At 33.5% G+C, this 72,089-nt stretch overlaps 1 protein-coding gene across 7 annotated transcripts; it reads left to right on the top strand.

Annotated features, from left to right (window-relative positions):
- The first annotated feature begins 16,872 nt into the window (after positions 1–16,872).
- POSTN (periostin) lies at positions 16,873–63,824 on the top strand. 7 transcript variants are annotated; one of them, XM_016421913.2, is made up of 24 exons: positions 16,873–17,204; positions 18,626–18,724; positions 25,560–25,624; positions 26,364–26,521; positions 28,387–28,551; positions 29,594–29,740; positions 30,569–30,710; positions 32,237–32,449; positions 35,009–35,143; positions 36,467–36,615; positions 39,768–39,904; positions 40,455–40,585; positions 43,521–43,651; positions 43,758–43,860; positions 44,346–44,413; positions 45,002–45,047; positions 48,720–48,800; positions 51,760–51,831; positions 52,576–52,665; positions 53,929–54,009; positions 54,342–54,425; positions 56,957–57,043; positions 61,215–61,256; positions 62,442–63,824. In XM_016421913.2, exons 1-24 carry the CDS (start codon positions 17,086–17,088, stop codon positions 62,477–62,479), a joined length of 2,583 nt encoding a protein of 860 aa, XP_016277399.2. In that variant the 5' UTR covers positions 16,873–17,085; the 3' UTR covers positions 62,480–63,824. The 7 variants fall into 7 exon arrangements, with proteins under 7 accessions (XP_016277399.2, XP_056650776.1, XP_056650777.1 ...); XM_056794798.1 differs by lacking the exon at positions 54,342–54,425; XM_056794799.1 differs by lacking the exon at positions 56,957–57,043 and having other exon boundaries at positions 16,874–17,204.
- Positions 63,825–72,089: the final 8,265 nt, after the last annotated feature.

Here is a 72,089-nt window from a genome sequence, read left to right as displayed (position 1 = left end):
ACACTCAAAGACCTCTAATTTCACCTCCTGAGGTGGGCCAATCTGTTTCTATAGAGCTCTAATTTTTAGTAAATCTTTCCTTATATAATCCTCTGGGACAATTAGAATCAATCTTTTTTTTTTTTACTTTTCCACATCATGATCCTTCAATAATTTAAAGAGAGCTATCATATTACCTTAAGTTTTCTTTTATCCACATTAAATATTACCAATTCCTTCAGCTAATGCTCATGTGCAGTTCTAAAGTTTTCTCATTTGAACCTTCTTCTAACTTCAATTTGGTTCATCTTATTTTAATGATGCAACTAATCTATGATTTTATCAATGTGAAGACTCCCCTAAATGATCTAGATTTCAAGTTATACACATTTTTCCTTTCTCTATTGTAAACCTCAAATTTCCTTAGACTTGTAAATGTTGGAAATTTCACCATTGGGATATTTCATACTTGGAAAATTTCTTACTGATAGTCTATTGGAATGGGAACCCCATTGGCATGGGAGGTTCCTTCTCTTCCCTTCTTAAGATTACTTTAGGACAGAAACCCTTTGCTGAACAATGGAAAGGACTTTGACCTATGCTTAAGCATAGAACAGGAATTTCTTTGAGTCTTGATTGATTTTAGAATTGATACAATGGAGATACTTGGAATAAATCTCCACCCTATTCAGTCCTAATAGGATTGAGTAAGGGCTGCAGCCTAGATCAAAATTTAATTATTCCAATCTCTACCATACTCAAGTTAACAGGATTTAGAAAGGGCTGTAACAAAGGAGTAAAGATTTAATCATTTGAAAAATATGACCTTCAACAGACATGTGCAAAAGCCAGAAACCTCTGGGCGGTCCTGGGTTAAGCTAGAGCCTCCATTGACAGGGAAATTGATGAAGAGTGATTGGTAGATGTGAGGACTGAGGGGAGGCAACTTGGATGGTGTCCTTAAAGATAGGAGGGTCTGGAGACTGGAGGTGGATGGAGTTTTTGGTCGGTGTGGTTCCTGGGCTCTGAGGAAGCTTGCTCTGGAGGAAGCTGGAGGTGGAGGCCCCTGAGACTGTTTCTCCATTTTGGACACGTGAGTAATAGGGACTGATCTCTTTTCTTTGCCCCAGCTATCTAAGGGCTTGGGCCTTTTGGCCCAGCCTAAACAGAAGGGGTATTTAAGCCCTATTTCCTTCTCTCCCCTTTCTCTCTCTATATATATCTCTAATTCCTTTCTTGCTCCTATTGTAATTAAACTCCAAAAAAGGCTGACGGCTGACTTGAGTTTTTCATTTAGGAATTACATAGCTGATTCCTTGGCGACCTTAAATTAATATATATCAGTCTTTTAAAGTGATTCCCTTGTAACATTGAGAGAATCTTCTCTAGGTGTTCCCTCTGAGAATACACACAATATACTGGTCTTATACTTCTAGATTTATTGTCATTGTGTAGATGTCAAAGGCACACTCAAATTCTCTATGAATTATCACTTACCATTTTTATGTAAGCAAACCTTCTTATTTTATGGTATTGCATTTCTTTGATGGTATCCTTTCAAATTCTTCTCCTGTATACTTCTCAATTGGAAATATTTTTCACCATCTTCCCCTATTCCTCTTGTCAGTAAGCATGAAAATACACATGGCTTTGATGGGTCTTGAAAGTTCTTCATTGAATTTCTATAATTCTTTCTGTGATTGACATTGACACATATAGGCACATAAATTTCCATTTTCTGCGTGGTTTAAGCTCATCTGAAGCATCACAAGGTGGGATGACCAAGTGTCCTTATTAGGGGAGAAATTATAAGTAACAAAATACTATACAAATGTGTTATAATTTTTCATTATCGTTCCCATTGCAACTTAACCTGATTTACAGTCTGTAACAAGTAGACAAAAACCACTAGAGGTCAGAATTTGCATTTGTTCTCAATATTTAACTCTTTTGGCTCTTCTGTTTCTCAGGCTTGGCTCATAAATATGCCATAAGGACCACTGCTTGATGGATTTTTAAGATACTACTCCTTTTGGTTTAACAAGCTGAAGTCAGTATTGGATGGGTTTGACAGCAAACAGCATTCTGTATGAAGACAGAACAAAGACCCACATAGTATTGAAGCTGAGACTTTCATCCATCCTTTGGAAACGTTATTCAATGGCAATATGGAACCATCTAGGCTAGGCAGAAAGCAAGTTCTTCTCTTCCTGTCCTCTGCCTCAATTACCTTATACCATTTCATAAAAGGACCAACAAATACATATTGCCAGTGGCTCTAGCATTCTCTCCTCTTATTCACCTGGTCGAAAATAATCTCTTGTAGTACTTTTTCTTTGCATTCTTTGCATATATATTCCTTTGTATCAATTTTTTTTTGTATTCTTGTTACTTGTATTTATAGACTACAAGCTTTTGAAGCCAGTGGAGGCATCTGTTCATATTTATATATCACTAACACTGCTACTATCACTACCAAAACTACCACTACCAACACTAATGATGATGATGATGATAGAGATAATGATGACAAACTGATATTTTTATAGGTGATTAAAGTTTGCAAAGACTTTTAAATATGGTATTTCAGATGAGTTTCACAATAGCTCTAGACTAAGGTCTGACACATACATGGTAGATGTTTAACAAGTATTCAGCGAATGAATAAATTAGAGATTTTTTTTGTAGTGTAGAGTCAGTAGTGTAAGTCATTATATGGATGTGAGAAATATCTAAGACACAATCTCTACCTTAACATGTTTTGAGTTCACCGTTATGTCATCATTAATTCAGCAGACACCAGATAACCAATTGGAAATTCCATAGGTAGGATTTAGACATAAATGAAGTTGGATTATATGGCTTTTAGGATGTCTCACAATCAAAGAATCATTACTATTTTTAAGAGAGAAAAAGAAGCCTTGTTTCCTGTACTTCCTAGCTTCATACTATCATCCTTTCCCAAGAAAATGAATGACCATATAGATGGCACTGAGCTTTCTGCTTCGTACTGGTAGAAAGGATAGTACACACATAACTTTTTCTGCACTGTACCACCAAAGAATGTATTAGGAGGCAAGTAGGTAAAGTGTAAGTTTTAGAGACAGAAAGGCCTAATTTCAAATCCAACTTCAGATGTTCATTCACTAGCCAAAGGATCCTAGAAAGTCATTTAACCTCCCTTTGTATCAGTTTCCACATCTGTAAAATGGGTATAAAATAATAACCCCTGCTTCATGGGAATATTGTAGGCATCAAATGTGTTATGTATATAAACCTTAAAATATATAATATTAAATATAATAAATAAATAAAATATAACATAATATACATATTATAATAAATAGAAATAAAATATATATAAAAGCTTTAATTTTTGCCATCATTATCAATATTTACTTGACAATTTGGGAAAGGAAACAGCCCACAGATTGCCTCAAATAATTCTTTATCTATATAATAGATGAAAAATTCTTAATCTTTTTTGTGTGTTTGTGTGTATATGTTTCATAGTCTAGTGAATCCTATGGAGCAATTCTCAGAGTATGATTTTGAAAGTAAAGTAATTTAAATTAAAATTAAAATAAATACTGTTTCCATTAGAGATGAATGAAAGTAAAAGTTCATTCTTCTCAGCAAAGGCCACAGACTTCCTGAAATTTATTTATGGACCTCCTGAGGTTCATAGACCATAGCTGAAAAATCCTCATATTTGATTATTGTTTTCTGGGGGCTCACCCACCTCCTTTTACCATGGAAATAATTTACCACTTCAGACAACTTCTACTATAAAAGATAGGAGAAAGCATTTTCCAAGCAAGTTGAACCATTGATCAGATTCTGATGGAAATAATCTAGAACCCTGAACTCAAGAGCCTTGAGAAGAGTAATCCTAGCTCTCTGCATACAGCCATCTTCTTGTGGAAGCAACCCCTGTGGATATGCAGCCTGGAAATTTTTACAGCAGAAAAAAGAAAAAAAAGTCTTGTTGCCAAAGTCTTTAGCACTCTTAAGTAGGTCAGCATCAGAAAATGATATGGTTTAATTATTGGGAATGACATTAAAGAAGAGGCATTACCATCTGATTTCTTGCTGGACCCTAAAAACCATGAAGTCTTTCCCAATGGCTCATAGTTGAAAATGTCTACATGTTGTTTTACCCATTAGAATGTGAGCTACTTAAGACAGAGAAATAGACTATTTTCTATTTGAATCCCTAATGCAATGTTTTTAACATAGTAAACACCTAATAAATAGTGTATTCCTTTATTCATTCATTCATTCCTTTTTAAATGTCTATCTGCTTAAAAAAAAAAAAACACTCTTAACTTCTCCACTCTGCATCTTTTTTTCTTTTCTTTCTTTTTTTTTAGTATTGAAAGTCATTTATTTCCTATACAAAACACATGACCTTTCCCAAGAAGGCAGATGGGTAAAGAGATAAGATGGCTGTTGGGGTGGACACATCAACATTCAGTTAACAATGAAATATTTTTTAAAAGTTCATTTCAAAATTGTAACTTGCATAGACATACAAACATGTACTAATGAGTTGCTAGTGCTGGAAGAACTAAGAAGTATGCTATTTTACCAGTCCACTGAGCATTGTACCTCTCTGTATCTCTTCCAGGATATGTTCTTCTGTAGGATCTCTGTCGTCTATAATCAGCTCTCCAGAGTGATGAATGAACTCTATGTCCTCCATGGCCTAGACCTCTGCTGTAAGATGGAAGGTTCAGTTTCCTGTACCAAGGGGAGTCTTCAATTCTCTATCTCAGGACCTGTTTATTGCTCACACCTTTCAAGTGCCCATTGTAATGTGCTCTCCTGTCAAGTGCCCACACAACTGTGGAATGGAAAAGAAAATATTCTGTAGCAGGCAATGTGTTGATAGATTTTAAAATGCCACTGCAAAGCTCGTATAGAATAAATAGAACCCCCGAGGGCTCTAAAGTAGTCCTCCAAAGCGAAAGAATTGCTCATTTCACAAACTTCACATTCCCATTTTCCCTTAGCTACCAAATATTAAAACACAATTTTGTTATATTTTGTTTTCATGTTTTGAAGTTCTCTTTGTACCTATCTGCTCCCTGAAAACACAATGATTTCCTTCCCACACATTACCTTTGCTCAGTACAAGGTTGATCACTGAAGTTAGAACTAGAAGAGAGCTGTTAGAAAATCAAATTCCAAACTTTATCTTGTAAAAGAATCTCCAAAAGGTCACTGAACCATAGATTTATCCCTGGGAGAGGCATCATGGTCCAACTCTCTTTTTCAGATCAGGATACTGATACCGAATCAGATTGAACTACTTGTCCAATATTACAGTTAATGGTGACAGAACAAGATCATGTCCTCTGCTTCCAAATCTGTCACTGTATTATGATTTGTTCAAGATTAAATAAGTATTAAGTAGCAAATTCATGGTTGTTTGATTCTATATCCAGTGCTCTTTCTTCTTTAAAGTAAACTAAAACTAAAAAATATGAAATAATTTTAAATTATATTAAATTATTAAAGATGAACTTATGTGCAAACCATTCCACTAAGTGTTATGGTAGATATGAAGAAAAATAGAGTATATTCTTTGACCTCTAGAAGCTTATATTCTAGCAAAGGTGAAAAAACCACATAATTCAGCAGAGTTTAATTCCAACTTCAACCACTTACCAGTTAGGTAAGACCAGGGAAGTTGATTAACTTCTCTGGGCCTCAGTTTGCTCATCTATAAAAGTATGTAATAGCACTTGTATTCTTTCCCCTCACATGTCATACTTGTCATAAGGGTCAAATTCAATAATATAAGTGAAAACTCCTTGTAAACTCTGAAGCCCATGATCACTGAGCCATATAATACATGCAAACTCCTGAGGAACCCAATAAAGTCACCTTTTAGGAACTGAGCCTCATAGATTTAAAGTCAAAAGTTGACCAAAGAGGTCATCAAGTCTAATTTAGTCATTTTTTTTGAAAGATGAAATTTATCTTCAGGGGTGAAATGACTTGTCCAAGACAGAAAAGGTACTCAATGACAAGCCTATGATTTGATTCCAGATGTTCCACCTCCAAAGTCAGGGTACTTTCCATTGTTTACAATGTGCACAAACAGTATGTTTTATAAAAAATGAAGCAAAATTAAGGAGATAAGGGAGCCACAAAGTACAATTAAAGTCAAGGAAAGAAAGAGTTTTAAGTGGGAAAAATTAGAAAAGGTGTCCTGGAGGAAATAGTATTTGAGCAAATTCCATGAAGTACTTTTAGGAAGAAAGAGTTTTTTGTTTTGTTTTAAATAAAGCAACTTTAGTATACTTAGGTGTTCATTATTTTCTTGGGTTGTTAGGGAAAAAAGTACCTGGATTTGGGGAAACTGAAGAAAGAAATACACCATTTGTGTTAAATTTCTACAAGATTGTGTAAAAATGGAGATTTGAACCCCAGACTTTAATACCCAGAAGTCCTTGGTACTTCAACAGAATTCCCTATGATCTTACCTGAGTCTCCACCTGGACAAGATCACAATTTATTATTTAAAGGGCTCTCTGCCTCTCAAGAGCTCTCTTGAGAGGTCCTGGGTTCTAATCTGGCCTTAGACACTTCCTGGCAACATGGCCCTGGGCTGGTCATTTAACCCCTATTGCCTACCCCTTACCAATTTTCTGCCTTCTGACAATAGGCATCTAAATGGATAATTTAAAAAACAAACAATGAACTTTAAAGAGACTGGAGGTTATATTTTTAAGGCATTTCAGACTCCGATGTTTTATAAAAATCTCTGTATTTTATTGCATTTTACTGATTGCTTTGTTTAAGATTTAATTTTGTTGGTTTTAAATTCATATATTAATGTATTCAATACTATTCTGTTACACTGAATCATTTTAATGTACTGGGTTTTATCTACTATTCTATTCTGTTGCTTTTCCCCTATAACTATACTGAACAAATATTGTTGAATAAGCCTATATAAAAACAGTCCTTTTTCTATTTTTGACTTTGTAAATTGTCACATAGAGGATAGATGGACTTCATCAGAACTGGTTACAATTGTAACTGTAATTGAAACTGGTTTCCCAATAACAATCAAAGGGGAAAATGTAAAAATGGGGATTTGAACCCCAGACTTCAATCCCCAGAAGTCCTTGGTATTTCCCAGAATTCCCTATAATCTCACCTGTGTCTCCACCTGGATGAGATCACAATTTATTATTTAAAGGGCTCTCTGCCTCTCAAGAGCTCTCTCTACTCAGAGATTGCAAAATGTTGTAAATAGGCTGTTGTAAAGATTAAAATTTAGGGAATATTGGGAGACTGAGGCAGGTAGAAATTAGTTTCTCTCTGCAAGGAGTATTATATTTTTTAGAGGTTTATTGAAGATTAAGGATTAAAGAAAATACAGGATAAGAAACACGTGTCTAGGCCGTAGAGAGGCCTAGACACAACCTCACCTACATTCTGAAAAAAAACCACGCCTGCCCCAAAATGGAAGTCCAAGAGCCAAGAGAGAGCCAAAACCCTTTGCCACCAGCTTAAATCCTTCCTCGATCTCGGCCCACCTCAGAATTCCCGTGAGATTACAAAACATTTTGGGGAAGTGGAGCCTTTGCTTGTGGGGATTGTAGTCCTGTATTCGAGTCTATTATTTACATTGTGAATGGGCCAATCATGCCCTAGGCATGTGACTTATTATTTTGTATCCTTGATATCTAATAATCATTAATAAACCTCATAAAAATATAATATTTTTATCAGTAGAGACTAAATTTAACTTTTACAGTAGGGAAGCATTTTCTCCAGCCAATAATTAATTAATTATATATAAATATAAAATTATATATATGTAAATATAAAATAATTAATAAAACATATTGTTATTTTCTCTCCAGTAAAGCCAAAGATGTCTCAATGTTCCCTCACTCCTAGTTCTACCTGTTGATATTTTGCCTGAAACAAGACTGTGTCCCTTAACTCTATACTTCCATAGTAATATTTTTACCTTCCCATAACTCTTCCAAGCACTGATCTCATGCTGATATCATCCTCTATTGATCTTCTCTTTTATTTCTTATTGGGCAGTCATTTGAGTCAAGGGCAGAAATTACAGTGAGTTTAGGGTGCCTGGGACTGATCACATAAGATTACAGATTTAGAATTTCAACCCTCTCATTTTACAGACGAGGAAACTAAGGAAAGGAAAGATTGAATTACTTGCCCCAAATTGCAAAGCTAAAAAGGGTTTTAGGCAACATTTGAGCTTATAGGTCTTATTGATTCTTAGTTTAAATATGTTTTATATATCACATTGCATCTGACAGTACCCTGGGAATCAATTCTTCTGAAGGGTTAAAGGGGAGGAAGTGCCTCTTGCTTCCTCACTCTATGAACTAGTCTCCTAACTCATCCACATTGTGGGTCTAGGTGATCAGCCTTTGAAGATCCTGTAACCATTAGGCCCTTATACCTAGCTGACTTCTCACCAGGACAGTACAGACTGACATAACTCCTGAAGTACTTGGACTGGAGATGTGGCCCAGTGGAATCCAAGAATGAATATGGGATAAGATGGGGGGAATGGGGGGAGGGGGACAATGACAAGGATATTTGATACTGGATACACCATCCAAAACCTTGGGCATAATAATCTTCTGCCCTTGCATTTTACTCAGAACCAACTTCTGATTTGGGTCTGTGAAAAATCTCTACTTACCTTAGAGGATTTGAATCAAACCATGGCCCTCTAAGTTCTTGAGGAAATCACTTCCCTTCCTTTGGGCCTTAATTTTCCCATCTCTAAAATAAATTGTTTGAATTATGTGCCCTCCACAGTCCTTTTCAGCCCTGAACCTATGGTCCTATGATATTAGATATTTTCCTTCCTTAATTTGGAACTCATTGAAACCTAGCTTGATTCTGAAGGCACTGTATGTCCTGGAACATCCTCCAGTGCTGCCTCTTCCTTCTCTCACACCACCTGATAGGAGGGCATAAGAAAGAGTTGACTTGCTTTATGACCTTTGGACCCTTTTGGTGCCAATGCTCAGCAACAACCTCTCTTTTAAAGTTCACTCTATCTTGTCTAAATCCTTTTTCTTGACATTTATGTGCCTCTATGTCATCCTCTTCTCCCAAATAAGTTCTATACCTGAAACATAATCTTTCTTCCCATTCCAACCTTTATTTCTTTTGAACAGTCTAGCCTCCTCATTCTATGATCTGCAGAAATTCCAAGATCTTTGTTAACAGGTTTTCTGAATCTGAATAAATACTCCTGACCCAGGTCATCTGATTTTCCCTAGTGTTGAAATTCCCAATTATGCTCCTGGTGAGGATCTCTGGAGAGTATATCAATCACTATAAGCATAACCTTGCCTCCTCTTTCTATCTTCCCATTTCCCTAAGGAAAATAACAAAAGTGAGTGCTTTTGTGAATTCTTCTGGAAGCAAATATGAGAAGTATTTTGCTTTCATTCTCTATGTTTAGGCACTGCATCAGGTATGGGAATAAGTCAACCTAGAATTTTTTCCCTTTAATATCATGAAACTTTCTTTTGGCAGGACAATTGAAACTGGCTTTTAACTGGTATTGTATCCCCCAGAGCAGTGATGTTAAAGTCAAAATTAAATAGATTTTCATGGTTTGCATATTGATTTAAAAAACTACAAATTAGAATTATGTTGTAATATATATGTCTTTTATATTTTAATTATTTTGTTAATTCTCATTTACAATTTAATTTTGAGAGTTTGTGGCACTTCTGTTACAGAATAACTAGCACAGTCTTGCTGCATAGCAATAAAAATCATTTCTTCTTAAGCACTTATTATGTGCCAAAAACTGAGCTAAGCACTGAGAATGCAAAAATTAGGGGGAAAGACATATATTTTCCCCTCAAGATGCTTAAATTATTATAAGGGAAGGCAACACATAAAAGAGGCCTGGAAAACTGGAGATAGGATGAAGGAGAAGTTCTGGTGAAGAAAGTGGTTTGGCATGAAGTATGAAGAGTCAGGAGTAGGCATAGGACAGGAGTAAGTAAGATTTACCTGAGCATTTCCCCAAAATGGAGACTTTGAGAAGAGGACATTAATTGAAGGAAAGAGCATGAGGTGTGGAGAAATCTTCCTGTGTAAGGAGACAACAGGAGCCAATGCCTCTTCTAGGTTGAAAAAGCTATCTGAATATGGAGGAGAGATCTGGAACAGTGTGGCAAACCTTTTAGAGACCAAGTGCCCAAACTGCAACCCTCACACCACATGTAAGCCCCCCTCCCACCCCCACCTTACCCCAGACAAGGGAGGAAGGAAGCACTCCAATTGGACTTCTGGGCAGAGGAGCAGGTAATGTCAGAAATGTCTTCAGACATGTATGGAGAAGAAGAAAGAAGCAGCCTCCTCTGACACATGTGCCATAAGTTCACCAACACAGATCTACAGGATCAAGAGTGAATCTAAAAGAAACCAAAGAAATGGACATGGTTTGTCTGGGCACTTCTACCTAATGGAATTTCCATGCGGAAATAAGCAGTTGGAAAAGAAGACTTCTGGAGCAAATGCTCAGTGGAGATTTGTTAAATGAAAGGATGAAGGACATAATTAGCAAATCAATTAAATTCAACCAATATTTATTAGTTACTTTTTCTGAGCAGGGTGCCAAACTAGGGTCTGTGAGAGATAATCCTTGTTGTCATAGAACTAGAAGGGGGATAAGACAAAAACACATATAAAAGACAATATATAATGAGAGAAGTAGAGAGGTACAAAATAAAAAGCAATGGGAACAGGAGAGAAATCAATAGGATTACCAATTTTGGATAATAATATGAGGATGACTCCTTCAGATAACAGAATGGTGTTTATCACCCTTGAATTTATCTATTCTCCCTCAAATTTATCTAAATCTTTCTTGAATCTATTTTCATTTTTTTTCCTTTTCTCATATCCGGGATATAAAGAGGGAGAGAGAAATCTCACATGTTATTGTCTTTTTTTTTTTCCTCATGTGAAGATCACATCCACAGTAGCTTTGACTTTCTCAGTGCAATGAGAAGAATTTTCAGATAGGGCAACCATAACAATATGTCAGCTTTGTAAATTGATATTCTGTTTTCTCTCTGAAATTGGGCTTTAGGAAAGAATAGAAGATTTAAAAGGAATGAGTATACCCCTTTGCCTTCATGACTTAATGAATATAATATGATATTCTGCACAAAGCTGGCATCTAAAATATGCTTTCCAATTGATGTAGGCTTAAGATCATAAAGGGATGAATGCTTCTTTGAGAGGCAAGGGAGAGAAAATTTAAGGAGAGCATTTTCTTTGCTTTCTTAAATGTCCTTGCTAACCAAGTTAGTTTTCTTGGTGAAGCACAAGTGGGATTTGTAAATAAATTTGAGGGGGAAGAGAGAACCTCATGTTAAGTGGTAAATGAAATGAAAAGAAAACAAAAGGAAGAGAAGAGAAGAGAAGAGAAGAGAAGAGAAGAGAAGAGAAGAGAAGAGAAGAGAAGAGAAGAGAAGAGAAGAAAAGAGAAGAGAAGAGAAGGATGGGAAGGGAAGGGAAGGGAAGGGAAGGGAAGGGAAGGGAAGGGAAGGGAAGGGAAGGGAAGGGAAGGGAAGGGAAGGGAAGGGAAGGGAAGGGAAGGGAAGGGAAGGGAAGGGAAGGGAAGGGAAGGGAAGGGAAGGGAGGGAAGGGAAAGGAAAACAAAGGAAAGGAAAGAAATTAGTATTTATTATGTGTAGTATTTATATGACTATGTGCCAGTCATTGAAAGTGCTTTTTAAAAAAAATATTGTATTTGATTCTCACAACAACCCTATGAGGTAGATGGTATTGGATTTCCTATTTTACAATTGAAGAAACTGAGGCAAAAGAGGTTCAGTGATTTGCCTAGGGTCACACAAATAATAAGTATTCAAGGCTGGATTTTTTTGACTCTAGGCACAATACTGTATTCACCAACTACTCATTACAAAGAGATGTAAGGATACCTTTCTAAAAGATATTTTGAAAAACCATTCAAATATAAAAAACTTTAGAAGATGATAAATTATTTTGAGATAAAATGCAGCAGAAGACAGAAGTGATGTACAGTGGATAGAAAGATGAAGAAAGTAATCTTTGACTCTCTTTGGAAAAGGTGATTAAAAACATGTTCTGGACATTTTTGAATAAGTAGAAGGCACTCCTCAAATGAAAGGACCCACAAAGCAAGTAGGGAATGGAAATAGATAGATAGCACATGTTTCAAAAACTTAAAAATTAAGATGAAACTAGGAGAGCATTTGGAATGAATAAGTAGGCCAAAGCATAATGCCTTAAGCTTAAGATATGAGTGAGAAACTGATAAGGAAGAGTGAGTTCAGTGGATCAAGCACACTTTTTCTTTTTTGCTTCCAGCAGATCAAGTAGAGCAAACAGAGCTGGGGGATTTTGAAGAGGTAGCATTACAGAATTCCAAGATATGCATAAAACTCCCTTATGTACCACTGACTGATATGAAGGTAGATGTGTTTTTATATAAGGAGAAGATGAGCATTGCACAGCTTCAGTATTCCCTTGAAAGAAAATTTTAGGGTCTTATTAAAAAAAAAGAAAAAATAGGTGAATGACAAGAATCTTACACTGTGACAAAAATAAGATGTGTGTGAGGTGTCACAGGAGCCAGAGAGAAGAATATAACTGAAGACCAGACAAGTTCAAACTATGTTGTGGAATTATTTTGTTTCCAGGAGTTGTTATGATCACTCCCTTCCATGCTTTACTGACACTGTTTCCCAATGATTGGAAATATTTGAAATGAAAAGTGATGCATCCAAATACATTAGAAACATAACAAGAGATATTTAGCAGATTTCTTTGTTTCTCTAGATGTTTATCATTAGATATCCTAGAAGAAAAAGAAATCTATGAGAATTAGCCATCAATGAAAGAAAGATGAGCATATTCAGTTCTAGTCATTACAGCCAACTATAAAATGATACTAGAAATCTCTTACTCCAAATCTTACTTATGAAAATGAAGTCCCTGAAAACCAGGTATTTTCTTATTATTTAAAATTCAAATATTTGTTCCCCACATTAAACAAATGCTTTTACACTCTCATCACCATTGTTATTCTTTAATCAAAAATTAAAATGCTTTTCAAAGAAGTCTTGTGTTCTTCTGGGGAAAAAATATTTTTTTCAGAGTTTTCTCCACTAGATGTCTCCAGAGAAATACAAGTTAATTTTGCTGGTAATATTATTGTACCAGGGAGCATTAAAGTTTTATCAGTATGTATTCAAGTACAAATAACTATTTCATTGTGGTAATGAATCTGGTGTGTCACTGGATTGGCTTTTACCAGAATAGCCACCCTGAATTTTTGTTGTAAGAGATGGTATGAAATCCCAGAGTTATCACATTTTCCTTTCTTGATATATTCATTCATTGTCACGAAAGAGACTGTTTCATCTGCCATTTTTGGAGGGGATGACATTTCCTTTTTTCTCTGAATAGGTTTATTTTTATTTATACTAGATTAGAAAATTAGAGTAAGATAGCAGGAATAATGACAATTTATAAATTAGTCTGACTTTCTTGGGATGATGCTTCAGATACCAAGGTGGCAAACAGTAAGAAAAAGGTGAGGAGATAAACAAGTTGACCCATAAATAACTAAGGGATTCATATAATCATGCTCAGTCTGTGGTATCACTAACACATATCACCAAGGGGCTAACTGACTTTCAACAACAGTTCCCTCCTCTCCTTTTACCTATTCTTCAAGTTATCCATTATCCTTTTGTGATGTATTTTATTATGGCTAACCATGTTCATTTTATTTCATTTCACCTGGATTAAAATGCTTATATGTATGGAAGGAGTTAATTAACATAATATGATCTACTTCATCCCTTATTTCCAACTTCATCTCTGAAATATTGAGGTCCCAGATGCAACTGCAGCAGACTAATTTTTTTTTGTTTTTTGTATTTGTTTCTACATCTGATTGAGAAATCAACACACACACAAAATCTTCCCTTTGGTTTTTAAGTCACCTAATTTGGATAAACCCATAACCCAAGGTCACCAGACAATCATCAACTCTCCATTTTGAGATTATGCAGAGGTCTGTAAGCTGGTAAAGTGAAACCCAGCATGGCAAAAGTCTAAAGTCCACAAGGCTTGCTTAAAATCCAAGAGAATTGATGGAAATGGCATCTGGCTATTTGGGGGTAAAATGTTCCTGTATTTCAGACACATTATTCTTCCCAATTGCATAATAAAGCATTTATTTTTCCTAAATGGTGAACATCATTGAGTGAGGCTTTTCTAACCCTGGGAGGTCAAAATCTGGGCCCCAAGGACAAAGGGAAATAAAAATTGATTTATTATCCTTATTATTGAATTAATGAATAACAGGTGGTTTCATTCTTCCAAAAAGGAATTCTTTTAAAGCCTCTTGCTCCTCCTAAAAGAAAAAAAGAGGGAATGTCTTATGAAATGGGGATTCTTATCCAGTTATACTGATTAGTTAGTAGTAGTTCAGTGTGTTAGGGAAATCAATTATAAGTAATTGTGAACTTTATGATTTATTACAACTTTTAAATACTCTTTTCAGTGAATATTTTAGAAAAATAGGACAATAATTTATCAGCTCTCTCAGAGTATGACATGCTCTTTAGTTATTTATTTTTCTGCTAAGTAATATAAAGTAGAAGGTCTCCTTCAAGACTTCTGATGTTGCTTGATCACATAGATGGGCATTCCAGAACTGAACAGCCCTGTGGCAGTATTTTCCATGGATGCCTTAAAATTTCATGTTTACCTTTGTCAAGACAGGTGTAAGAATCCAGAATAAAGAGACTACAGTGATTGAAAAATTCCTTGCACCGGTTATTTATTGGGAAGTAGAGAAAAGAATGGAAGAGAACAGCACTGTTTCTGAAAGACCAAAGCCCTAGGGACAACTGTCAAATTTTGATGTGAAATTTGGTTTTACAAAACTCCAGCATATTTCCAACTTTACTACTGTTGTTGTGTTGAAAATCCCCCAAAGAGCTGGAATCTTATGGCCTCTCCATCACAGCAGTTTGTGTGTGGGGCTTCATTTAGGAAGACTTTTGCTCTTTCTTTGTCCCAAATGGTGGTATTATGTGATCCTTGACTTCCATTGTGTCCCTGTTTTTAGCACCCAACAATTAGGTTTTATTTCTAGTCTCACTGTTCTTTGAACTGACTTCAGATCAATATGTGGAAGAACTTTAAAACAACTAAAAAAAACTAAAAAACTAATTATTAAATCAATTATCTCACAAGGTGATGAGTGCTCCATCACTGAGAGTATGTATTCCATTGCAAGTTGTACAACCACCTACTATAGATGTTGTAGCCTGGATTATTCCATTAGAAAGGAAGTTAAACTATATGGTGGCTAACAAAGCTTGTAGTTCTTGTTTGTGGTTCTATATTTGAGGGGGAATTTTTAGAAATTCTAAGATTTTATAAGTATTCTACATTCTGACATTTTAACCAGCTGGAATTACTAGGTTTGTAACTATCTCCTTATTTCTGCTTCTCACTAGTTTACCTCTGCAAATAGATGTATATCATTGAAACTTTTTATTTCACAAGAAGGGTAGAGAACCAAGAAATAGATTAAGCAATTTTGTCAATTTGAGGCCATTCATAAAATACCAATAGCTTTTCAATAAACAACTGGAATAAATGCATTTTAAGAACTTTTTTCTTTTTCTGTCCTTGTTCTCTTAACCTTTTAACAATATGGATCATTGGCCTTCTTGTGGCCTTGTATTCTCTTTTGGGCCTTTTGGATGGACAAGAAATCAAATGAAAACACCAAAGAGAATCCTTGTAAGAAGCTGCTGACTTCATGCATTTACATGGAGAAAATGTTGTACAAAGACGCAATAAGATTGTCATTAGGTTCGGGAAGGATGCATTCATAAATTTAGATCACATAAAATAAATAATTTAACTAAGTTTTAAGTATTTGAACCAAAGTTTAAATTGGAAAATGCCCAATAAATCATCAATTATGAGTTTATGCTATCTAGTGTCTCTTATGAGGTAGCTGAGTTTATAAAGCTTGTTATCAGCAACACAGATGACAAACTGAGTAGCAAACCATATGTGTATCTCTCTCTGGAAGGAGCCCCAAAGGGTTAATTTAGAAGACCTTTACTGTTGGATACAACCCAAAGGAGAAGCAGATTTTTTTATTACTCCCTCTGTTATATTTTATCCTAACTTGGCTCATTCTGCTATTTAGATTAATAATATTTGTGTTAGACCAGACCTGATTTTGTACAGTAATTGTCAGCATATGTGTTCAAGCTAAATGATATAAATTTTATGGGAAATGTGTTATAAAACACAATATAAGAGAAAATGTTTCTCCCTTCTGTATAATTTCTTAATTCACTAAAAAATGGCAGATGTGGAAATTCATTAACTATCTGTTCCCTAAATTTAAATGTTTTCCCAGAGTAAGTTACTTTTGGAGATTCCTCCCCTTTCTCTCCTCCTTTTCCCTTTATACAGAATTGAAAGAAAAGGGTGGGCTTGGTTTTTGGTTGACTTTTTTAAAAAATTACTTAATAGAATAAGAGTAAGGGTAAAAAATTTGAAGTTTAAAATTCAAAGAAACAAAGTAACATAGACATGGAAAGGGTAAAAATAGAGTTCCATCTTTCATTAAATCATTATTCCCTAGGGCACACCCACATATACAAAAATAATAGAATGGAGAATAGCCTCCGGAACTGCTCCAAAATTCTTTCCTTTAGCAAAACCCCAACATAATACAAAAGTCTGAACACAGATTTAAACATGCAACCAGACAGACTCCTGCCTGCAAAGAAGAAAACTTCATAGTCACCAGGAGGGGGAAAGAAAACTGTGTATAGTTAGTGGCTGCAGCTAACTTAAGCTGATTGAAGCTGGCAGCTAGAAGTTGCTGATGTTTCTTGGAGAATGTTCAGAGTTTCAGGTTGATACTCTGTTCCCTCCCACAACTCTCTCACATGTATATAAACCCCGAGCTCTCCAAAAGTCATTGCCAGTTCTCTTTCTTGACTAACTGAAGCAACAAGGCGACTAAAGATGATACTTCTTTTACCCATATTTTTCACACTCTTGCTGTCTGCTCTTGAGTTGGCAGACTCCACTGCTCATTATGACAAGATTTTGCTCCATAGTCGTATCAGAGGTCAGAAACAAGGGTAAGTGAATATTTGATTGTTGTTATTTTTGTTTTATCTTATTCTATACAAAAAGTAGGCAAGTACAAGAAGGCAAAGTTTCTTTCCTATACTCTGGTTTAATCTTTGAAAGGAAAAAATGACAATTTACAACCATATTTATTGTGTTCAATTAATATTTGAACAATTACATCCAGAGACTTTAAGATGAAGATATCTTTAGGAAAGTTGGTGAGACTCTTATGTCTAATTAACAATATATGATATCTTTCCACTATAAAAAAAAAGTCTAATTCTTTCTGAAATCTTAGGATAGAACATCAACTAAAAACCTGTGAAAGAATCTATGGTTTTGCAAAGCTTTAGAGTTTTTTTTTGAATCATATTAAGAAAAGGCTATGATTGGCTGGAGTTTTGGGGGATTTTTTTGCTTTATTTTAGCCATCTATGTATGTGTAAAGAGAAGAGAATAGTGCAATATAACTAGCTTCCACTGAGTTATTGCCAGCACTGAATTTGAAGTTAAAAAACCCCATTCCAAGTAAAATAATACAAGAAAGTAATGTTTCCTGCCATGGCACTCAAATTTGACTTGGCTTTATTTTCAAATTAGGCAGTTTAATGTGTCAAGTGAGCCAAGAAAATGATGACTTTTTTATTCAAAATGGATTTGACCACTGCTGATTGTATCTCAAAGGGATCTTCCAGAGTGCTCACATGTTCCCTAGTCTTGCTGAAGAAATGAAATCAGAGTTTTAGATGAAAAATCCATTTGGGACAGAAACCACTGACAGAATTTTTTCTGATCCATTTTATTCATGTCAAAAAGAATCTTCATTTTCTGTTTGAACTAGCCATGTTATAACAGTTTTTCCATCATGAACCTTCTGACCTTAATCTTCATGTTGTTTTCCCACTTGTTTCTTTGTGAATGATTGTTCATTTATTGTGGAATATGTGGAATTACACATAGAGGCAATAAAAATATCTACCTGGATAAAGGATCCTGATATCTTTTGAAGGCATTATAAAAATTCATCTGACTTCCATTGCCCTTTGAGTCTTGGTAGTTCTAGAGTCCCAGAACTATGCTTTATTATTTTTTCTTTTATATCCAAATGCAGTAGCTGAGATTCTCAGAAGTGTATATGTGTGTGTGTGTGTATACATACATACACACATGTGCACAAAATATGAGGCAACTGGATTGTTCAGACCTGGCAGTCTTTGCAGCAATACTCTTGTTTAGGCAGGTAAGTTGTTGCCTCCCCTCTGAGAAGGAATAATTTTTTAGAGATCCAGCAGGATGGTGTGAAGAGCTGGGGTGGATATTCCATCTGCCTCTAGAAATCAAAGCTACATGTTAGTTTTTAGCATCAGACTTTGAGATGAAATGTATGTCACATTGTCCTTAACTCTCTTTTCTTCTGTTCACCCTCTAGTCCAAATGTCTGTGCCCTTCAACAGATCTTAGGCACTAAGAAGAAATACTTCAGCACTTGTAGGAACTGGTATCAAGGAGCTATCTGTGGAAAGAAAACGTAAGTTGCATGTTCTTTCATAATGAGCCAGTCCTTCAGAAGCCATTTCTCTGAAAAGAGATAAAGGGCATATTATCCTTTTTTTAAAAATATACTGAATGAGCTCCCTTTCCTCCTCCCAAATTGAAAAAAAAAAGTCTGTTTTCAGGCAAAAGACTTCATATAAAATAAATAATGTTCTATATATTTCACTATGAATGTCAATGGAAAGATCTTTCCCAAAATGGTGATATAGAATGGCAGAAATCATATGGTATAATACAAAGTATCTTGAGCTCAATGTCAGAATTCTTTAATTCCCTAATCTCTGATCAGCTATTAAGAATTATGACACTGAGCAAGTCACAAAAGCTTTTTGTGCCTCAGTTTCATCACCTCTAAAATGTTTGCTTAGGTCCTTTCTGCTCCAATATTTGATAACTGAATCATATAAATATTTTGACCAAATATCAGTTACTTGAAACAACAGACTAATTAAATGAAGCAAAAGATGCAAAGAGATTCTTTTGCTTTAAAATTTGTTCAATATAGAACAGGATCAATATTCATTTGTGCAAATTCTAAAATAAAGTAATGAAGCAATTATACAGATAATTCAGACAAGGTAAAATTGTGATAAAGGGTTTAATCATAATTATACTGAATTCTTTTCTATTACATACATGCATTTAATGTTGGATAATTGTTTTATTCACTTAATTGGCAAATTTTCAAATTGCTAGGAATGAGAATGGTTCAGTGCAGCACACTAGAAAGCACACTGACTTCTAAATTAAAGGATCATGATTAAAACTTGACTTTGACACTTAATATCTGATGTGACCTCATGGAAGTTGTTTAATATCTCTGGCTATAGTTATCTACATCAGTAAAATGAGGAGGTTGAACAAGATATACTGCATAATTCCTCCAAGCTCTGAATCTATTATCTTGAGATCCCATGACATTTTAAATGTTGGACTGCCTTCAGGAGAAAGTTATTGTAATAGCCAGGAAAGAGATACAAATCAATAGTACCTCTGGATAAGTACCTTTGGATCTACCATCCCATTAGAGAAGAGATCAGAAAAGAATGTGGATTCTGTAGTCAAGAGAACTGGGTTCAATTCTTATCTCTGTGCTTTATTATATGTGTCATCTTGAGCAAGTCTTGAACTTGGTTTTCACATCTGGAAAATGAGGAGGTTGGGCTCAATTACCACTTTTCTGGTCCCTTTCAAATCTAAATCTATGATGTTTTGATCTATGTATGATTAGCTCTGCTACATCCTTGCCTTGGCTGACTGCCCATGAGTGCTGCAATGAAAAATGAAACAGACTTCCTCTGGGGATTTTATTAGAGTCCATTTACTCTGAGTATCACATTGAATAGAACTTAGAGTTGTTTTGAAATAGAGAGACTTTTAAGATTTTATCAAACTTTCTTAAGCTAAATTCCTTACTTAAAATAATTTCTTACTAACACCTTTAATATAGTATATAGTGGTTATGGATAACGTCTAGAAAATTCCTTGCAGAATTAGGACAACTCCAAAGCTCAAAATGGACTGTTCTCTTTAATGAAATATAACATGTATTTGTTAAATGTCTACTATGTAGACAGCACTAGAACACAATTATTCATAAATGATTTTAGTATGTACATTCAAAACTAAAAAGCATAGCATAAGAAATACAGAATTGGTCTCGACCTAGATTCAAATAATACCTATGGTACTTACTGCCTATTTGCCCTAAAACAAATACATTATTTTACCTGTCTGTGGTCCAGGTAAGAACTTTAGGTCACAAAACAGTAGCTGATCTGCATTGGTATAGAGAATTATTTTATCATGAATTTGCTTTGTTAAGTCATTTTTAGTCATGTCTGACTCTGTTTTTTTTTTTTTTTGTGGTTTGTTTGGGTTTTTTTGTCAGAAATAATGGAGTGGTTTGCCATTTCATTCTCTAGATCATTTTACAGATGAGGAAACTGAGGCAAACAAGGTCAAGTAACTTTCAGGGTCACACTGATAGTAAATGTCTTGGGCTGAATTTGAATTCAGGAGGAAGAATTTTCCTCACCCTGGGTCCAGTATGCTGTCCACTGGGTGACCTAACTTCCCATTTGCCAGGAATCTCCTATATCAAATAAATTGTTTTAAAAATGAACCAAAAACTTTTAAAATCTACATTTTATGGTTTTTTCCACTTAACCACATCTCTTGGGGGCAAGAAGAAGCTCTAATTGGGGGTTTAACAATGCCCACTGCATTTCTTATCATGACGTGTATACATTTTATGTTTAAACTTTGGAATATTATTGTTTCACAAGACAGTAGATAGTTGTAATATATCTTAAATTTCAAGGCACTCTTCTCCACACCAACAGCCATCCCGAGTGTGGTGAACTCTCCTCTATTCCCATTGTGAAGTTTTATTACAATTCCAGCAGCGCCACTGAAACTGTTCAGTACATTTTTTTCCAGTGGAAACATGATACATTTGGGCTGAATTCCAAATATTCTAATGAATGTGGTATGCATTGAGCTGCTTATTAGTATGATAGTTATAATCTCTAAGTTGAACTTTAATTTAAAATCTCTCATAATTGAGAAACATTCACAAATCTCCAAATGAAGAAGAAAGGTGAATGATGTTTGATTAATTTGATCATTTTTCAAATATCTTCATATCAGAACTGTGATTTCATTGGTATAGGGAATTCTCATTGAGGAAATTCCTTCTACCAGCAGTTGTTCTGTAACTAAGAGTCTTAGGGAGTACAGGTCTATAAATGTCAGTTATTCTAAACTTAAATATTAAAAAAAAAGAGTGACAAAAGTTCCTTAATGGCAGAGTATTAAGCAACTTTTATATATTTCAATGAAAGGAAAATGTACCTCGATTATACAAATAAAGTGGTTGGGGGGATCATGTTTTGCAATATGTATATGTCACACATATTCCTGGGTCCACTCTATTTCCTATTAATAAATTTAAATGGAACATTAATACTATTTGCAAAAGACCAGTAACAAACTCAATCCTTCTCCTTCATTGTGATAGGCCCATGATCTTATTTTCAATCTTCTCTTCAAAACTTCCAAGTCAAAAATAGGTATTCTGCTTCACAAATATGCAGAAGCGTTCCATTGCTATAGGATGACTCACAACACAAGATAAAGAACTAAAATGTTGTAGCTATGTTTTAAAAATAACAATAATAATTAACACATATAGCATTTGTAATATTCCAGGCACTGTGCTAAGTGCTTTACAAATAATCTCATTTGATGTTCACAACAACTCTGGAAGGCAATTACTATTATATCCATTTTTCAGATGAAGAAACTAAAGTAAGCAAAGGTTAAGTGACTTGCCCAGGGTCACATAGCAAGACTGAGACTAGATTTGAGCTCACATTTTCCTGACTATAGGTCCAATACTCTATGTACTTCAGCACTCAATGTCTCATAAGAAGGTCTAATTTTTAAAGTTAAAAGAAAATTACCATAAAGAGCATTTAAAAGATGCCTATTTAGTTAAGTCAACAATTATATATATGTGCATATATATACACATATCATATATATGTATATGAAATTTCAAAAGATAATAGCATTTAAATTCTTAAAAATTTTAAGCTTCAAAAATGAAAGCTGAAAGTACCTAGAAATCACTATTTTTTGATTCTGTGACTTTCTGATAATACATTGTTACACACGGAGTCTAAAGACAAATAATAAAGTTCAAATCAAGAGTACTACAGAATTTTTATAAGACTTTTAAACTTTTTAACAAAGGAGCACTTAGGGTTTCAACTGATAGACCTTTGACCTCAGAATTACTCTTATATCACCAAAGAATTCTAGAGCAGGGTCATGAGAAATCAAACAGACCATGTTAAGAGGCTGGGCAGAATGAAATTGGACTTGTTATTGCTAGTTTGGATATTGTTGTCATATGTTGGGTGTTGGATTCTTCCTTGTTTTTTATTCTTGCATGGCATGAGTCTTACTTGGAATTCCCAACTCTTGGATAAGAAAATATATGACCATTTTTAGCTCTGTAAAGGGAAATCTTTATGACACCCTGCCCAGAAGGTATAGAAGTCTGGTGTAATCTTACTCCTACCATGTAAATACAACAAAGATGCCAAGATGTAAATAAAGCAAATGCCAAAATACAATCTCACTTTCCATCAAAGGACTACTTAAAAGTCAGGCATTCTTCCAACATAAAAACAATATCTTCTTTGTTTATTTTTTCACTCTGACCTTCTTTTTGGTTATACCAAGAGTTTCAGAGAAGCTTTTTCATGAGTACATTGTCACCCATGCTTTAATATACATTCAATGTCCAATTTCATATAACAGAAGAAATAAATAATACTGGTAGGAGTAGTTCAGTGTTTGATATCCATTGCCTTATGTTCAAATTTCCAAAACATCTTTAGGATATGATACAAAACACAGAGTGACATAAACAGAAGATTTTTGTTTGAATTCCCATTTGGAAAATTGAAGGGTAAAGCTGATTCAAAGTCTTCCATGTTTTACAATACAAATAAAGTCAACAAAGATTTAATATACTCACCTAACATCATGTATTGCTGGAAAAATCTATGTAGACTGTGTGATATGATATATACCTTTTGGGGAAATCTTCTCATGAAGGTTTGCAGAATATTTAGAAAACTCATAAAAATTTCTGGGATCATGAGATCTTGTAGTCAGAAACGAGAAAGAGCATAGAATCCACCTAATGTAAACCTCTTATTTTTATAGGTGAGGTCCAGAGGTCCCCCAATGGACCACCAAATCACATAGATAATGCCAGAGAAATGATTTGAACCTAGGTTCTCTTATACTAAGTCCAATATTAATTTCATTGTACCTTTCAGATGATGTTAATGATGCTGATGGTTGATCCTACCTATCAGTATTGATCTCATTTGTCTCATGGATTATTTAAGTATTTCTTGACATATTTTACTCTAAAGATACTGGGACTCTTTTTTATTTTTATTAAAATACCAACATGGGTTGTCAAAGCCTTCTAGTACATAGCAATGAACTGACAATGCCTCAGCTCCTCTGGACCAATACACAGGAATTCAAATACAGGGGAAAATGTCTACAGAAATATGCATGTGTGTTTTTACATATATTATGTGTATATATAAACATATATATACATATACATATATATGACTTTTCAAAAGATAATAGCATATGGCTATTCAGTGTCACACTTTAGGTAGGAACTACTTTGAACCTTCAACATTTGGTCCTCTAAGGATAGCTTCTTAAACAAGTCAGAAAACAGATTTAATGATTTGTTTAACACAAGGTGAATGAGTGTTTCTATCAATTATTTGGTATATAAACATAAAAGTCCTTTATGTATACAATAGTTAATAGGTCCATACAAACATTGTAAGAGTTTACATATGTATTGGTGTTTTTACAATGTAATTTAAACTCAAGGTACTCTCAAAATAGAGTTAGAATGTAATCTGGAAATTGCAATATGTAGATATTTCCCATTTCCCTTCCTTTTCACCCATCTACTCTAATTATCCCAGATGTTTTACATGAAATAACTGTAGTTAAGAAAAAATAAACAGAGAACCAGAGCAAAGGTCAAGCAGGGAGCTCTAAATTGCTAGGAATACCATAATTAATCCTACCCCCCATTTGGAGAACATTAATCTGTTTATCCTCTTTATTGCTATTAAGAGAAAACAGCTGTTAAAGCAGACAAAAGATAACAGCTAAATAAGCTGTTACCATTATAAGTGATATTTTCCTTAATTTATTGAAGTTTGTAAATGAGAATATTTTTTGCTACTTTTCCTCCAAATCCTTTCATGAGTATGGTACTAACAACTTCAGTGATCTGTAGATTGTGGGAGTGTCATTAAATCAATCAATCAATAAGCAAAAAACTATGAAACTAAAAATAAACAAAATATGCTATTATTTAGGTAGCATTGAACCTATAATGACTCTTCTAACATTAATTTGGAACCTTTTCTATCTCAAAGGAATTTCTATTTTTTCCTTACACTATTTTCTTTTCATCTAATTATGTGTCCTACTCATTTGCTAATCATTCTAGTTAATATTAACTGTCAACATAAATGCAATATCATTATAATTAAAAGTAAACATTTTTGATCAGGCCCTTAAGATCTCTAATGGCTCCAGCTGTCAAATGAAATTTGGTAAACTAAAAGTCACTTCTATATTTAAAGAAGGAAATAGTGATTATGAAATGAAATTACGTAAATTACTCATTTAGTTCTGACAAAGTTCGCAATTTTACTTGAAATAACTGGAAAGTTACAGCTGAATTTATTGTTCCTATTTGCATTATGCAATATTTGCCTCATTTTATTTATTCCTGTTGAACCAAACACAATGTAATTTGTTGAATTTGAGCATCAAATCATTTTGAGTACTATTGCCCTTAATCAGTTTTAAATTTTATCTTCCATTTCTTTTTCTCAGATTGTTTTGCATAAATAGAGATGTGTTTAAAAATTTCCCTTTAAGTTATAAATATTTATTATCAATCTGATACTTGAAATCAATTAAACTGCTCTAGGAACTAAATTATCTAATGTTGATGCCACCTCATAATATCCTGTCATTAAATGATGTTTTACTCTCCTGAAAAGTCAGTGTACCTTCTTAAGTTTTAATTTACTGGTACAAAGTAATTTGTATACTGGAGAGAGATAAACATATTTCTTTGTTTAGTAACTATAACCATAGAGGCAAAGAAGGTCATTGAAATTAATTTTGTCTTTCCCTTATTTTATTTCTTCCCTTTTCCCTGAACACAGGACTGTGTTATATGAATGTTGCCCTGGCTACATGAAAATGGAAGGCATGGAAGGCTGTCCAGCAGGTAAAAACTTTATTACATGATTTCAAGGTATAATATATCTTATTGGGCAAACTGAAGAATATACAAAGATAAGGAGAATTAAAATAGACTTTTCTGTGCATGGAATAATAATAGCATGCCTGACTGTCAAGTAGATCACTTAATACTTCTATTATTTATTTTTTGAGTCTAATCATATTCTTGAAATTGGTACTAAGAGTGAGAAAATGACACAGTTAAAAAAATGGGTTTGGAGACAGAAATTCTGGGCTTGAGTATGAATCCTTCCCTGGAAATTTACTGCTAGTATCACCTTGGGCAAGTCACAACCATTTGGGGGCTAATTTCTTCATTTGTAATGCTAGATGGCACAACTAAATGACTATTAAGCCCCCTTCAGCCCCTAAATCTGTCATCCCTGTCAGGTTTCATCTGATTGGTTTTGAGTCTATCATTTCATCACCATAAGTTCTTGAATCTATAATTCAGCATATTATCTAGAATCGCCAATTTGTGTTATTCCATATTTGACATATGCCATCTCTGTCTTCATCCAAATCCCACTAAAACTTCCTTATGGCTGTTTTTTTTTTCTTGTCAAATTGAGAGATCAACTTTCATGTCCTGGTAAGCATGATTTATTGTTGAAATTGACAAAATTAAAAGTATTATGTTGCATATGGTAAGGTTGAAATAACAGTAATAGAAATATTATGGAAACATTATCCTAAAGTGCATATTATTATCTTGAATTTTTCAGTGTTGCCTATTGACCATGTTTATGGCACCCTGGGCATCGTGGGTGCTACAACAACACAAGGATATGCTGATGTGTCAAAACTGAGAGAAGAGATTGAAGGAAAAGGATCCTACACTTTCTTTGCGCCAAGTAATGAAGCGTGGGACAACTTGGATTCTGTAATTGATTATTATTATTATTATTGTTATTATCTTTACTCCTACTACCACTGCTTCTTCTTGACATTTAATGTTGTTGCCTTTTACTTTTATGGATAATGTATAGTCTTGAAGCTAAGATAAACATTTATTTTTATGGATAATGTATAGACTTGAAGCTAAGATAAACAAATATCTTGAATCTTATGTTTTAAAACTGGTAATGTGCACATATGTGAATAACCACAGAAAATAGCTATATATGTAGGCAGAGAGTTGTATACCTTTAACACAGATTTGAACCAAAAAAAAAAAATCTACATATTCAAGGCAGACAGTATTTCAAGGAAAAAAAAAACAAAACAAAGAAATCTACAGAGATTGCCCAAGGGAAATTTTATGTCTTTTCTTCTTCCTGGTTCATTGTTTTTGTTTTGTTGGAGGGGGAGTATCCATGGAAGCATTCAATGTAATATTAGGAAGCAGCTGAAGTACTAATTAGAATACATTAATAAGGGGCAATAATTTCAATAAACTTTGCCAGGGCAAATATAATTTGAAGACAATAATTTTAGCAGATACACAATTAATTTGAAGCATTTATAACGTGCAAAAATATGGGAGGCTGAATTAGATAATGGTTAAGGAGCAAGCTTTGCATTGAGGAAAACAGGAATTCAAGTTCTGCTTCTGATAAAAAGAAACAAAAGCAGCTGCTTACTGTAGAGGGTGCCACTCAATCTCCAGTTGCCCAAGGAACTCTTTGAGGCTACAGGTCAAGTATAAATCTGTATTGATCAAGCTCATTTCTTTACTCAGGCTTTCCTATATAAGTGAATTCATAGCCTAGGTCCAAAAATGTGTGTGTATGTAAAATAAGGGAAGTTGAATAGACTAACATATAATAATCTTCTTAGGTAGTCAAAAGTCCCAAGTTTTTGTCTTAGACTGCATTCAAAACATTAATTTAGGGACAAAAATCTTTCTATGCATCATATTTATAAAATGGTGTGAAATATACTATCTTTGTCATTCTATATAAAAATGAATTAGATTACAGCTACTTAGGGAGCACAGCTCCCTGACTTCATTTCTCAGATAATATATGTAAAAGCTCTTTTAAAACTATATAATACTGTAACAATAGACTATTATTATCTTTAAATTTTTCTCATAGGGGAGAAAAGAGTTCATTCTCCACTCTGAGTGCTATACTCAGGTTATTATATACTCATTTGTCCCTTATTCATTCCCAGAGAGCATATCATATGCAAGGCACTGCAATGGGCTAAAAAAATTTAACAAGTTATAAAAGTACCATTGATTTTTGTTAATGAAATTTTCAACGAACATTCTAAAGTAATTTTGTCGTATTTACATCCATTTTACTTTAACAAGCAGATTGATGTTTAGGCATTTTTCAATTGTATATAATTCTACATGGCCTCTTTTGGGTTGTTATTTGGGGGGGCAGTATCTTACCCTTCTCACCTTAGAATCAATATTCTAAGTGACTAATGTAAGATTTGAACCCAGGACCTCCTGTCTCTGAGCCTGGCTCTCAGTCCCCTGAGCCATCTAGCTGCCCCCTGTTTTAGGGTTTTCTTGGCAAAGATACTTGTGTTTTACCATTTTTTTCTTCCAGCTCATTTTATAGAAAAGGAAACTGAAGCAAACAGTGTTAAGTGACTAATTGAATCAGTGTCTGAAGGCAGATTTGAACTCAGGAAATTGAACCTTTCTGACTCATTGGGCCACCCAGCTGCCCCACAATAAATGGAGACTACAATTAAAAATAAGACAGATTACAACCAGTATGGTTTACATGTAAAAAATTTTAATAATCACTAATAAACTAAATTTGTACCATTTTGTTCTTCCTCTAGGAAATCCGTAGAGGTTTGGAGAGCAATGTTAATGTTGAATTATTGAATGCTTTACATAGCCATATGGTGAACAAAAGAATGTTGACCAAGGATTTGAAAAATGGAATGGTTGTTCCCTCTATGTACAACAATCTTGGACTCTTCATTAACCATTATCCTAATGGGGTAAGTTTGATCTAAATGTCTTACAATTTTCCCAGATTATTACTTCTCAATCTTTGCATATTTGAATATAGTCAAAGAAATCAATATGAGGATTTCTGGAAATGAGAATCATGATTCTTCACCTGTGTTTTAATATATAGATTCTGCATTCATGTACAATATAACAAACGCATGATGCTAACAAATTATTTTTAATAACATATTAAGTTGTTAGTTCCAATTGGCTCTCTTGCCTTTTGTAATGCTATCAATACAAAATTGGATTATCTTTCATGGGGAGCTGCCAATTAATGTCTTTAATGGCTCTAAAACAAACATTCTGCACACACCCAGTAAGATCACTGGAGATAATAATCGGATACTTTTCTTCCCTACCTCTTGTGTTTGAAAGGAAATATTATTAGAAAGTGGGACATAATGTTCTGGAAGGTATTTCAACAACTGCATCTCAGGAAGATAGAGGAGCTGTGCTGGGGCATTGATAACTAAGATGTTGCCAGAGAAGCCACTTATTTTTTCCTAGTGATAGGTTTCCTCCTTTAGTAGTTTATTTATCTGCTAAATTAATGCCTATTTCTTGCAAATTATTTGCCAAAACTGCATTTTAGAGTAACTTGACAATATGTGGATAGTGGGAAAGGAATGTGTTTTTTTTTTTATTTTTATCTTGAAACAAAGAGTTTTATTCTGTAAACAAGACAATTTTAAAACAATAGTAGAGTTTATAGCTTTGCAAAGCAAAACAGAGAATCAAGACAATTATCTGAGTAATTCAAGCAAGTATATATTTTTACTTCAATTATATAGAATATTCAAAAGTGACAATCTGGGTTCTGAATTATTTGTAAAGTTATTTCCATTATTTCTTGTTACCTCTGAAGACACTGAGGCATGTATATCTTCAAAAATAGATTGAAAGCTTTTTGTCCCATTTTTGTGAGATGCTACTTATTAAGACACAGAAGAAAGTGGCAAAGACTGTGATAAAGACCAGTGGTCAGTTGTGTCTCAGAACTCTGTCGTTTTTCTCAATAAATTGTAGGTTGTTACTGTTAACTGTGCTCGAATCATTCATGGAAACCAGATTGCAACAAATGGTGTTGTCCATGTCATTGACCGCGTCCTGACACAGATTGGCACTTCAATCCAAGATTTCCTTGAGGCAGAAGATGACCTTTCATCTTTTAGAGTAAGTATGTGTGTGGGTGGACAGTGTGGGGAGAAGATGAAAAAAAGACGTAATGAATGAACTATCTTTGATCTTAATACTTCTAAAAATCCTTTGGGGAAAAAAGAATAAGCAATATAACATTAGCTAAATTTGTTCATGATTCCTAATTCATTTCTGGAAATTACATCATGTATTTTCCATTTGAATAGGGAAAAATCTTTTCCTGAATCAGTCATTGTATGATATTCAAAGATAAAAATTACAAGAATAAAATAATGAAAATTGAATTAACAACATCACAGTTTTTCACATTTTTATAGTTTTAATATTTGCAAAATGTTTTGTATTATCTTCTGTAGAAGCAACTCTATAAATAGTGGATAGATGTGTGGCTCAGTACCCAGCCTGATCTCCTTTCAAATACACCCTCTGAAACATGCTATCTGAGTGAACCTGTTCCAGTCACTTAGCTTATTAGTGTTGTAGGCAAGTCTCTAAGACAATAAACTGCAGAGAAAATTTTGTGCTACATTGAGAAAGAGAATTTCCTCATCTAGGGATCCCCTAGACTAATGAAATGACAAATGCAGTGCCTTCCCTTATCCCTACCTCATTAGATCATGGAACACCATATAACCTCTGGGTGATCAATAATATTAATTGACAATTCCATTAGATTCAACAAGTAATGATAGAACCACGTATTAATGATGGGGATTCAAGATGGGAGAAAGAAAAAGAAAAACAGGAAGGATAAAAGAGAAGATAGTAAGCATTAATGGAAACAGAGAAACCTGATTTGTTTAGCATAGTATGTTTTTAATCTTTTCTACCTTTGGATTTTAGGCAGCTGCCATCACATCAGACCTGTTGGAAGCACTTGGAAGAGATGGGCACTTCACACTCTTTGCTCCCACTAATGAAGCTTTTGAAAAGCTTCCAAGGGGTGTGCTGGAAAGGATCATGGGGGATAAAGTAGCTTCTGAAGGTACTGACATATTTTTCCCTTTATAACACCCTGCTTTCTAGGAGGAAAAAGACATGAGATGAACTTGTACAGTGAATAGTAGTTAGATGGTGCCATTGCAGGGACCATAAAAGAGCATTTTCTGGGGCAAAAGGTGTCTCAGTGGATAGAGAGCAAAACCTGGAGATGGGAAATCCTGGCTTCAAATCTGGCCTTTGACACTTTCAAACTGTGTGACCCTGGGCAAGTCACTTAATCCCAATTGCCTAGTCCTTATTGCTCTTCTGCCTTAGAACTGTTACTTAGTATTAATTATAAAACTGAAGGTAAGGACTTGGAAAGAATGTTCTCCTTTAGTGTATTAAAAAAAAAGAAATTTGTGAAGCAGGTATAGTATTAATGTTGAATTAAAAGCAAGTCCTGGCATTCATAGCCTTCAGAATTATCTTCATAGAAATAAATTGTAGCTATTTTTTAAGAATAAGCCAAGAATTCAAAGAAATGATAAATCATCTCATAGTAATCTTTCAAATAAATGCTGATCACTTCAACATATTGATCAGTTTTGGGGGTAGAAAATAGATTTGAGTTGGCTTAAATGAAAAAAGGTTTCTAAGTTATCACAAGAGTGTTAAGAGTGTTAGTCAGACACTAATGAAAAGTTAGCTTGTTATCAGTCACTTTCCCCATTTGAATTTGAATTAAAGAAATTTTGCCTGATACATTTCACCTTTTTTTTCACTTGAACTCATATTTAATACTATAGAAACAAATATTAGAAGACCAGAGGGAAACTTTACGGACCACAGATTTTCTATATTCTCAAGTGGAATGAAACTCTTAAACTTGAGCTCAATTATAGAAATGAGTTGACTTGTGTGCGCACACAGATATTCACTTAAAGTGTCCTTATATTCCTTTTTACAAAATATACACACAAGCACAAGCACACATGCTCGCTCACACGTATGTTTGTGACACACCCTTTGAGTTTCTGATAATCCCTTTTTTAGATATATGAAGATATTCCCATACAACATTCCAGTAGTCAGTTTTGGTCCTTGGGGAAGCTGTTTGCATTCACAGACAACAATGATCTAGTCTCAATCTCAGTCTCTTCACAGACTGTCTACAGATGTTGAATATTTCAGAACTAGAATCACTAATTAGTCATTCCACCCTTAAAAGACTCACTCCCAGACAATTTCCCCTGCTTTCATATTACTAATTAAGCAACATTTTTACCAGAGCAGCTGGAACTTTACTCCACTTTCCTTTCACCACCTCCATACACAAAGCATAACATTTCCTTGGACCACTAGTCATTTCCTAAATCTATCTTCTTCCCACTATTTACTGATCTAGGCTTTGCTTTTTAAAAATTAAAATGACTATCCTAGAATCTAGCTAGTCATAATTTGAAGCCCGTCTTATTTTATATCTACATATAAGTTTTGGGAACATCGAATTTCTTACTGAATAGCAGTTTTCCTTAGTGTCCTAACATAGTATTTAAATGTTTTCTCTTTTTCTTGTTTGGCCCCCAGCTCTCCTGAAATACCATATTTTAAATACTCTCCAATGTTCTGAGGCCATCATGGGTGGTGCAGTCTTTGAGACCCTGGAAGGACATACAGTTGAAATTGGCTGTGATGGCGAAAGTCTGACAGTCAATGGAGTCAAAATGGTAAATCGCAAGGATATTGTCACAAACAATGGTGTCATCCATTTAATTGACCAGGTGCTGATTCCTGATTCCGGTAAGATTTGCTTTTGCTTACTACTTTTGTTATTAGAAGGGCAACAAGGTATGGTGAAAAGAGTGCTGAATTTATTGTCAGAAATGACTGGATCTAAATCCTGGTTGAATCCAAACTGACAATTCAATCTAAAAAAAGCATTAATTAAATGCCCACTGTATGCTACTAGGAGCTAAGAATACAAGGGGGGGGGACAGAAGTTTCTGACCATTTACAAGCTGTGTAACCTCAAACAATTTATTTTACCTGTTTTCTCAGCTACATAATGGAGATATTGTTTGTGTGTCTAGCCAATGACTTTATCAGAAAAGTTCTTTAAAACATTGTATAGGTTAGCTATGGTTAATGAAATGTGTTTTAGGCCAATTAGGAAGAAAGAAAAATGAAAAAGGCTTGGTAGTGAAGGAAGAAACAGGAATTTTAAATGATATTATCTATAATAGGAGCTATAGACATAAATGCAAGTAAAAGTAACTAGAAATATTACAACTAAGATGAATAAATTAAGGTCATATTTTAGCCCCTGATTATTATACTTCAGGACCTAAAAAAAGCATAAGTAAGATCATAGATTTCAAGTGAATGGGACTTTAAAAGGGCATCTAATGCAATTCTCTTGTTTTACAAATAAGGTATTTTAGAGACAATAGTTTTCTAACTTCACATTAAGAGACAAAGACAAGTTTTGAACCTACATTCTCTGACTCCAAATCCAACATTCTTTCTACAGTATCAGCTAAATCATATTTAAAGAAATCATGTAAATGTCTGACACAAAGTTAAATAATGTTATATTATGATGGCCAAAACCAACATAAGGTCACACAGGGAAATAAATGTAATGGAGAGTATAGATAGTACTAGATAATATTACATGTGTGAACATACTGTCTGTATAACCCAAATCATAAGGAACCAATAGCATAAGAACCTATAAGAGCTGATGAGTAAATTTTCAGTTAGCTTTTAATTGTAAAAAATCAGCAATTATTTTAAATCAGGACTTGCTTTATTGTTTTGTTGATTATCTAGATTAAAGATTAAACCTAAAAGTGTAAATATATACATTTTTCCCCTCTGAGATCCTAGTTGTCAAATATTTTCCAGCACAAACCTCTATATAACTTGCCTTAAAATCACCAATTATTTCTCTAAAGCTGGATATTTTTCATCTTCAGTCTATAGGAATTATCTCTGATCTTTGTACTGAGAATAGTTAAATTATTCAGAGCTGATGATCATATAGCATTGATGTTACTAAACACAATGTTCTCTTTGTTCTAACTTCACTTTGCATCAGTTCATGCTAGTCTTTCCAGATTTTTCTGAAAGCATCTTGCTCAACATTTCTCATAGCAAAATAGTATCCCACCCCAATCACATACCACAACTTGTTCAGTCATTCCCAATTAAGTCATATCCCCTAAATTTTCTAATTCTTTGCCATCATGAAAAGAGTTATTATAAATATTTTATATCTCTAGATCTTTTTACTTTTTAAAAAATCTATTTGGGATATGGATCTAGTACTAATGCTCATGGATGAAAATTATGTACCATTTTATAGCCCTTTGAGCATAGTTCCAAATTGCTCTCCAGAATGATCGAATCAGTTCACAACTCTACCAACAGTAATCCCTCCAGTATTTGTCATTTTCATTTTCTGTCCCATTAGCTGATCTGAGAGGAGCAAAGTGGTATCTCAAAGTTGTTTTAATTTTTATTTCTTTGTTTAGTATTTAGAGCATTTTAATATGATTACATATAACTTTGAGTTCATCTGAAAACAGCCTGTTCATATCCTTTGATCACTTATTAATTGTGGATTGACTCATATTCTTATAAATTTGACTCTGTTGTCCATATATTTGAGAAATGAGGCACTTATTAAAGAAAATTGACTGTATTGCTTTTATCTGTGCAAACCTTTTTAATTTAATGGAATTAGAAGTATCCATTTTATAACCCTTAATGCTGATAAGTGGTGTTTGTTTGGATATAAATTATTCTAATCTGCTTATAGTATCACCCTTTGTATCTTTTAGCTTACTGCCTTTTTAGTAGCTTTCTAAAACCCAGAATCATGACTAGTCATTGTATCCATACTTCAAAATGAATTGAATGAAAGTGATAGGACATGGCTCAAAATAAAGGAAAATTAAAGATGACTGTAGTCATAGCAACTAAGGAATCTCAGACAGCAGGAGACAAACTTGTGAAGAAATATATAAAGAAATAGAGAGCAGAACATAGGAACACATCTTCTTTGTGCTCAGAAGAACCATATTTTCATTGCCTAACATGAGAAAGATACTATTCGAGGATCCAAAGACACAAAGAAAAAAAATCTATATTTTAAGGAAATTTTATTCTCTAGTTTTCTGGCTGGTGACTATAAATGCCCAAGAATAGGATCTATGGATCACTAGGTACGGCAGAGTGGTGGTGAAAGGACTGTTAAGAAAGAAAAGACACAATAAATGGATAAGAACAACAGTCTGAAAACAACCCAGAAGAAAGTGATTATCTATCTGATAATGGTAATTATTACTATTACAGCCAAGCAAGTCATCGAGCTTGCTGGAAAACAGCAAACCACCTTCACAGATCTCATGGCCCAGCTAGGCTTGGCTTCTCATTTAAAGCCTGACGGAGAGTACACTTTGCTGGCTCCTACAAATAATGCTTTTACTGGTAAGTATTATGTTGCTTCCCCCTCTCTGTTTGATTACACTCATGCTTCTTTCTTATGATAAGAAAAATAATATAAGTTTAGCAAAGGAAGAGCTTAGTTGCTGTGTATTGCTTATGCTTTGGAGTTCACATATGGTGGCTTATTAAAGCTTTCTCTTTATTGAATTATTCTTCATGTCAGTTTCTTGAATTTGCATCTCCCTGAGATGAAAGGTCTAGATTTAATTACTCTGTGATTCAAATCAGATCTCAGTGTGTATAGTGTTGTATGATACATTATCAATAATCTAGGAACTATGGTATATGCATATTAAAATTGTATTTGCACATTTTCTCACAAACCAAAAGCTCAAAACAATAAAAGAAATGGATTGTAAATTAAAGGAACTGGGAACATTTAAGATGATTAAACCAGTTCATATGCTTCTCTATTCCATATCTTATATGAATAGAAGAATTCTACTTCATAGTTTGTATTCTATGACTGGAAAAAACAGATAATTTCTTAGCCATGCAGCTTTTATCCTATGGACAGCTAAACTATTTCACAAAGAAATTAGTTAAGATCTCGTACTAAATTAGTCCCAAATTGGTTTTGTTTTAATTAATGATGTGGTATGCTTTTATATTCCAAACATTCACAAATTAACCTTACTCCACAAGAGGTCTCTTATAAACATGTAAAAAGTAAAACAATGGAATAACCTTATCTTAAATGCATGTAATATTTAATATGTATAGCAACCACTTCTCTATTTTTACCTTTTTAAATTAATAAATCTATTTTCTCCTCCCACTTCCCAACCAATTAAAAATGGAGAAAAGAAAAACAAATATCACGTAACAAATATTCATAGTGAATTAAAGTAAATGCCCTTATTTACTAAAATATAGACATATGTGTGTATGTACACAGTTATAAGGGGGGAAAGCATATACATAATGAATAACCATTGCTCTTACAACTTTCAAAGTTATTTGTCTATTTATGTTGGCCTTATTCTATAAATTGTCCTCCAGGTTCTGCCTACTTCGTTTTTCATCAGTGTACAATAATCTTCAAAATGGTCTATTTTACAGTATTATAGTATAAATGATTCTTCTGGTACCACTCATTTTTCTCCATAAGTTCATACAAGTTTATCTATATCTCTTTGGAATTTAAACCAACTGAGGTATCCAGTCATTACTTTTCCTTTTGGAAAATTGAGTTTGTGGGGACGTAGGGACAAATGAATTATATTCTACATATAAATTTGAACTTCAATCATGCTTAATATTCACTGCATGAACTTTTTCATCATTTTCTTAATGTATTTATAGATGATACCCTGCGCATGGATCAGCGCCTTCTCAAATTAATTCTTCAAAACCACATTTTGAAAGTAAAAGTAGGCCTCAATGAACTTTACAATGGACAGCATCTAGAGACCTTGGGAGGCAAGCAACTCAGAGTTTTTGTCTATCGCACGGTAAGGGGAATAAAACAAAAGAGATTGTGGTGGGGAAGGGAGCGAATAAGGTAATAGTTGCAATCAAAGGGGTTTTATTTCTTTTTTTTTTTTAAATATATTTTATTTGATCATTTCCAAGCATTATTCGTTAAAGACATAGATCATTTTCTTTTCCTCCCCCCCACCCCCCATAGCCGACGCGTAAGTCCACTGGGCATTAGATGTTTTCTTGATTTGAACCCATTGCTTTGTTGATAGTATTTGCATTAGAGTGTTCATTTAAAGTCTATCCTCTAAAGGGGTTTTATTTCTAAGAAATACTAAAAAAATAAGAATGTGGACCTATTAGAGACAATATTCATCAAAAGACCCAGAAGTAATTTGGACAAAGGAAAAGGTAATTATACTAAATAATAATGATGTCAGCCTCAATGGAACAATCAATTAGTCTTTCTTTGATAAGGGTGTCACATTAAAGTCTTCAAAAAAATTTCATTAAGATCACTCCAACAGCAGATATTTGAAAGAGGAACAAGGAAAGAGGAAGTATAGATATTAAATTTCTAAAATTAAGTTTTCATCATTATCTATTTGAGAGAATTCTCAGAGTGATTCATCTTAGATTTTAACTTCTCAAAGGCTACTTATTCATATTCATTGAGTAGAATTGATTGGCCAAACCAAAGCTTTACTATTACTACTCCCTGAAGGTCATGCCAAGCAACCAAGTATAGGCAAAACTATTTTAATATGGGTCTTTTTTTATAACCAAAAGAGTATTTCATTCTTCCATTCAATCCAAGATTTTATAGATCTCTTGTGGCAAATTCCATATTGTGTTATATAGGGATTGCTTTGTAGCCTGTCTAGGACAGAAATTATAACAATCTACAACCCAAGAAAAATGTAATATTGCAGGTAATATAGCATCATTCTAAACTTTAGCAAGAAATTAAGGGTTAAATAGAATTGAAACATTCTATAATAAAAGCTCAGAAATTTCTATTTTAATTAATTCCTATTATAAATGCACATCTATCACCATGATAATGGTTCATATATATATATATATATATATATATATATATATACATATACATATAAATAATTTATATTTAATTTATATATAATATATAATTTATAATTTAATTATATAATACATATAATTAATAATTTAATAATAAACCAATCTGCAATTATTTGTGTTTGTACTCTGTATTCAACACTATGGATAAACCTGATATCCTCCTTTCTCACCTTCTCTTCCAAGAATTTCTGAGTTCTGTCAACACACATCAAGAGTCACCTTCTTTATAGATCTTTTTCTGATGCACTTAATAGTTACATCCATATTAATTTGATATTTTATAAGCATATATATGTAAATATATATTTATATACTCATGTACTTCCTTCAAGTAGAATTCATTTTCCTTAAAGGCACCACATATTATCATTTTTCTCTTATATCTCAATGCCTGTCATAATGCTTGAAACCTAATAGAGACTTAATAAGTGCTTGTTGAATTATTTTACAAAATGGTCTAAGCAATGGGAATAAAAGACAAAAAAGGAAGGTTCCTAAGCTGTATTCACAAAGAGAAAGCATGGGATTTGAGTCTTGAAGGAAGAAAAATAACTCAAGAGAAGAAATTGCAAGGAGAATACATCATGAGCATAGGGAACAGCTTGAACAAATGTATAGAAGTGGAAGGCAAAATGTTTAGTTCAAATAACATTTAGTGGTTCAGTTGGGCTAAAACGTGGAATGCATGATAGGATGTACAGTAGTGTTGTTTTACACAAGTGCAACACATGATTGAAATTTTAAAAATGAAGGTATAAAAATACATAAAATAAAAATCATTAATTACACACTTAATCCATACCATTTTCCCAAGCAGAACAGTCTCACAGTAGTTACCCAGTCACACTCATTCTTGCTCTAAAAAGCATTAGTGTGCATTTTTACATTGTTTTGCACCAAACATTAGCTCCCACATCAGTTTTTGTCCATAATTCTCCCTTAAAACAAGCCATGTTTGTATCAAAATAATGCTTCTCTTTGTTTCATTAATGATATTTACTTATTATTAATGGCCCCAAATTCTAATAGTAGTGATAATAGTAGCTCTGAAAAGTCTAAGAATAGTCATTAAGTACTTAGGATATCTGTATGAGAAATATTATTGAACAATGATATTGCCTAATACAATAAGCAAGAGCAAAAGGCAATATGGGCCTGAACTAAGCCAATGTCTTTAGAAAGGAATGCAGAGATGCGAGATGAGTTATGCAGATAAAATTAAAAGAAGTTCACAAATGATTTATTATCGACAGTGAAAAGGAAACACGCAGGATGAAACTGAACTTAGGAAGGTGGGTGACTGAGAAGAGGATGATGTCTTCAACTACAACAATAACAACAAAAAGGATGAAGGTTTCAGAGGAAGATGTTGATTTCTCTTTCACTTAATGTCAAGTTTAAGATAGAGCTCTGGGACATTCAAGTGAATAAATTCAAGAGGCACTTTAATGCAGGACTTAAGTTCTGGAGGGTCTTTAGGAGAGAATATAAGAATGTGAATACAATTGTGTAGCAATTATAATTGAGCCTTTGCTAATAAATGCTCCTAATTAGGATGAAATGAAGAAAGATGGGTGAAAGCATAAAGATGAATGAATCTGAATGTAACATGTTATTTGAGGAATGGAAATTGGACTGCTAGTTTGTGGATAACTTGGAAAATAACTGATAAATCTCCCCTTCCTTTATAAGGAGGTATTTAGAACAGGGGAGCAGAATATGGGATCATAGGTATCTCATATATCAAATGCCACCATTCAAAATGGATATGTTGATGAGGTTTGCCAAACTTCTTTTTTTTTTCTTTTTAGGTCTTTCTTATTAGGAATGGTTTACTGAATAGAGGAGGGAAGAGAAATATACTTGGAGATTAAGTTTTTAAAAAAAACATAGAAAACCAATAGAAAAATAGTTTTTTAAAAGAAAAATAATAAAGGAAGAAAAACAGAAATTTTTTCTTCCTGGACATGGTTTTAGGTGACCTTCATGAAGGTCAATCCAGAAATTAAATTACCTCAAAAATTTTCAAATTGAGATTTTTGTGGAAGTTTGGTTAGTATTTGTTTTTTCTTTTCATTGTCAGGCGATCTGCATTGAAAATTCATGTATGCTTCGAGGAAGTAAACAGGGAAGGAATGGTGCTATTCATGTATTCCAAGAGATTATCAAGCCTGCTGAGAAATCCCTCCATGAAACATTGAAACAAGATAAGCGCTTCAGGTAAGAGGCTATTAGCTTTACCTCCTCAAAGAATGAGTATTCATCCTTGATATTCATATCATTACTCAAAAAACTGTCAGCTTCCTACTGAACTTAAGATGAGGAATCTATGAAAAATGTTTTCAAAAGTGAAGTCTTCCAGGGATACATTCTTTTAGATTCAGGACAGAATTATTGAAGATGGTGAAAGAGAAAACTAATAAATATGCTTTAGCTAATTTCTCCTCATTGCCATTATGGTTAAGTCAATAAGGGCAGGAAATAGTGACAAATAGTATTCCTTTGAAAAAAAGCCAATATGTTTCTATTTTGTTGGGGGTATTAATTGAATTAAAATGCTCAAAACCAAAAATGATGTATTGTATACATAGATCATACCCTTCCCTCAACCACTTAAATACTACCAAATTCTTATATCACAAATATAAAACTTCACAAGGGAGTTGGGTGCTTCTTTAATAAAAGAATCTTACAAATTAATGTACTGTTAATGACCACTCCAAAACTTAGTAAATCAGAATTTAAGGTTATATATTTTTCTTTTACTTAGCATTTTCCTCAACCTACTTGAAGCTGCAGATTTGAAAGATACTCTAATACAACCAGGAGAATGGACCTTGTTTGTGCCAACCAATGATGCCTTTAAGGGAATGACAAATGAAGAAAAAGAAATACTGATCCGTGAGTACCAAATTGTTTCATGAAAGCACTTCTCAAGTTCAAGAACTTCTCAATTCAACAATCATTTATTCAATGCTTTCTATGTAGAAAATATAATGTTTCAACAAGATAGCCATAACCTTCATGGGGCATATAGTCTATTAGGGGATATAATACCTGCTGAGATAACTAAAGAGTTAAGCAAGTGCAGAACATTGTTATCAGCAGCCAAATAGCTATCAGTTTAAAGCTATAAGAATCCTAAAAGCCATTTATTCCAACTCCTCTCATTTTAGAGATGAAAGAGGACATTGAAAATCAGAGAATTATATAGACTTGTCCAATGCCACCCATATTAATGAGTAGCAGTGCCAAAATTTTAAGCCAGTTCATTTGACTCCAAAGCCAAAACTCTTCCAATAAACCATGTTGCTTATATCACGTCCTTTAAATCTTTTACTTCCTTGCCAAGTAGTCCTTAACTTCTACATAATAAATTCTTTATCATCCTTTAATATGGTTTCCAATTTAGTAGAGTATTATAGATAGAAAATGGTCTTGTGCTTATTTTGCATATAAGGAAATTACCCTACCCAATATCAGGAAGCAGGATCCGGGGAAGACTGAAACAAGAACTCTTTTCTCTAGATTTCTAAGTCAGTATACCCCTTACATCATACCTTGTCCTCCCCTTGCATTCACTCAGATTCTGGGCATAAGTTATCTTTAAGCATCAAATATGACCAATTTTCAAACTTGCACTATTATTAAAAGAACTATTATTTATACTAGGAGACCCAATATGATATCATTTATATCCTGTCCATTTTTTTTATTTTTGTCATATTATTCTGAAATTTTAGATAATTTCTTAGTAGCATTTTCTTTTTTGTTTGTTTAACCCTTTACCTTCTATCTTAGAATCAATACTGTGTTTTGGTTCCAAGACAGAAGATCTGTAAGAATGCTATATTCTGTCCTCCTAGCTACCCAATGGTACAATAGAATTTTTTTAAACCCTTACCTCATGTCTTAGAATAAATACTGTGTATTGCTTCCAAGGCAGAAGATTGGTAATGACTAAGCAGTGGAGGTTAAATGACTTACCCAGGGTCACCCAGCTAGGAAGTGTCTGAGATCATATTTGAACCCAAGTCCAGTGAAATATTCATTTTAACTCTCTTCATACTAATTTCTTCTTCACTTGTAGGAATTTGGCTTCAAAAGTCATCATTTTTCCTTTTTTCTTTAAAGTAAGGGTCATAAGGACAGAGACAAAGTTAAGAGTAGGAGATACTATTCTTTTTTCAAGCTTGCTCTTTTTTGTATAATTTGGCAAGAGGGTTCATCAGAATAGATAATATTCTAAAGTTACCACTCAGCTTTAAAAATTCAATGAGTATAAGATTTTTTATTTTTATAGAATCAGAAATGATGATTTAAATGGTATTAGAAACTCTTCAGTGAAGAAGCTCTCTCCACAAATATAAGGCAACACCTTCCTGGCAACTTAAAATCTTATAGTATTTTAAAAAGAGCTAAAAGGTAAATGAGGTGCCCTTGGTCATTTTCTTAGTATAGACACCATAGGAAAGACTTGATCCAAGTTTTTCTAGGTTTCATAGGCCTCTATCCACTCTTCTGCCTCTATAAATACATGCAAATACATACATATACATGTACACATCTATATATGATCATATGTGCATATATATAAAACATGCATATATTTGAGTGAATTTTGAACTGACCTTAATAGGTGCCCAATAAATGTTATTACTTGAATTTGGTTTGGTATAATAGAGTGTAATAATGTTTTAGGGAGGATTTACTGTCCATCCAAATCCAACACATGAAATAGAAGAAATGTAAACTGAGTGGAAAACTATTACTTATTGATTCTCTGGCTTGTGACTAGAGAGGCTGCTACAGGGGACCAGAGGCTGCTTATTTATAATGGAGGTAGGAATAAGAAATGCTGAGGGATGCCACCACACAGGAATGCTGGTACACAAGGGATTGCTCTGGAGTCTGTTCTGGGCTTTTGCCTATTGATCCCTACTGATTGCTGATGGATCAATCTATTTCCTAAACTCCTTCCTCCCTCACTCCCTCTCTTAACGAGCCCTCTCCACCCAGTTCTTCTTGAAGCCTTTGGCTCCTTCCCTCCCCACTTGAGTAAACTATAAAGATATTCTTTTCCTTTCCTTTTTCAAGTCAAGGGGTTTATTGGGATAACAGGAGGGGAAACTGAGGTAAGAGGGATGAGGATTTCCCTAATCTAAATGAGGTTAAATTGAGGGTTTGGGAAGTCACAAGTGTGACTCTTAGACAGTTAGGGAGATGGAGGACAGCAGTCTTTTAAGATCTTCTTTCTTCTTCTTCACAAGAAATCAGCAAGGTCCCTCAGCTTAACTCCAGAAAGAAAACAAAGTTCGAAGTTTCTAAGTTTTCTCCTGGCCAGCTCAACTCTCAAATAGACCATCTACTCAAAATCTTCTCCCCTGGTCAGATTCCACTGCTCAGAGACAGAGAAACCCAAAAAAAACCAAGTCAGCCTCACAAAGGTCTTTCAGCCAGCTTCAAACCTCCAGGGAGAGAGAGTGACTTCCAGTCGGAGAAAAAGTCCCCTCCCTCTGTCAGCTCAAACTGCCAACAACTGGGAACATTCCCCTGGAACCCTGGTTCCTGCATCTTGGTCCACAAGTCCTTTAAAATCTCTCTCTCTCTTCATGTCTCTATCACACACAATAGGTTGGCATTTGAATAAACTGTTATGGGGCTACTGACTAGGTTAAAGCATTTTTGGTGATACAGTGGTACCAGATGAAAAGACACATATTTGAGACTCATTCAAAGTCCATATAAAGATTCGATTATTATGATACTTGCAATATGGAAATTTGGGAAAATTTTACAATTGCATTTCTTGAATATCTTTTATATTTCTTTCTAGGGGACAAAAATGCTCTTCAAAACATCATCCTTTATCACTTGACACCAGGAGTTTTCATTGGGAAAGGATTTGAACCTGGAGTCACAAACATTCTTAAGACAACCCAAGGAAGCAAAATTTTCCTTAAAGGAGTAAGTTCTTTATTCCCAATTTCCCCATATTATTTGAAATCAATTTAGAAAACAACACTCCTATTTAATACGGTGGTCTTCCTTTTTCCCTTTTTCATCCTTATAGGTAAATAACACACTTCTGGTGAATGAAGTAAAATCAAAAGAATCAGATGTCATGACAACCAATGGTGTCATTCATGTTGTAGACAAACTACTCTATCCTGCAGGTTAGTTAGTATGCCCATAGTTGTGTTAAAAGGGTTAATATGATCCATTGAACATAAGTTTTTCAGGGCGGGGAAAAGTGTCCTCTGAATCATCAATTATAAGAAAATATTCAATAATGTTTTGTAAAGTCTCCTTCTTAGAATTAATTTTATGGATGATTTTTTACAATAGAGGCCTATGCTATTTAAGAAATTAATTAAATGAATCACAGTGAAATGTTTAATTCAGAGGGAATTATTATATTTTATATCTGCCTAAGCATTTGAAATACAAACCTTTTGTAGCTAAGAATAGTTGATTTGATCTAAATTTAATATATAAAGAAATGAAGCAGATAAAGTCTTCTATGAATTAATTTATGACTTCTTTGATTAAAAAATATAAGGAAGAGGTTCTCTTTAAATGTGAATTCAAGGACATTTCATTCAAAACTTTCTATAAATCCCCAAATATTTCTGATTCTGAACTGTGTTCTTCTTCATAGATTTACCTGTTGGAAATGATCAACTGCTGGAGATTCTTAATAAACTGATTAAATACATTCAAATTAAGGTAAAATATATGGCTAATATGCTTAGCAAAATCTAATGATTTTGAAGACAGATCCAAAAATGTATGCATGATTAATCAAATACCAAAACAGTTGGATTTAATTCTTCAAAGATCTTCTACATGGCTTACCTATAAAGTCATCACAAAATTAACAAGACTTATCTATCTATTGTTTAACATGTCATTTCTACAATGAAGAAAAAAAATTTTGTTGTAGAGTTAATCACCTTTTTTCGGGAAGAGAGTCCCTTAATTTTGTTGTGTTTCATGATCCCTTCTACAAGAAGTGCTAGATAATGTTGAAGTCTTCTTCTGACCCTAATAATTCTATTAGTATAGAAACTGTTGTTGATCCATTTAAAACATCCATTTATAAATTACATGAAAAGTACTTTTGATATAATACGGTATATTTGAGAAGATGTTGAGGATACAAGCTCTCAGGGAACCCCCTTTTAATCCTATGAACAATGAGAAGTATTCCCCTGTTAGGTGAGTAGGTTAGGCAGAATAATGACAATGTTTGATTTTGTTGGCAAAGGTACCATATTTCCTCCTTAAATGAATTTAAACATTTATGATTTTCAGTTTGTCCGTGGTAGTACCTTCAAAGAAATTCCTGTGACTGTTTATAGTAAGTATACTGTGAACCTTTTCAAACATAAGGGGAAATTAATATCAATGAAAAAATTCAAGTCTTTTTGTTATTAACCACAAATCATTGGCAGTTTGGCATTTGAATTCCCAAACACTGTCAGAAAAATTACTCCTGTCACTTAATGTTTAAGAAGAGTGGGGAGAAAAAACTCTTCTGGCTCATCACATCTTTTAGATCCTCCTGATCACTCATCTATCATTCTATGTGCTGAGGGAGAAAATGGAGTGAGAAAAGAAAAGAAAAAAAATGATGGGTCTGGGTGGGTGTGGTAAGGCTGGAGGGGCCCAAGGGACCTTGAAGCAGTGTGTGCTTTCAGGAATGACTGCTCTTCAATAATTCTTCCTATGTCAATGCTAAGGTATACCAAGAATAGGAAAAGATAATGAATAGAAAGCAAAAACAAAGAAAACCAAACAAGTCAGTATTTGCTCCTGGTTTGTTTGCCATTCTCTACATGTGCAACTGCAGAGGCTGGCTGGCACTTCTAAGAATGACTGATTCCCACATCCCAGAATGTTAAATCCCAATCTGACCAAATTGGAAGCATTCCAGTTTGTATCAGCTAAAGAAAGCTACCTTTAGATTTTATTGTTAATGTCCGAGGATAGATTTTAATGGAAAGGGTTTCTTTTTTTTTTCTTCCTTTCACCAGAGCTTTTTAGAGTAGAAGAGTTAAATTTCATTTTGACTTTGCAAATAAACTCACAAAATAGATCTGTAACAAAAAATATGAAATTCAATTTGTACATTTATTTTGACTAGAAAAATTACCCCATTTCCAAATCTTGATTTTCCAACAATCTGTACAATTCCTGTTAAACTCCACATTTTTAGGATCAGAAGTGAAACAAAATGTTTGCTCCTCTGATTGATTTAATTTAAATAAGAAATAAAATAGTCACATATAAGATAATTCACTTCAGTTCAGAATTATACTTAAAAATTCAAAAGAAAAGGGTAGAAATTCTAAAATGCCATGAATTCCATTCTATAAGTATTCATTATTGTTTAATGCATCTTGATAAAGAAGTCTTTATGGGTTCTGTTCATTAGAAATGCTATGCGACCTTTATTCAATGAAAAGATCTATATGTTTCCTCATCTTTATGATTTATTCATCAAGGATTTCCAAAATGATTAAGTGCAATATTGTATGTAAGATAAGTTAAAGATATGTACTATCATAATAGTGTCCTTATTTTCACCATTATTTTCCTGTTACAAAACTCAATTCCTCAGATTCTGAGTCTAAGCTACAGTTTATGATATCAAGCAAACTTTTAAAAACTGGTTAGCCATTCTTAGATCTGTACTCCCTGGGATGTAATCATAATAATGCTTCGCCCTTGTATGATGCTTTACAATTTCCAAAGTCCTTTGGATTTACTTCATTTGAATTTCATATTATAATATTCATAAGGAGTAGTTATCCTTATCCTGATTTTACAGAACACAAAACTACATTAAGTGACTTACCCCTGTTCCCACAATAGTAACTAACATCTTCTATTATGCCAAGTTCTAATGTACCCAACCAAAATTCTTAGGAGTTAAAATTGAGATAAGAGAAATAAACCAGGTTGTTTTCATTCCTGAATTGGTTTGTGTCAACATAATTTATGCAATGTGCAAGCAGACAAATTTATTGCAAACATTGTCCCACAATCTGAACGAGGCCATGTTTCAAATACCTTTATGATCATGGGCATAAGTCTTCTGGTCCTTTGTCCAATATTCTAGCCACCGTAACATGGTTTTTCCCATGTATTCATATACATTGTTGATATTACCACTCTCAGAATTGTTATACTATTATTAAAAAGTATCATTTCAAAAGAAGACAGAACATAATTGAACAATTCAAATATAAATTCAATTCAGATCAATAATGTATTGTCATTATTTTTTATCTATTGCTTTCATCTAACAAAATTATCCAATTCCCTCAATTTATCCCATAGGTAATTATTGTTGTTGAATTGTTTTTCCTATGTCTATCTCTTTGTCATGATATTTGGGCTTTCCGTGGCAAAGATACTAGAATGGTTTGCCATTATGCTTCCATGAATTGTAAATTGTGTTGAAAACACCTTTAACAGAATCTTTCAGACAAGATACATAAGATTTGGAGAGAAACAACCACTTTATTCACTCCTATCGGCACCATCCATTTTTTTTAATCAAAAACTATATATAATGCAAAACTTGAAGAAGAAAAGTTTCTTAGTTTCATTTTTTAAATGTGGGTATTGATATAAAGTATATAAAATAAAGTAATTATATAATGTGATGATATAAAGTAATACAATGATGAAAATTGAAATACAATCCAACATCTGCCTTTTAACTGGAACAAATTCTCTCCTAGCAGGACAATGTATATAAACACAAGTCTGATTGATTGTGACATGTGATAAGTTTCATAGCATGTCTTCATAATATAAAAAATGAAATGTGGCTGAATCTAGATATTAACCAAGACTCCTTCATCCTGCCAACACTCCTTCACCACCCCACCACGTCTCTATTCAATCTCCAAGTATACACAGCCAAAATTCTTAAAAATTAGAATTGAGGATCTGAAAAGTCATCAGGCTAAGCTAGCAGCTGGATTTTCTAGTGTTGACATGTCTATGCTATGTATATGTAGGCAGATTTATTGCAGTCATTAGCACAACATGAATGAGGCCATCTAGGTTTCTAATAAGGAAATGGAGGAAACAGTAGCTGAGCATGTGTAGCAGAAAGTAGAAGAGAAAGCTGGTCATTTTCCAGTTTATTTGAGAAAATCAGTCTAAGAAAGTTAGATCAAAATCCCGCTTTGGGGTTGGAGAAGGAATGTTGAGCTCTACAGCTTGTTTTGCGAATTTCGTAAAATTTGCCAGATACTATGTGAATTCTTTCCCACCCCCATGTTGTGTTGTATAGGCAGAAACTATATTTTAATTTTTTATTATTGTTTCTAATAAATTTTAATTCTCAAGACAAGAAAGAAAATAATATTAAGACTTATAAAATTTGTTTGTGATATAGTTGAAAAATCAAAATTGTTGACTTTGCTATTTTAAATACTGAACATAATATTTTATTGTATAGAGTCCACATCAGACTAGCTAAAGTTTAATTTGGATTTTTAATTATGCTGACCTTTTTTTCTTCATCTTCCTTCCCTGTCACTATAATCAAAAATGCATAAAAATGTTTCATAGACTTTCCTTTTTTCTCTATTTCTTCATTTCTACTGAGAGAAGTGAAAACCGAGAAAGCAATTTGAAATATGATAAATTGCACAAGTCTAATTATGTTTATTTATCTTCTATTACCACACAGCCCCTATTTTCAAGAAGTACAATTAAAGGTAAAGGGTTTAGTGATACAATTAAAAAATTATAGTTCTCTAGGTTATTGTTCTTTAGTGAATATGAAATTATACAGGATCACAATTAAATCAAAGAAATTCAAAGTCTTCAACATCTGGATTTCTGAAGGTACTGAATGTGATACCATTGACTTTGCTTGATTCTGAGTCCTGAACTTGTACTTCACTTGAGCATTCTGAACCATTTAAAAGCCATTACAAAAAGGACAACATTGCTTTGGCTGTTTTTTTTTTTTTTGATCCAAGCATCATTCATGTTGTACTTTCAGCAACTAAAATTATTACAAAAGTTGTGGAACCCAAAATTAAAGTGATTGAAGGCAGTCTTCAGCCTATTGTCAAAAGTGAAGGTAAAAATCAATCTGTTAATAGATGGCATCTTTTCATTTTGAAAAATATCTATATAATAGATTGATTTCTGTGAATGTTACTATGTTCTTTGGAACTAACATGCTAAATTTCTTTAAACCAATGGCATGCTGCTATGATTGCAGAAATGCAATATATAAAATCTGTAGCATAGTAGATGGATCATATGTGTTCTTAACCCCTTCAGTACATTTGCTTTTGCTAAGTTTAAAGTTAAACCCAAGTAACATTGGCTCTGTTCTGGTATCCAATTGTTCAATAAGCAACCAAATCCTACACTATTATTATTTAAACTTCTTTGATAGAATAAAGTTATACTTAAGTATAACTTTTTGGGCCATTTCTTGAAATTCATCACTTTTGACCACTATTGGAGCCATCCCCCACACCATTGTCCCCTTTCTTTGAAAAACTTCAAGCCCCTTGTTTTGAAAACAAGAGAAACTGGAATCTGTGAGATGCTAAAGTCTCTAGTAACTTTCATTTCTTCTATTTCCAATACTGATAGAGCTATATTAGACAGACTCTGAGCAAATACCAATGGTCATTGCCCAAGTTTCAACCATCTCCAAGTGTAGCCCCTTTTCATTATTTTTTCTTTTCATTATTTTTCTTAGAAAGGAATCATTCTAGAATTTCTGGCATTCAAAAGAAATTTCCCCTTTTAGTACTTAAATATGATGAATAATCCTTAGGAAAAGACTCTTTTCAATAGTTGTTTTTTTTTTACTTGAGGAAGAACAAATGTAAATCACATGGAATTGCCATATTTTCTTTGACTAGACATGCTTTTAACTTATAGTTGTTATCTTAAACATTCTACTATCTTATGCCAACTAGTTTCAGATCTTGTGCAATGAGATCTAATAGGTTATGTCTATTCCTCTTTAATCTTATGTTAAAATTTGAGCATTTAAAATAAATAGGGAAAGTCATGTTTATAAATAATTAGCTCTTAATTTAAAAGTTATTTCTTCATTACTGAATTTTCTGAGAAAATATCTGCTTCTATTTTCTAAAGTATTGTGTTAGTGATGGTTTGATTACCTTCATCTTTTGACTATAAAGAATTCAGCTCCATGCAGTATACAATGATCTTCCAGAAACTTTTCACTGAGAAAGTGTTTCCTGACTTTTTATCAAAAATTTCAAAACGAATCTTGACCACAATTTAAGATATATTCATCTTTGAATTATCAAGAAAAAATATTATTCAAGATAAAATTCAAAAATATTTTTATCATAGTTCTTATATCTGAAAGCACATTTTGGTACTTTTTATTTTCCATTGTAATGATCTCCTCCCTTCTTCCAAAGACTATTCTTTCCATACTGGGTGCCTATCTCATCTTCCTAGTTCTGCTGGAAATGTTCCACCCTGTCATAGTTTTTATGCATGCAAATTTTCTAGAGGGGGAGAAAATATTAATTCTATAGCTGGGCTGTGACCATTAAGTGGAAAAATCCATATAGAAATAGACCCAAGTCATTTCTTTATCTGACTCATCAGTTCAAATCAGCAGCTACTGTCCCTATAGTGAGATAGAGAAACAAAACAATGATTAAGAAGGCTATGGATTTTCATACTGCTCTTCCAGTTTCATCTTAAATATGCTTTCTTAGATATCAAGGCTTTCTCTCATAATTTCCTAACAATGATATTTTATTAAGTTCTACACTTGAATGGAGAACTTGACATGAGGATGATTCTCATGTAATCTTATTTTGTTCTTTTAAAAACAGTATAGATATGAAGATTTATTTATTTTGATATTTTTATCTGTAATTATTTTGCTCCCTTCTCTTCTGGACATTAAAACTTTCAATAATATATCTTACCAATTCATAATGTCCACTCCTGTATTTCTTAAAGTCTTTGGGAGCATATTTCTTCATCATCCGCATTCTATTATTATGTGGTTTTAGTTTCTATGGGATTGTGCTCCACAAATGTTTTAGACAATTAATAGCCAAGCCATGATTTAAAACAATAATTTCTGGAAGAAAAAGTGTGCAAATACAAAACATGCACACAGATAAAATCACATTTGAATTTTATTGGGTTAAATTATAGCATGAGTTAAATGTACTGAAACTTCTTTCTTCCTCTCTGAGGTATTTTCGGTGAACTAATGAAGTAATCAACCTCCTAACATTCAAAATGCCTTTGCTTATCAAGCAAAAACATTTTGTAAATGAACTACACTTGGGCAATTTTTTGGTATTTTAAAGGGGAATGGGATCATCGATTAATTAGTTAATCTATTTACCATCTTCCTATAGCAGGTAAGTACTATTAAATATACTTACTTTACAAAAAATAAAAAATCCTTTTTGATTCAGTCCTAAGTATGAATAAAAAATAATAATAAATGGTCAATGGATTATGTTCGGAAAGGGAAAAACCAGCAAACAAAGTAGTGTGGTAAAAGAAGGTCTATAAATAGCTACATATTTATAGGCACATAAACCTTAAGTCAGAAGTAACCTCAGAGGTCATCTAGTTCAACCCTCTCATTTTAGAAGAGGAAACTGTCCCGGGTGGGGGGCAGGGGGGAATGGCTTACCTAAATTCAGACAACTAGTAAGCATTCCAGGTAGCATTCCCTGTCTTTTGATCCTAGAGTCACTGTTCTTGCCATGGTACTAAAAGGAAATAAAAATACTAATGTATAAGTGATTGGTTCTTCCATTTAATCCCCCAAACTGAGTAATGAGTTCACACACAACCTAAGTCATATGCCAAAATAAACGAAATAGCATATACAAAAAAAAAAATGAGTTCTTAGAACTTATTTCAAAAACTAAATCTTTGGATAATATATTGAGTTTTAAAATAAATTTTCATTTACTTTAGACAAGCAGGCTTTTAGATAGTCATAAAATCATATAAACAAAAGGTTTTATGTGAATTTTTATATCTTAAAAACAATTTTTCAGGACCCTTTGAAGGTAATTCTGAATTCCAAGTTATTAAGGAGGGTGAAACAATAACTAAAGTGATTCATGGAGGTGAGTATCTTAAATGTAATTTAATATTTTCCTTGGACTGACTTAAGAAACAACTTTTTAAATTTAGAATTTAATTTTTCTTAGACTATTTTTTAAGAAACTGGAATCATTTTATCAGAGGTGATCACTTTATAATTATTCAAAAATGTAATTCTTTTGTCCTAATGTAAGAGTTTTTAAGGTAGTCGTACTCCAGTGAAAGTATAGAGTAAAAGAAGTTCTTGACGGTAAGCAATTCTGCCAGTGGGTGTAGTTGAAGCAGATTGATAATGAAATTGCTAGCTCCCACATGACTGCTTGCTTTTATTATCAAACTTGATTTTCATTTATGAGTGTAAATGAAGATTATAGAATACAAAATGATAATAATAATAAATAATGGGCAAACATGTACCTACATAGAACTTTTTCTAGAAAGACATAATTTTCTCTAGGACTTATTCTAGGTTTCAAAATGTAATCATGTGTCATCAAAAATCAAAAATTAAAATGAGGAATTAGGACCTTTTTTACCTTGGTCCTCTCCATTGCCCAAAATTTATGATAAGATCATCATCACTTGACATTTAGCAGATCCAGACTTTCATCAGACAGAATTCTGGCTCAAAAATGAAACTTATATTAGGAATAAATGTCCAAATGACATTGTTTTCTATGAGAAACTGGAACATTTCAATTGTTTTATGTAGAGTATTCTAATAACCATTGGAGGATTTATTTGGCTTTTCTTTTATCCATTTTCAGAGCCAATTATTAAAAAATATACCAAAATTATTGGTGGGCGACCAGTAGAGATAACTGAAAAAGAGACAACAGAGGAAAGGATTATACAAGGTAAATGATATTTCAGTAATAGCCTACATCTTCACCACAGAGTGAAAGAGTCTTCATTAAAATGTATTTTTGTCCATAGGAAACTTTCCTTAGTACTAAGACACTTAGTTGAGGCAAACAAAATATACTGGCTAGTAAACTCAGACTGTGTGAGTGTGTTTGTGTGTGCATGTATGTGTGTCTGTCTGTCCAGACATGTGTTTATTTTGAGGGGGGAATTTTCCTGGAAGGAAATTGCCTTATAAAGCAAACTTGGCAACTCATTCCCAACTTATAGCCTTATAAAAATATCTGAAAAGTTCTGAGAGTTAAAGTGATCTATCCAGGTTCACACAGCTAATTGTCATTAGAGGTAGGATTGGATGGAACCATCATTATCCTAACTACAAAGCTAACTCTATCTCCAAAGACACATTGTCTCTCTAAGGCAGGCAACAACAATTTAGATGATTATTTCTTTATATCACAACAGTAATTGCATGAATTTTATGTTCTTGATACAAATATATTTCTTTTATTTAAACCCTTACCTTCTGTCTTAGAATCTATTATATATATATATATATATATATATATATATATATATATATATATATATATATATATGTTCCAAGGCAGAAGAATGGTAAGAGTGAGCAATGGGGGTGAAGTCACAGAGTCAGGAAGTATCTGATGATAGATTTGAACCCAGGACCACCCATCTCCAGGCCTGGTTCTTCACAACGAGCCACCTAGCTGTTTTATTGAATTATATTGACTGATGTACCATTTGGTATTTTTTTTATCTAATGTGAGAAATAAACACATTTATAATTTTACAAACTATAACCACTCTCTGGCCCTTGTACATCTTTCATTGATTCAGTCAATAAGCATATAGTAAGTAACTACTGTGCCAAGTATTAGAGACACTAAAACAAAAGAAGAAATGATCCTTTCTCTCAATGTGTTTTCATTCTATCAGGGGGAAGCCACTGAATAAAGACAAAAGAGTCTATATAGTGTCGATACAAAGTAATTAGGTTCTCAGAGAAAGATTCCTTGTTTGTATATTGAACCATTTTTACTGTTTGGTATTTTTAAAAAAATCAAAGATGAAGAGTTTCATAAATACATTCATTTCTCCTGACTGTGGCTACTCTCCAACCCCTGTTCTTATCATTAATTCTGTCAAAAAGCATATAATATGTGCCCAAATGTTTGCTTAATTGAATAGATTATTCCATGTTTAAAACATTATATCCCATTTTTTATTTCATTCAGGGCCTGAAATAAAATATACCCGGATTTCTTCTGGTAATGTCGGAGAGACAGAAGAAACCTTAAAGAAATTGCTTCAGGAAGGTGTGTATATCTACACTAATAAAAATCTGGGACCCTCAAAATCAGTCGCTTTATGAAAATCTTGAAGGCTTTGACAGTCCATTTTGCTGTGATTCTTTCTTTGCTTTAGGTTCCATCCCAACTTAACAAAAGAGATCACAGATTTGGTCTTCTCTCTCTTAGCAGTCACATTGGTTTTATTTGCATGGTAAAAGAAAACCATCTTACATTATTTTGTAACAGAAAAAAATAATGTCAGTCTCAAAAATATTAAGTTTGATTGTTGAGGAAGTTGACTTTTATATGATTATCTTGAATAAACCAATTTCTGCTATGAACATGTATCCTCTCAGAGGTCACCAAGGTCACCAAATTCATTGAAGGTGGTGATGCTCATTTGCTTGAAGATGAAGAAATCAAAAGACTGCTTCAGGGAGGTTAGTAATTGGGTAATCACTAACCTTTTAACAGGTACTGGTGACTTGAGTTCTCACAAAACATTTTCTCTCTGCTTTTTAAAGACTGAATGAATTTTGGATTAATATTTGTTTTAATAAGCAGCTCCATGGATTTTTCTACAAGACCAATTGGTTTACTTTGAGAAAATCAAAATGATAATGACCAAATGATGAGTGGTTTCAACAGTCTTTAAAAGGTCTCCTAGAACAAAGCTTGAGGAGCAATGAATATTTTTTTCACTCACACAGTTTTTTTGTATTTGTTTGAAAACTATGAAAGGGGTCAATTTGAAAAATTTCGAGACCCAGAATCAGCAGAATGTACTCTTCAAAAATCCTGGAATGAGTATTCACTGCTCCTAAGGCAGAAAGCATGTTAATGGAATCTTTAGATGCATAAAAGTAGCAGGAATTGATGCCTTGATAACTTTCTTTTCCAAAGCTACATTCTTGTGAATGGGAATATCTATTTCTTCTAACGTTGGTCTGATGATCCGTAGCTGGGGGTGTAGATGGTTGTTGCATATTAAATTAATCCCAATCTAAAATAATATGGAATGTTTTCTGCTTCTTGCATTAAGTACAACTGCCTGTAATAGTAATGTAAGGAATAAAAAGGAATTCAAGTTCCATCACAAAAATTTCAAATAATGATTAGTTCATAGCAAGATATATAGCCAATATGGTTTCTTCTAAGTACAGTAGATAAACTGTTTTAATAACTTTTTAATAATATCAGAATGAAGTCAAATTCATCTAAAATATTATTCCAAATTATACTTTTTAAAAGTTGGATCTGAAAATTTTTTTTATTTAAAATATGAAATTCATAATCTTTAAATCAAAATTAAAAGAAATTTATAGAAATTGGCCATTGACTTAAAATTATGAAAATAGGGATTAAACTGATTTCCCTGGTAAAGGGAATTAAATCCCAGATTTGAAAATTCCCTTTCCTTAGGTAGGTCAGGAATTTCATTGTAATTTATAGACTTAGAAAATTACCTGGAAATGTTATGTGACTAGTTCAGGGTCACATATCCACTAGATATTAGAGGTAGGAGTTGAACTCATCTTACTAGGTTTAAGGCAGATTCCCTGCACACTACATGTTGCTCTTCTTACTTAAAATAATTATTCTAAACTGTTTGAAGTAGCATATGCTTTAGTCCCATGACTATTCTTCCCATAAGGTGTATACTTTTGGTTCTTAGATGATTTTGTCAATATATACCATTTGATTTTGTTTAGTTTTCATTCTGACTTTTATCGAATAGCCTCTTAACTTCTGGAGACTAGTTTTGAAACACTAAAAATGAATGTTATATATTAGTTATATTTTCCTTAAGATATACACAATTCCAATGAAGTTGCTTGGGAGTTCAGGAAAATCATTTCCCTGAAAGGATATGATTATATAGGGCAATTTAGTCTGATTTTAATAATACTGAATGCCTCGTATCTTCAAATACAGAAAAATCAAATGATGTTACATTTTTGAACACCTATTAGATATTATAAAAATTATTTGAATTCCTTTTTCTTCCATGCCATGATAGGCAGCTTTGTAGAATAGTTCTGCTTTATTAAAGAATGGATCAATTTGTAGTTGCATCTTGTTGTAATGCTTTAATTTATTTAGCCTTATTCTTGTTATCATATGATTTATGGTAAAGATTATTACGTACAGAAATGTAAGATTTCATATTTATAGTTGTGATGGATTTTTTAAGCTCATATGAAGCCTCAGTTTCCTTCTCCTTGAAAGGTCCATTCCAGCACTAAAACTTAATATTAACTGATGACTTATGTGGTATTATAATGTGGTATTATATATGTGGTTATAACATATTTTATAGACATTACCTCACTAAAAATTTAAAAATAAAATAATTCTTTCTCTTTTCCTACATACTGACTTTTTTACTAGTTATGACAATATTCCACTTTTCTCCAGTGAAGGGAACCTTTCTCTTAAGGGTCTGACTCTGACTTCAGCCCTTTACCAATATGCCCTGTATTTCCATTATGACTATTTTTCTGATGATCTTCTATATATATTGCCAAACATTTTTTCAGATTGCTTTTCATTTGTAAAGCATAATATTCACTTTCCTGACACACCTGTGGATTAATTTTCTAACCATGTAACTTATAATTGTTGCACTAAGCCATCCATGGCCCCTTTCCTGGTCCTTGAGAGACACATTTATGAGATAATGGAAGGAATTAAGGCTAATAAGATTTTGATTATAGATATAAGCTAATTTCATACCTAATGGTCATCTGAACATCTTAATCTTACTAGCCTGTCATATTCTAAGTTAGTATTGTGTTCAACTCTATATAAGCGAATTACCAAAGCACATACACCTTTTTTGAGTAATGTTCTATCTCACTATCACACTCGCCTCTAAAATGCTCCCAATTCCATCATCCAAGGAAATGTTCTCTCCAAAATTATATTGAATTGTACAACTGTGATTACTTGTTTCTAATGCTTATCTTAGCTGGAACTGAGTACACCAAGGTCACTAAAGTAATTGAGAGTGAACCACAGATTATCGAAACGGAAATCAAGAAAGTCCTCCAGGCAGGTTAGTTTGTCTATTCCTCTAACAGCCCTAAGGTTCCTATCTTCACTTGATGTCAAAGAGTTTGGGGGATAAAAAAAAGACTTTATTTTCTAAAACCATTCATCCATCAATACTTCCAGGATCTCTGTATTCCCTTTCTTGGGCAGCTGCCTACACAGAAGCATACTGCATGCTGCCCCTCCAAACTTCAATGGGTACTTTTGCTATGACAGGAGCTAATTTGATTATGGATCTTTCCATCCTTTGATAGGATAGCCCTCAGATGATGAAATGTCTGTCCTTATTACCCAAACATGGTTAGATATTCCTAAACTGGAGCTCTATGAATAGAGTCTTTGAGGATTCTGGACTACCTTCATAACGTGATAAGGCAGATGGGCAGAAATTTAGTGGAAGTTGTCACTTGTTGGAGAAATGGATTGAATGTATAAACATTCAATTCAGTACCTACCAAATGTGAATGCTTCAAACAAAAAAAAAATCTTCTGATTGTGAGCATTCAGAAAATTCTTTCAATATCCATTTAGTTCACACCTATGAGTATGACCAAGCATATTGGCTCTTAGTGGCAGAGAATATGTTTTTTAAATTTAGACATGATATTAAAATAATGTTAATTTAAAAATACTTTCATATGTTTACATTATCAAACTTCTAAATCATGTAATAATAATAATTATCTTAAAACTTCATGATTTAGACTTCATCACCTGAATGATGAATTCTTGATCATAATTAATTGGATTGAACGTGGAGCTGGAGTTGGACTGAATAAATTCACTGTTCCACATATTTATTTTAAAATGTTTATCAGATAAAGGCTAGATAACTGTCTTTGTGGCCAGGAAAACTTGAGTTCAGTTCTTATTTGTGACACTAACTGGTGTGTGATCATGTGCAAGTCACTTGTGTTATAGATAATTCGTTAAGACTGTAAATTGCAAAGAAGTTGCCAATCTGTATTAGAAGAGAGTGTTCCTTTACTAGGGAATTCCCCAAACTGGTAAAATCACATGTTCAATCTTTATCCCAGACTCTATTCCTCTGTAGCAAATTAAATGGGTGAATATTATTATAGAGAAAAGGTTTAAGTTACTTGACAACAACTGTTTTCTAGCACTTTGAAAACATAGTGATCACTGTCTACTCTTAAAAAAGAAATCATATCTTCTTGGCAACATTTCTTTACTCATGAGTTGATGTTATATAATTCTTTGAGAACAGGATCATTTCAGTACAACCTGCCCTTTTTACAGAGATAAAAAATGAATCCTAGAAAGGTGAATTGATTTGCCATGGATCACATGTTTAGTAATTTGCAGAGAAAGGTCTGGAACCTAGACCCTCTACTTAAACTTCTAAATTAAGGATTGGAATATATAAGCTCTAAGATCCCTTCCAGTTCTAAAGCTGTGAATCAATAATTTCAAATCCAGTGTGTACGTGCCACTTGACTACATGATGGAAAAGAATAAATAAATATATATGTGTATATATATATATATATATATATATATATATATATATATATATATGTATGTATTTGATAATTCTAGGGGCAGCTAGGGAACCCAATGGATAGAGTGCCAGTCCTGGAGTTGAGAGGACCTGGATCCAAATTTGGCCTTAGACACTTCCTAGCTGTGTAATTGAGCAAATCACATATTCCCAATTGCCACTCTCCTGTCTTGGAACTGATATTAAGATAGGAAGAAAAAATAGTTTTATTAATCTATAAAGCAAATGCAAAACCATAGATTCCTAGAGCTTCAAGGAAACTTGAAGAATCCCTAGTTCAATCCCCTTGTCCTATACTCTCTATATACACATTAGTATTAGTCCTAATTAATGAGGTATCACTCTATTTCTGTAATTTATTGTAATGCTATGATTGTGAATGGCAAATTCTTTATAGTTAAATAGAAGACAGTTAGAAATAATACTGTGTGTGACAGGAAACTTAATTCACCCAAAGGATGTAACGGTACTATTTCTCCAGTTCAATGACAAAAACCTACAAATGGCTCTGAATGAATGTCACAAACACTATTAATAAAATTATTTCAGAGGACTAGTAAAAAAAACAACCTGATAAAGAAGTGTTAATTTGGTCAATAGCTATAGATAGACTATGAATATTAACAAATAGATTTTTCTAGGGAATGAACTAGAACAGAAAGTAATATTTGTGTACAAACCAATTTTTCTCTTCAGATCTACACTTTCAGAAATAGTTTAAAAAGAAAGGCTGAAAAAGGCCAGTGATTAGTGGCCAAAAATCATGTTCTCACTTGACAGTATTTGCATCTATAAAGTTATCAAGCAAGTTGAAAATGAGAAGGGCAGCCAAAAATATTTTGGAACCAAAAATCAACATGCAGACATGCTCCAAAGTAGTTGCTTCTAATTAAATTAGATCAGAATTGCAGAATTTGAGAGGTGGAACAAAGCTTGGCAGCCTTCTAATTCAGCCTGCACACCAAAGGAATCCAAAGTTTGACAGAACTGACAAGCGGTCGACCAGCTCTGTTTGAAGACTTCCAACAAGGAGAAACCCACCACCCCGATAAACATCTCATTCCTCATTTGGACAGCAATGGTTGCTAAGTTTTCTCTGACATCAAGTCTACTTTGATCTCTTTGTAGCATCTATTTATTCCTTTTCATTCTTTCAAACAGAAAAAGTCTAGTCCCTTGTTTCCATGACAGCCCTTCAGATGATGTCTTCATGAACAACAAGCATTTACTAAGTTTTTTACTAAAGTGTCAGGGATAATGCTAAGCACTTAGGGTTACAAAGAAAAACAAAAATATGATTCTTGCCTTCCAGGAGCTCATAATCTAATAAAGGTGACAACATGCAAAAAAGTGGGTTTCTAAAAGAGATAAAGTATGCAGTCTTCTGGAGAATAGTTTATCTGATTTAACTAGCTTGATTCTTGAACAACACTCATTTAACCTATTTTTAAAGTGTTTTTTTTTCTGCATGTTAGTACCTTCTGGAATAGTATTCTTAACCTGAGGTCAACTGTCTTCCAAGAAGATCAAGGATAGGTATCAGAGGTCCATAAACTTGAATGGGAAACTAAATTATATTTTTATTTTTACTAATATCTAAAAGAAAAATTATATTTCCTTATTAATTTAATTCATTTCTAGTGCCTTCTCTGTGTTGATTATTTCCAGTTTATTCTGTAGATAGTTTATTTGTATATAGTTGCTACTTATCTTCTCCATTACATTATTTTTTACTTTTCTTTTTGTCCCCATTGTGTAGCTCAGGACCTAGCACCTAGTAGATTCTTAATAAATGTTAATAAACTAACTGACTATAATACCATTATAAAAGGGGGTTCCATTGACTTTACCAGGCAGTGCAAAGGATTCACGACATGCAAAAAGTTAAGAACTCATTAGCTAAGGCTTATTATTTACAGGCATAGCATTTCAGAAACAAGATTATATCTATGACACGGTGAGGGATCAGAAGAGTACTTTAGAAGAAACCAAATTAGTAAAAATCCAAGAATAGTGGGAGAGGGGTTATATTGGGTTGAGAAAGCATGCTTTATTTTTTTAATCCCTTGTTTTTCTACTCTTATGAATTTCTGATAAAAATCATTGTTACACACCAATTAACTTTACTGTCAAAGCCAGAAATATGAGATACACAGAGAGATTCCCTGTATTACTACTGGACAAGAAAATGATTTTATATATAAGAATTTCTACTGAATAACTCTGTGATAATTTACTTCTACTAAATGTGGCTATCACTCAGAAGCTATCTCTGTAACACAAATCAATTCCATCTACAGAAAGGAGGTGGGGGGGGAGTCATGATAAATGTACAGCTATTGGGACATATGTTCTAAATCTCATAATGGAACGTGTGATTCACGTTCCATGATCCACGTGATCCACAATGGAAATGTGATTCACACAGTGGACATTTATTATAATTTGCAAACTAAGTGATAATTATTTGTTATGAATGAAAACCTCTTTATTTTAGGCATTCATATGAACAAATTCACCATTGTAAAAGCAATACCGTCATGATAATATAATGTATACTTCCAAAGATTGTATTTTTTCACAAAACTAGAGACTCCAATTTGAATCCAAGCATACTTTTGGAGTATGTCTAACTATTATGATTTATTTTTAGACCGACCAGTAAGGAAAGTACAAGCCAACAAAAGGACACAAGGTACATGTTAAAAATACTTTAATCCTAACCTTTCAAAAACAAAAAGTTTTGTTTTCTTGAGAAACCTTGGCACCTAATGTATAGTAGCACTTAAATTTTTGTTTCATTGTGAATAGTCAAAGAAAAGGAAATTCTGGGTAAATCATGTTAGTTTGTCATGTAGCAATTTTGTAGTTTAAAGTCTCACGTGAAACAAAAATAGTGTTATTCATTTTCTCTAAAATTAGTGGGCACCTAAAACTACAAATATCAATGGAAAAGCTATTGGGTGTATGTTAACAAGTAACTATATATCTAGTTGCTGGCCTGATCTTCATTTATTGAGTCCAAGTATCAATTCATAAGCCTCAAACTAAAGAAGGGATGATAAGTCAAGTATATTTTGCTGAAATTCTATAATAATCTTATAACAAGGAGCTGTACAGGTTAGTTTCAGATGCTTAGGGATTAGTTGTTTAATATGCCAAAATAATGATGAGAGTCATAATGCTGTATATATGCTGAGGCAAAGAAGTTTTTTTTAACTATTCAGAAGGATCATGATTTAATGAAAGTGCATGTATGCATACATACATACATATGTTAAAATTAAGCATATATCCTAAAATTACCTCCTAACTGTGGGAAAATGTACAGATTCTTAGTTTTCAACAAATTTATTGTCTCATTGTTTCATGAATATTAACACTGGAAGGACCAGAGATTGGGGATGGAGAGGATGGAAAAAAAGGGGGAGGGAACAAGACAGAAGCAAAATAATACAAAGCACTTCAAAATATAATGCTTATTTGTCCATTATAAGTATGCCTTTCTCCATAACTGAACAGTTCTATTCAACTGAAAGATAAAATGGATATTGTAGAACATTTATTTTACCAAAAAAAAAAATAAAATCACCATAGAATTAATTTATATCCAGCTTCTGTAATGTAAGTTAATCAAATTACTTTTAAAAAATCACTTATATAAAACATTTATAAAACAAAGCTCTTGCATTAATAAATCCTCATGAATTGCTCTGAATATTAGGATGGCTCATTCCCTAGAATACATAAATTAGTGTTCTCTCCTCTGGAAATAATCTCCTGCCACTCCAAGAATGATTTGTTGCAAATGGGCTATCATATCCTTAAAATTAGCTTTCTTGTGCAAATTTACGAGGTATCTTTCATTTCTTTCATCTAGGAACAAGGAGAAGGTCCAGAGAAGGCCGTCCTCAGTGATACTTCAAAAACTAGACTTCGTACAACTATAAGTTGACAGTTGAATCTTGGAGGAAAACATTGCGAATGTCACTTTGATTTTGCAAACCATTACAAACTGAACCACGACCCCATGCAGAATAAGCAGGGAACAATCCAGAATGTAAATTTTACTATTTCTTGTAAATGAGAAATATAAGTGAAATTAGATTTTTTTAAGAAAAAAGGAAAGAATAATTGTGTTTGTGAAAGGATGTGGATAGTCAGAGGGATGTGAACTATATGTGCTTTGTACATATATTTCAGTAAAGTCCATTGCATCTTCAAACTTTGTCAATTTTTGACAAGTCTTAATGCCAACAGGAACCATCATAGAAGGTAAATGCAAATGCCACCATTGTGTTCTATTTTGGGGAAATTTGGATGATTAGAACATTTTAGTGCCAAAGAGCAGGTGAAGTTTCTAAAGTTCATTTGCAAAGTGAATGTGTTGGCTACCTCTTCATTTCAAACACCAGACAAACAAAGTCTTTGCCATATAAAGTCAATTCAATGTAAATCTTAGGATCTTGAAATGTTTTCCCTTTAAGAAGCTTGAATCATAAATTACATGTAAGGGAGACAGAATCCATTCAAAGCATTTTACCTCTGCATGGGAAATTAAATTACAAAAAAATGGGTGCTTTTTATGAAAACTTTATATCAAAAATGCTTTGCTCATTTCTGATACTAATGTGGATTTATTTGTAAATGATGTCATTTTTATACCTAGTTTTGTACTCCTGAACTGTTTGTCATCTGCTTCTTGCAATATATATGTATATTTTTAATCTCAAATGTTGCAGTACAGCCATTTGTCAAGTTCAAAGGAAGTTACTTCAAAATGTGTAGTTTTGAAGTTACAAGGAATTAAGTTAATAGGTGGTTTGGGATTGGGAACATGACTTTATACCTCTCTTTTGAAACAAATATTCATTAAAGGAAATTTACTAAATTCAGTGTTTCTTATATTGGAAAGGCAGTGATATGGACACAGACATTAAAAGAACAGCTCAAGTATATCCAGAAGTTATCCCTTACCTATGGATGGAAAGTAACATTAGAAAGTTTAACAGAGTAAAATTTGGGAAAACCTAGACCTCAACATTGACACTACAACTAGTTGAGTAACCTTAGGCAAATCACTTCATTTGTCTATACCTCACTTTTCTCATCATTAAAATGATAGAATGCTATGAGGTGGTCTTAAGTATCCCTTCCAGCTTTAAAAAGTTATGGATTCATTTTATATAAAGAATCATGGAATAGTTTGAAAAAATACCAAATCACCAAATAAAGAAATATAGAATCACATATGAAAAACCAATATTTGCAGTGTTTTTTTTTAATGTCTTGGATATATTATTTTTCCAATTAAGTGGACACTTAATTATGTGTTTCTATAATGTTCTGTCATCAAAAATAAATGTAAGAGTATCAAATTCTGAGAGATTATATCTCTTCTTTAATCATCAGTAAAGATTAGCTTCATGAATCCTTCTGCCCACATTAAAATAATCACAGCAACTAGCGTTTAGATACAGCATTAAGGTTCACACAGCATTTTTACAAATAAGATTTCATTTGATCCTCACATCCACCCTGTTGGTGTTAACTTCTTAACTCCAAATCCAACACAATCTATATTCCCTGCACCATCTAGCTTCCTTTGTAGGGAGTGGTATTTTCTGTGACTGGCTGGGTATATTCTTATCCTGGATTAGGAAATCTACAGCCATGGGTTCCTTTGTCACACACATCAGTAATATTAAGTCTATTTCCCATTAACAGTCTGCACAATTTGCATTCACCATGACTAGGCAATATAATAAGTTAAAATCTATATGATAATATTCACAGATAGATAGAGCACTTTAAAGTTCATAAGTAATTTACCTTTAGATAATCATTGCAAGAACCCATTCCAATATCACTCTTATTTTATGGATGAAGAACTTGAGGCTCAAAAAAATTAAGTGATTTTCCCATGAGCATGTAATTAATAAGTGGATAAAGCCAGGACTCCTAATTCTACATAATTACTCTATCTACCACTCTTTCCACTACCATATATTCTGCAAATGTATATGATATTAATCATATGAAGTGAAAAAAATTAAAAATGTCACTACCTACAAAAAGCAAATCAAAAGGGGCCATGCTGTGATCAACGGTTTAAGAGCACTGTTTGTCTCTCGTCTCTCCCTCTGACACATACACAGTACAGAGGCTATCTAGGCTCGCATATTGAAAGGAATTAAGTGATTGGATTAATTTGAGAAGGAGTGGTGCAGAAGATTCCCACTACCAATTTTCTGGTGGAAGATAATTTTTTTTTTCTTAACATTCAAGTTCCAATCACTTTTGAGGCCTTAATGTGAAAGGTTCTTGAACACTTTCTTCTCTTTGGTCTCTGAAACCACTAACAGACCTTGTGGAACATTAAATAGGTTTAATAATAAAATTTAAACTCCCTATAGCACTTCAATGTCAGTGCACTTTACCCATGTTAGCTCACTGGAACGTCACTACCACTATGGGAAGTAGGTGCTATTATTATTCCCTCTTTTATGCTTATGGAAAATAAGTGTGAGGATGTATGTACACAGATAAATTAGTAGTTTATATACAAGTAAAAAGTGATTTCATGGGAGGAAAAGCATCAACATCTGGAAAGATCAAGATGGATGTCATGTAGGACTTCTTATATTGCTGAAACTTGGTGGTGTTTTTTTTTGTTGTTGTTGTTGTTTGTTTGCTTTATCAGAAAATAGTGAATCATTCACATCTCCTTGTGGGTGGTGACTATCTTTCTCTCTACCTATATTGGTATTCTCAGCACTTAGCAGAGTCCTGGCATGTAGTAACTTCTTAATAAATATCTCTTTGGCTTGACTTCACCCACCCAGAGTAGGCATATGAATGAAAGAGCTCAAAGACAGAGAGAAGGGATCCATGAGCACCAAAATATTCAGAATAGCAGTCTTTATCACAGCAAAAAGGTGGGAACAAAGTAGGTTCTCATCAACCGAAAGGTAATTAAAGATATTATAAATATGAACAAAATGGAATACTTTAGCTCCATAAAAAAGGAATACAAGGATGCAATCAAAGAAACCCAGGACTAATTTTATAAATTTATGGAAAATGTAAGTAAAGGCAAGGCAAAATATAGGTACAATTATATTATCAAAAAGGTCAAAAATGGGGCAGCTGGGTGGCTCAGTGGATTGAGAACCAGGTCTAGAGATGGGAGATCCTGGGTTCAAATCTGGCCTCAGACAATTCCCAGCTGTGTGACCCTGGGTAAGTCACTTAACTCCCATTGCTTAGCCCTTAACACTCTTCTGCCTTGGAGCCAATACACAGTGTTGACTCCAAGATGGAAGGTAAAGGTTTAAAAAAAAAAGGTCAAAAATAGCATATAAACCTAGCAAGTACATATAGTATACATATATAGATATGCATGCTATAGATACATATACATATACATTCATATAATGTTCATATACCTAGAATATATTAATACATGCATTACATAGTGCATTATATGTAGTGTGTTCACACATGTGTGTATGACATCATATATGGGACATCACACATTTTTGTAGTGTATATTGCACACACATAAATTCATGTATTGGAAAGGAAAGTTCTGGCAGGCTCATGCTTATAATGCAGAGTATCATATTAATATTTTGTTGATCATCAATCTTGGTATAAGCTTTGTTTCTAAGACTAATTTTTGCCAAAAATAGAGGAAATTCATGGCACACACTTAAGAATTATGACTAAAGCAGCAATTAACCAGGTCCAAAAGTCTGATGATGAAGCATGCTTCCCACCTCTTTGCAAAACAAATAAAGGATTATGAGTACAAAATGTATGTGCTTTCTTTGAGATAGCTATTACAATTCACAGCGTTCATATTGGTTTGAGAGAATTGTACATCTGGAGTGGAAAGAGGAATGACCAAAGAAAAAAGAAAAGAGAATCAATGAAATTATATATATATATATATATATATATATATATATATATATATATATATATAGAGAGAGAGAGAGAGAGAGAGAGAGAGAGAGAGAGAGAGAGAGCAGAGCAAAAGGGTGTTCAAAAGAGGATATAGATAAAAAGGGCAATGTTGGCACTATCATGGGGGATATCATTTATAGTTTACAAAATAATATTCTAACCTCAAAATTTACTATGATATCCATTGCAAAATTTGGTATTTTTTTAAAAGCAGAGTTCATATAGATCAGACAAGGTACAATCAGAAATAATGGAATTTAATTACTCAATGTCCAATAAACCAGAAAGAATAAAATACTTAGGAAAGAATTGTCTGTTTGGTAAGATCTGCTCAAAAACTTGAAAAGTATTCTGGGAGAAAAACAGACTATACATTCTGTCCGCATAAAAATTATGCATACATATATGTATATGAGCATGTATATATGCACATATATACACTTATGTATATTAATATATTTATGTATATATGTAAACATGCATGTGTAAATACTAATTGGGGACAATTTTAATCATTTTGAGAGACAGGGAGGTAGCACAATGGATGTAGTACCAGGTCAGGAAGACCTGAGTTTAAATTCTGCCTCAAAAACCTATTAACTGGGGGAAGTTGGGTGGCTCAGTTAACTGAGACTCAGGCCTAGAGATGGAGGCGGGGAGGGGGTCCCGGAGGGTGGGGTGGAGAATCCTAAGTTCAAATCTGTCCTTAGACACTTCTTAGCTCTGTGTCCCTGAACAAGTCACTTAACTCCCATTGCATAGCCCTTACTGCTCTTATGCCTTGGAACCAATATACAGTATTGGTTCTAAGACAGAAGATAAGGGTTTAAAAAAGAAACTATTAGCTATGGAACTCAGGGCAAATCGCATAACCCTGTTTGCCTTAGTTTCCTCATCTGTAAAATGAGCTGGAGAAAGAAGTAGCAAATCATCTCAGTATCTTTGCCAAGGAAACCCCAAATGGGAAATGAAGTGTCTGACTGAAAAGCAAAAATCATTAGGAAGTTCTTGTTTTCCCTTTCCAGGTAATAATGATGGAAATCAAAAGAAAATTTAAAATAAGTTTCTAGGTTTATGTTTCTGGGTAAGAACAATAGCCTCACCTCTTCCCTAGTGCAAGCTAACTTTTCCTTAAAAGGTATCCTTGAAATTTGGTTAGCATAGTAAACTAAAAACGTTGGCTGTTGATGCTCATGCCTGGTCACCCAGTACAGAGCAGTCATCACATGCAGCTCTTCCTTGCTCTGATGTTTGGCTTTTAGAAAACAATGTGCAACTTAGGCAAGGGAATTTCCCTTAGCTGAAACAACTAGACATTCTGGATATACATCCTTAATTAATACCTTTCTCTTACTATGATTACATGAATCTCCTTTCGTTGATTGTAGGTGATCTATGAGCATTGTGGGCTTTAAAATTAATATGCAATAATTAAAGTATTATATTTTAAAAGTTTTATTAATAATAACCCAAAAAACCCTCATATTTAACTCAGTTGGAGTCCCAAGAGAAGAGAGAGAGGAGTCACAGCAAACTTAAATACAATCACGTAAAGAGGACAACGCAGGAAAAGGGGAAAGGATTCTAGGTAATACAGAAAGGAATTTTGGGTAATGTCATTTTTAGGGGTTCAAAAATTGCCTACTATACATTATCTCATTTCATTCCATTATTTAACACAAACGACGAGGGGAACTGGCTTCAGTCAGACTTACATTCCATCCAAGAGAAGTCCGAATCCCTTTGGAGAGTTATTGGTCATCATTTCTCTGCAGGTATCAATTCAACTTTTGAAAGAGAATTTACAAATACTTTGAACACCTCAACTCTAATGGAACCCCTCGAGTGAATTAGGATCTAGCTCTAGAGGGATCTCAAAGCCTTACCTGTCAGACCTCCAAGCCACTCACTGTTACCTCATCCCACTCTCTATGATTGATAAATATCTCCCACAAAGAGGCAAGTGTTCTTGACCTCAACATGTTATAAAGAACTTTAATTTTGGAATTGGAGCACCTGAATGGCACAGTGATAGAGCTCAAGGCCTGGAAGCAGGAAGATCTGAGCTCACATTTTGGCTTCATAGACTTTCTAGCCTTGCAACCCTGAGCTAACCACCAAACTTTTGTTGGCTTTGGTTTCCTCAACTGTTAACATTGTGATAGTAACAGCATCTTTTGCACTAGCTCGTAAGAATCAAATGAGACACTGGTTCAGAACAGATACTTAAAGCTTATTCTTTTTGCCTTCTCTTTCCATTTAGAGATATCACATCTACTCCCAATCCCCCAGGATCTCAAAGCTACAGAGAAATTAAAAGTAGTTCATTCCTTACAAGAAGTTTGTAGACTTTCCTCTAAAAGGATTCCCACATCATCCTTCCTTTAAGTCTATGACTCTTTGGCATAAGAATCATAAAAGGTGGAAAACACTTCTAAAAAAATATCATCAAAGAGATCTAGATAAAATGGCTATTCTATTTGTGAGATGAGGGAATAATACTGGGAGTAGAAAGAAGGTTGACTTTAAGATGGCATTGTTTCACTAAATGTGATCCCTTCAAGAAACTCCCAGAAATACTTGGGTTGTAATTTCACAATCCAAGAAGAGAAGTCACATTTTTCTGGTAATTTGGACCCTAAATCTTCTTGCTAGTCAAATATCTAAAAAAGACTTTTTAAATGCAATCTTTTCATATCATAATGCAATAAAAATAATGATCAGTAAGGGTACGTGGAGAGCCAAATCAAAAATTAATTGGAGGAAGCAACAAATTGGGAAACAATCTTCATAACAAAAACCTCTGACAAAGATCAAATTACTCAAATTTTTAAAGAGCTAAACAAGTTGTACAAAAAATCAAGCCATTCTCCAATTGAAAAAATGGGCAAGGGACATGAACAGGCAATTCTCAGTCAAAGAAATCAAAACTATTAATAAGCACATGAAAAAGTGCTCTACATCTCTTATAATCAGAGAGATGCAAATCAGAACAACTCTGAGGTATCACCTCACACCTAGCAGATTGGCTAACATGACAGCAAAGGAAGGTAATGAATGCTGGAGGGGACATGGCAAAGTAGGGGCATTAATTCATTGCTGGTGAAGTTGTGAATTGATCCAACCATTCTTGAGGGTAATTTGGAACTATGCCCAAAGGGCAATAAAAGACTGTCTACCCTTTGATCCAGCCATAGCTCTGCTGGGTTTGTACCCCAAAGAGATAGTGAGAAAAAAGACATGTACAAGAATATTCATAGCCGCACTCTTTGTGGTGGCAAAAAATTGGAAAATGAGAGGATTCCCTTCAATTGGGGAATGGTTGAACAAAATGTGGTATATGTTGGTGATGGAATACTATTGTGCTAAAAGGAATAATAAAGTGGAGGAATTCCATGGAGACTGGAACAACCTCCAGGAAGTGATTCAGAGCAAAAGGAGCAGAACCAGGAAAACATTATACACAGAGATTGATACACTGTGGTACAATTGAACATAATGGACTTCTCCACTCGTGTCAATGCAATGTCCATGAACAATCTGCAGGGATCTATGAGAAAAAATACTATCCACAAGCAGAAGACAAACTGTGAGAGTAAAAACATCAAGGAAAGGCAACTGCTTGACTACAGGGGTTGAGGGAATATGATTGAGGAGTAACTTTAAATGAACACCTTAAGGAAAATACCAACAACATGGAAATGGGTTCAGATCAAGGACACATGTGATACCCAGTGGAATTGCACATCAGACATGTGAAGGGTGGCAGTGGGGGGGTGGTGGAAGAAAATGATCTTTGTTTCCAATGAATAATGCTTGAAAATGTCCAAATAAAATAATGTTTAAATAAAAAATTAAAAAATTTAATTTAATTTAAAAAAAAAGACTTTTTAAGGTCTTAATTATTTGGAAAACCTCACTTTCTCAACTGCCTGTTGCTATATCTGAAATAAAGTAAATTATATACATATATAATTAATATATATATATATATATATATGTTTATAAAATCTAGCCCATGGAAGCCCTTAAATAAACTAGTTTTTAAAACTTTTCAAATCACAGAGAAAGGCCATTTTGAGTTCTTCAAGCTCCACAGTTTTCATTCTTTGAGCGATGAGACAAAAGGTTGAGTGGCATCATTTTGTAAAATGGACCCCCCAAACTATGCAAGTTCTTTGTGGTTTGGACTTGTACACAGTTCTTAAGTAGACTTCATAATTCCTTCCTTATGGATGGAAATATTTACACTGAAGTATCCCAACTAAATCAGTTCCTTCAACACAGATGTGAGCCTTCCCATTAGCCTTGAACATCTTCTGTTCTGGTCACTTTCTTTGTTTTCACGGCTGGAGTTTCACTGGGAAAATTTGCAAAAGCAATGCTTTTAGCCCTCCAGAAATATGTGGCTGAATATATTAAGAAAAGGTTAATGTCCTATTATTTGTTTACTCTGCTTCTCAGTGAGCCACAGGATACAGTGATTCATCTCAATCCCAGGAACTACCAAAGAATATTTAATATGCCAACAATGAAAATGAGAGCCATCAGGGACATGAGGGTACTTTGCATTTATATGGTTCATGAAAGCTGACGACATTCAATAATCAGATCTCTAGTAACATTATCTCCAAGGGCAGTACTGAAGGACAAGAACTCACACATAGCAGGAGAATAATGATAGACCACATCACCGGTAGTGTTTGTTCCCTGTATCTGTAATATAGCTGTAATATAGTCTTTAGCAGCTTGGTTTGGTTTTATTTTTTTCAGAACTATAATATCATTTTTCTCTTAAAAGGAGACTCCTCTTTTAGTCTTCCCTCTTCCTTCCCCATGTCTCAACCTCTAGGAAACATGTATACACACACACACACACACACACACACACACACACACACACACACACACACACACTTTCCTAAAATCTCTAACATCAATCAGAATAAGATTCATGAAAATCATAATCATAATTATAAAATCAGGATTGGTGTGAACTTTCTTTGACATGACAACAAAGGGACTGTCTGTCTAATTGCCTGCTGCTGTCTCACTATTCCCCTGTATTTTTACTTTCCACTCAGAACAAATCTCACTGCTGTCTCCCTAACCTTAACATTTGTTCTATATAGCCACCAGGCTGACTTTCTTCCCTTCATCAAAGACCTGCTAAAGGCACCCAGCATCATAAAATCTTCCCTAAATGAATGTAGACAAGGCTAGCCTGAGGCAACATTGTGAGGTAGAAGAAATATATCTTTCTTTCCTAAGGCTACAAATTTTAGGAATGAAATAAAGTGGTTCTGAGCATTTAAACCATGGATTTTCTTCTTTTACATGTTGGAAATACATATATACATACATATACATATATATATATACATATATATATATATATATATATATATATAATTGTGTGTTTTCTGTGTGTAAATATTCCTGGAGGAGGTACTGGTAGGTATGGATTGAGACATTCATACTTGGCCTTTGTTTCTAGAACAGGTTAAAGTGGCTTGAAATTCTGTTTTTGAAATTATGTGAAGTTATTTATCTTAAT

The sequence above is a fragment of the Monodelphis domestica genome, chromosome 4 (genome assembly GCF_027887165.1).
Source record: "Monodelphis domestica isolate mMonDom1 chromosome 4, mMonDom1.pri, whole genome shotgun sequence".
Lineage (NCBI taxonomy): Eukaryota > Metazoa > Chordata > Mammalia > Didelphimorphia > Didelphidae > Monodelphis > Monodelphis domestica.
The sequence above is the reverse complement of the archived record's forward strand: the minus strand, read 5'-3'. Positions and strand labels throughout refer to the sequence as shown.

Bases quoted from the DNA above. Each gene is read 5' to 3' on its own strand.
- POSTN (XM_016421913.2), top strand. From the start codon at position 17,086: ATGATACTTCTTTTACCCATATTTTTCACACTCTTGCTGTCTGCTCTT. The intron at 45,048-48,719 runs GTAAGTATACTG...TTGTACTTTCAG, and splicing joins AATTCCTGTGACTGTTTATA to CAACTAAAATTATTACAAAA. The intron at 61,257-62,441 runs GTACATGTTAAA...TCTTTCATCTAG, and splicing joins AGCCAACAAAAGGACACAAG to GAACAAGGAGAAGGTCCAGA.